The following is a 72,089-nucleotide window of genomic DNA, read 5'->3' on the forward strand; positions in this document are numbered from 1 at the left end:
AGGCCTAAAAACTAAATTGGCTTCTGGTGCAGACGGAATCACAAACAAGGTTCTCCGAAAGTTGGATGATAATTCCTCCGCACGCTGTGCGTCGTATAGGACAGGCCACCTCCCAGAACAGTGGAAGACGGCAAACGTAATTTTGATACCGAAGCTAGGCAAACCCTCGAAACTAGAGAACTTGCGCCCAATCTCTCTAACATCATGTATATGGAAATTGATGGAACGTATAGTCCCGCGCATTTTCTTTTCCTTCTTCCTACAACCACAACAACAACAAAAAATTAAATAGCAGAATCTTCATTGGAGTGATGCGAAAGCACGAATGCTGCTGTTGGTTACGTCTGATTACATTTAGTTGCCTAATTCATTTCTTGTTTGCCAATTTCAGTCTTTGGTACTTTCAAATTGCGCGCCAATCCTTTCCTATGCACCTTTTCGGCTCTACTATCGGTTGCGTGATATCACATCATCTACCTCACATTATCTGCTATACCAGGAGCGTCGTCTCCTACCAGCGTCTTTGCCGCCTCACCAACGTCCCGTTTGAGTGCCTCCGTCCATTCCTCAAAGTTCTCAATCAGTTCTAATTGCCCTAATTTCTCTAAATTGACCCCATTCCGTAACGGCCGACTGCTCCACATGTGGGACGCTAACCAATGCATGGAACGCAAGCTGAAAAAGCAAAAGTGGAACAAGATTCTTAGAAGACGAATCGCTAGGCATAACAAGGAAATTGAAAGCTACGCGATCAAATTGTGCGACCAAAACTGGCTCAGCAGATGCGACGAAATGGAGGGAGGTATGAATCTCTCCAAAACGTGGGGCATACTCCGGCATCTGCTGGACACAACAAATTCAGAAACTGAACCGGGATTAAGATTGGCAAAAGTCAAATCTCAAAAGTCAAAAAGTCAACCAAATCTACCTCACATTAAATCACTTCTTGCGTACCCATTTTAGTCTGGTATTTTCAAATTGCGCGTCAATCCCTTTCTATGCCCTTTTTTCGGCTCTACTTCCGGTTGTGTGACGTCACATCATTGACGTCATATCCACTACTGCACCCCTTTCTCTCTTTCCGCTTTCACTCTCACCTTATTACCTTCCCTTACGCTCGGTGCAGGTGTCCACAGAACAAGTGTGGCAGATACAGCACCTTTCCTTTCCTGTGAACCAGTTATCAACTGATTGGCTTAATTATTTTTCCACCAACAACATTACGTCACCCTCTATCGATTGACACCCATCAATAAAATCTACCACTTTTCAATTACTGAAAACTGCTGCGGACATGATTTAAAAACTGATTGATTTATTTATAGGCAGGGAAAGTCGCGGTAACTATCTCACTTGTTTGCTGCGGGCACCTAAACCGCGCCGTAAGGGAAGCGATGAAGGTGGGAGTGGAAGTAGAATGAGAGAAAGACGAGCCGTAGTAGAGGGCTACGGAGTAATTTCGACCACCGGGGGATCTTTAACGTGCGCTGACATCGCACAGCACACGGATGCCTCTTCGTTTCGCCGCCATCGAATCGCAGCCGCCGAGGTCGGGTTCGAACCCGGGTACTCTGGCACAGCAGTCGGATGTCGTACCACTGCACCACCCCGGCGGGGCGCGGGCACGATTTTACGATTTTGCGGACATGTTCTGCGGACATGATCTGCGGACAAGGCCTGCGAACACGGTCTGCGGACAGAAATCTGTGAACATAGCGGAGTAATTCTTTCGCATTAACAACGAAAGGTAGTGAAGGGTGGCTCGGGTAGGTCAACGCCGCTTGCGGTGAGGGCTAGCCTGCCACCTAATTTGTATCTGGTCTAGGCCGTCATTGCACACCCACCGCTTCGGTGGTCGACGACGGCCTTTGCGGCGCGCGTTATGATCACCCTCTTCTTTATCTTTCGTCTTTATTTTCTATTTTGTCTGCACGAGGCAGCGGAGGTGGCTCAGCATCAGAGCCGAGCAGCAGGCCCGTGCATTTTCTTTTCATTCTTCCTACAGTCGCAACCAACTAATCTCATTAGGAGAGTTTCAAATTGGGCTAGTTGGTGGTTGTTATTCCTGTGCATTGTTGCGCTTACGTAGGAACTGGGACACAATCGGAGACGACACAGAACAGATGTGCGCAAACTATCAACTGCAGGTTTATTTCTGAGTGCATGTATGTATAGGCATTGTCAAAACAAAAAACAAAATTAAAACATAAAACAAAATTCCGCGATCACATCGTCAAGGCAACATATCTTTTAACGTTCTGTCCAGCATTAAAGAACATGCCTTATCCTTCTGACTTGGCTGCTTGTTATTATATTTCCAAAAATTCTTTTTCTTGATTAGAAAGCTCGATAGAAGGTACGCTTACACATGTCCCTTCTTTTCCTGATTGTATGCAGTATGCTTCCCACAGTTCTCTGATTAGTTTCTCCCTTGAACTGAGCAGTATTGCTGTCTGCCGAAAGTTAGGTGTGCATTCTTTTTGGCATCTGGCGCAGTGAGCTGCCAAATTTCCCGGTGAGTTGACAAGACCGCAGCTGCGCCTATGTTCTCTGAGCCTCTCATTGACGCACCTACCGGTCTGGCCAACATACGTCCGCCCGCATGATAGCGGTATCTTATATACTACACCTTCGCGGCATTCCACGAACTTTGTCTCGTGTTTGACGCTACATGACTCCTCTTTCTCGGCACTGTATTCTTCATTTACTTTCGCGCACATAGCTTTCAATTTTTTGGGTGCGGAAAAAACAACTTTTACGTCGTGTCTTTGTGCTACCTTTTTCAGGTTGTGGGAAAGTGCATGGAGGTATGGGATAACCACTGGCCTCTTCTTTTCTTTGACATTGTCTTGGTCCCTTATTCGTACTGGCCTTCTCATTATTTTTTCCGCCACTGAAACGAGCAATGGTGTCGGATAGCCTGCTTTTCTCAGCCGTGTTGCCTGCAAATGGAAGCTTTCTTGCATCTTGTGGCTACGTGATTTCTTTATGGCCTGCTCTAAACATGACATGGCCATATTTCGTTTGATCAGCTTTGAATGGGCAGAGTCATACGGTAGTAGACCTTTCTCGTTGCGCGTTTTGTACTGCCAGCATAAATGTGGTTCAAGAGTGAGAGCTAGATCAAGGAACTGTAGGTTGTTGTTTGCAGGTACCTCATGAGTAAATGTGAGCCCCTTGTGGGCTCTTTTGAACTGCTCTAAAGTTTGTCCTAATAAGTTGGGCGTGGCTGAGGTTCAATCAGAATCAACGTGTCGACGCCTGTGCAAGGTACTGCGATCAGAGACATGGAGGCAAGTCAGGATCTACCGCGACCACATCACATTGATCTGCTCTTCGGCGCTAGGAGAAAGACAAAGTAAGCACATGGTCAAGTACTTTGTAGAATCGGCGGAAGTGTTGGCGGAACGCAAGTGGGCTGGGTCTTTTAGAAATCTGCCAAGAAAGAAGAAACTGAAACGCGACCCAGATGCGCCTAACGCGTTCAACTACTCGGGATGCGAAATCCCGTCTGCGATTCTCGACACGTTGAATAAGGGACCCAAATATGCCGTTCGGCCAACCCTCAAGCCATTGGAAGTTCTAGGCATGATTCGCTCCATTGCAAACAGAGCTCAATCAGAAGACAAGAATGCATGCGTCAAAGAGGCGTTATTGAGCATAAATGAAAGAAGCAAGAAAAAGGATGCCGGAGTAGCTCCGAAGAAAACGGTGGATTTTCTACGTAATAAAGGACTGAAACTTTTGATGGCAGACAAGACAGGAGGCTTTGCTGTAGTGGAAGCAGGTGACTACCAGGCAAAAGCTTTGGATGCGATCTCAAAAAATTTTACCAGGCAAGAGCATCTCAACGAGAGAAGCCTAAGAAAAAACCGCAACCAAGCCGCAAAGCTATGCGAGAATGCAGGCCTGGAAAAACTCGCTAAAGCAGTAAAGGACAGCAAGAAACTTACTCTGAGACCATTCTTCTCAATTAAGACGCACAAACCAGGAGCACCATTCCGAACTATAGTTGAGGATAAGGGCACCTGGCAAAGGAACATAGCGGTATACCTCCAGAGCCATCTGAACAAGCTTCCAGTGAATGACCCGTTTGTCATCAGAAATTCGAACGAAGTCATCGAATACCTGAACGGTCAACCCAGTGTGACTTGTTTCTCCATTGACGTGACAGACCTTTTCTACTGTGTACCGCAAGAGCAGGTTCTGGAATGCGTTGAAGAGTGCATTGGAGAATTTGGCTGCGTGAAGTTTATGAATGAGAGCGGCATTAGTACGAATGATTTCCTTGCTCTGCTGAAAGCATACCTTTCATCATTGTGTGTTGAGTTTAATGGAGCTGTCTTCTCTCAAAATGACGGAATTTGCATAGGATCTGCTGTTGCCCCCGTTCTCTGTGACATCTTCCTTGCCAGAGGGGACAGAGAGCTGGAAAAAACATTGGTACCGCTTGGTGTTACTAAATGCTTCCGTTATGTGGACGACTTTTTGGTTTGTGCAGATAAAACCTCAGCCACGCCCAACTTATTAGGACAAACTTTAGAGCAGTTCAAAAGAGCCCACAAGGGGCTCACATTTACTCATGAGGTACCTGCAAACAACAACCTACAGTTCCTTGATCTAGCTCTCACTCTTGAACCACATTTATGCTGGCAGTACAAAACGCGCAACGAGAAAGGTCTACTACCGTATGACTCTGCCCATTCAAAGCTGATCAAACGAAATATGGCCATGTCATGTTTAGAGCAGGCCATAAAGAAATCATGTAGCCACAAGATGCAAGAAAGCTTCCATTTGCAGGCAACACGGCTGAGAAAAGCAGGCTATCCGACACCATTGCTCGTTTCAGTGGCGGAAAAAATAATGAGAAGGCCAGTACGAATAAGGGACCAAGACAATGTCAAAGAAAAGAAGAGGCCAGTGGTTATCCCATACGTCCATGCACTTTCCCACAACCTGAAAAAGGTAGCACAAAGACACGACGTAAAAGTCGTTTTTTTCCGCACCCAAAAAATTGAAAGCTATGTGCGCGAAAGTAAATGAAGAATACAGTGCCGAGAAAGAGGAGTCATGTAGCGTCAAACACGAGACAAAGTTCGTGAAATGCCGCGAAGGTGTAGTATATAAGATACCGCTATCATGCGGGCGGACGTATGTTGGCCAGACCGGTAGGTGCGTCAATGAGAGGCTCAGAGAACATAGGCGCAGCTGCGGTCTTGTCAACTCACCGGGAAATTTGGCAGCTCACTGCGCCAGATGCCAAAAAGAATGCACACCTAACTTTCGGCAGACAGCAATACTGCTCAGTTCAAGGGAGAAACTAATTAGAGAACTGTGGGAAGCATACTGCATACAATCAGGAAAAGAAGGGACATGTGTAAGCGTACCTTCTATCGAGCTTTCTAATCAAGAAAAAGAATTTTTGGAAATATAATAACAAGCAGCCAAGTCAGAAGGATAAGGCATGTTCTTTAATGCTGGACAGAACGTTAAAAGATATGTTGCCTTGACGATGTGATCGCGGAATTTTGTTTTATGTTTTAATTTTGTTTTTTGTTTTGACAATGCCTATACATACATGCACTCAGAAATAAACCTGCAGTTGATAGTTTGCGCACATCTGTTCTGTGTCGTCTCCGATTGTGTCCCAGTTCCTACGTAAGCGCAACAATGCACAGGAACAACTAATCTCGTTAGACAAGTCGTGTCTTCGGGTGTCATCGGGCGATCCAGGATCGTGCCACGCCGGCCTGCGGTTCTCCCGGTAGAAGTGCAGCGATTACACTTTGAGTTAATGTACCTCAATACCAGCGCCATCATTCAGGGGGATGACACCCTTTGGCATGCAACTCGCCGCCGTTTTCTCCGCGCTCGCCATCTTGGGGCAAGTCGTTTCATGCCGTTGCTGCGGTGTGACCGAAGCGATTTTGTTGTGCGCTGAGTACTGGACGATTGAACTGTGTTCACTCGCGAAAACTAGCATCTTAGGGTGTTGTTTTCCATTGTGTGCTGGCTCGGAAAAAAAGGGGCCAGATGTTTTCGTTTTTCATGGGATGAGGAGACGGAGAAGCGTACGGGAGGCGAAAGTGAAGCGTAAAGCCTGGACGGCACATGACAACGCGAAGTTCTGCGAGGTAAGCCGCAATACCTGTGCTCCTTTGACGCATCCCTAAAACTTCTTTTGAGAAAATAGGTGCATATTGATTGGGTAGAAAGGTCTAGCGTAGACAAGGACCACCAGAAGGATACAATCCCCAATGCTTCCCTTGGCTTCGCCGACTCTTGGCTTCTTTCCTTCATGTGTTATAACGAGCACCCTCATTTCCCCTTCATTTATCTGCTTGTAGCTTACGGGGGTCTCGGTTCTGGTAGTTTTGAAGCATATATAGCATAAGAGGGTTCTATAAACACTTTCGCCCTCGCTCTTGATCACGTTCTACGTGATGCTGGCGGTAACACATGACGTTCCACGTCCGCCGCCCCTATGGTTGAGGGTGGCGCTGGTGAACAGTCTCAAGGTTCGTATACAAACAACACTTCATTTATCTGCTTGTAGCTTACGGGGGTCTCGGTTCTGGTAGTTTTGAAGCCATATATAACATAAGATGGTTCTATAAACACTTTCGCCCTCGCTCTTGATCACGTTCTACGTGATGCTGGCGGTAACACATGACGCTCCACGTCCGCCGCCCCTATGGTTGAGGGTGGCGCTGGTGAACAGTCTCAAGGTTCGTATACAAACAACATTATTACCCAAGAAAGTAGCAGGGGGGACAGCGGCCGATGCAGCTCAGTTGGAAGAGCACCGGACGCGATATTAGGAGGTCGTGGGTTCGGTTCCCACCATCGGCACGTTGTTTTTCCTTCTACTTTGTGTTTATTTATCTTTCCCCTAAACATATTAGATTACTAGCTTATGTGATTACTGAATAAAAATAAAAAAAAAAGAAGACATAAAGTACAATCCCCAATGCTTTCCTTGGCTTCGCCGACTGTTGGCTTCTTTCCTCCGTGTGTTATAACGAGCACCGTCATTTCCCCTTCAGATATATGCTTTCAGTATAATAAGGTATTTTTTACCTAAAACTATTTTTTTCACCTAAAAGCTATTTTTTTATTACAGATCACCTCTCTGAAACGTGCATAGTCAAAGCAGAGTCAAAGCTGTCAGCGTCAAACTATTGGTCATTCCAATTACGGAAACAATATTTGACCGAAAACGCAATAACATGAGCACACATAAGTTCCAATAAAACAACCCCGGACTAAACGTCCCCGGAAACAATGTTCCTATATGCCAAGTAGAAAAAAACGTCCCCAAACGTGAACTGTAGTCTTTGCGCAATAAGACATAGACTAAGTTTTCCCGTGGCCAGCTGCCATAACGAATGATGTATGTTAAAGCGTTTCCACCTGATGCCTTTGAAGTGACCCAACATCTTACTGATGCTGGCGTTAATAACAAAAACAAATATGATGGCAGCGGTAATACAGTAGCAGCGCCATATCCTCGCTTTGTATGTGGGGGAAACGCGGGCTGACCACCGGCTAGTAGAGATGCTCTGAAGCTCGGAGAAGCTTGGGGAGATGCTTTAGGGTAACCATGCTGCACAACCGATTATGCCTCGACCTTGCCTTCCAATATAGTATCTTCATCACCAACGGAACGTCAGCAAGGTTGCTACACCTTCATACGAACAACGATTGACACTCACCACCGGAAGGTATGGAAGCTACTTTAGTGACGCCTTCAGCTTTTTACTGTTCCGCGAGAATGCCCCGCCCAGATCTGCTTTTACCTTTCCCAGTGGGCAACATCACGAAGCTGGTCAGACTTGTCTTAATGATTACTAAACGAGCCGCGGAGCTTGGAACCACGGTTTATTTTGCCCTTACACGCAGGTAATTAGCACGCTCCTACTCTCGACCCCAGACGCCACCTGTCGGGTGCGCGCTTTCCGGGGATTGCGGTTACGCGAACGTAAGCATCTTTCAATTTTGTTGTTAACGCGCTCTACCCCGCAGGCATGTATGTGTGTGCTATGCATTGTTCTTTGTTCCAGAGAGCACTACAGCAATCTGAAGCGCGCTGTTCTCTCGTTGACGCGATATCCGAGGGTAGTCTACCATTCAGGTTATGAACGAAACAACACCGTTTATACGAAGAAATGCACTGGCTTTTTTTTTTTTTCTGTGGCTGCCTTTTACATAAGACAAATGCACGTTAATTTACCTTTTGGCTTATGTGCATGGGGTGCAGATTTCTTTACCTGACTCCACGGTGCGAGAGGTAACCGGATCGGGGAGCCTCGCGCTGAAGTTTGCTTTTATACATTTATAACTCGTGTTTTCAGTCACCTTGTGGTTGTTGTTTGGATTTCTTTTACCATTGCAAAAAGGGAATGTAAGAATAACAACCAGAATCCAAATTGTTATTTCCGCATTTCTAACAGAAGTTGTCGTGGAAAATGGTTAATCGTACTATTCGTTTTCTGTTAGTATCTTCCTGAGTCGCAACAAATAAAAACAAATTCATTACCCAATGTGAAGCCAGCCCAAACGGCTAAGCAGCGCTTTCACATATGCCAATGGCTTCGAAATATACTCCTCTTTTGGCGGCCATTGTTGCGAGAGCAGATTACTCTATTACCCAGCGGGGGCCTAGCTGGGTTCGTCCACGAAAAAAAGGTCGCCGGAGGAAAAGTCCCTGAAAAAATGTCACCGGAACAAACCTCATCGCAAAAAAGTCCCTTTTTTGCTAAGTAGGAAAAAATGTCGACAAAAGGGTTAACTCAAATATAGCGCAACGTCCATTCTTCGTCTGAGCTGGAGTTCGGCTTCTCAGGTATGAATTGCTTCGAAAAAAGGTATTTCGCCTAGCCTAACATAGTTTGGAAAACGACGGCCTTTACACGATGACTTATCAAGAGGACGCTAATGATGTCGCACCTGCTTGCTTATTTCACCTTGCATCTCCTTTTACTACTTTTGCTTGAACCATGTGTGATTTTTTTGTTTCTCGACTTGTTTCATCATGTGATGCGCTCCTCATTGTGCTATAAAGACGCCGACTGTGATTTTATATGGCGAGTTGATGCTCATGCGGGGCGTTCACAACAAAATATGGTGGCAGGGCTGAAGAGTGGCCAAGAAAAAATGCCAATCTGGATCACTCTGCACTTCAACAACATCACTGATTTAAGTGTCGACTTGTGGTAGAAGTGTGCTCTTTCATGAGTTTACCTACACTGCATGATCGTAGCATGATCTTGTAGTTCGACAGCGGCCTCGCATATAACTTGTTTGCGCGCTGACCACCGGCTTCGGCGGCGGACGCAAAGAATGGCGCATCAGGGTGGCCATGCTAATCTCCCCATCATCGCCGGCAATGAAGACTGGCTACCAAAACGGCTGACCCTCTAACTGCCAGATCTACGAGGGTGTTTCAATTGCGCTTTATTTTGTTATCTGTTACTCAAGGCTACTAATCAGGTTTCTAGAGGACCCAGCCTCTATAGCAATGCCTACATCTATTATCAAACACTGCACAGAATGCAACAGGCTGTTCCTTTTTTTTTTGCAAAGTAAGTTTTAGAAGGTCATCTTCTTCTGTCAAAATTTCTCCTACGGGATATTTTTCCTTGCGGCCGCTTTATCAGAGACCTTTTCTTCCGGGTACCTTTTTTCCGTGGCTGGATGTTTCGGGGACGTTTTCACCTACACCCGGTTTCTGTTATCGTATCAATTTATCATATCACAGGGGCCTGCCAGAAAATAGATGCAGTGCCGATAATTCCCAACGCCACGCCGGAGCAATGGGAGGCTGCGCTGTCCAGTTCGGAGTCGAAAGGCCAGCTTTGACTGATTGAACGGGCCAGCAGGGCAGCAAAGGCCGCGGGAGTCCTGGACTGAGGACCCAACCACAATAGCTCTTGAATATTTTTGTTTTTTGCATTATATAAAGTTTTCTCTCTCTCACACCCACACCCGGCCTAGCTAGTTCTTAGCGCCCTTGATTACTTAGCCAAAAGACTTGGGTTCGATCATGGCCGCCACGGCCGGGCTTTCGTCAACGCGAAGCGAAATGCACCCGTGTAGTGTGCGATGTCAGTACACGTTAAGGAACGCCAGGTGGTCGAAATTTCCAAAGCACGACTCCACGGCGTACCTCACAGCTGATGCACTTGGCGAAGGAAAGCCACATATACCAAGTGAAAACTGAATTGCTAGGCGCCAGCTAGCATTACATCGCTACTGTTTTTTTTTTTGGAATGCACGATAATGTACGTGCAGAATTAAAAAAGATGTATCATGGGTGACACATGGAGACACAACAGTTTGATATATGTAGTCATAAAACAGGCATAGAAAGAAACGATCATAATGCAGCAGTGTTTCTAAATAAAGCACTAAAATCTCGCCTGCTGTTAGCTTGGCAACTCAGATGAGCACACATCAATAATTTGTTGATGTGCCACGCAGCACTACGCAGCCCTTATAGCAACAAATAATGTGATAAAAATGCCTTTCAAATGTATATTTTCGTATTGTTGTCTCAATACTTTAAATGTAGATTGATTGAATTATAAATATATTTTGAGAACAATACTGCATACTTCATCAAATGTGTTAAAATACATTTTTGCCCACTTGGTGTTTCTAATATATTAAAAATGTAGTTTATAAATTTCGACGTATTTATGCAAGGATGTAAAATGTCCTAACAATACACTGGCAAAATATTTTCAAACCAATAATATTGTAATAATGACCTTTTTTCAACCTAAAAAAAAGTATGCAAATGATATACTTAAGGTATATTTCTGACATATTTATTTCATACTTACAAAAGGGCACTTTAAATACATCCCAATATCCTAAGATACATATGTACTTTTCACGCATTCGAAGTATGCTAGAAGCCTAATTTCATGTCTTGCATTTTCAACAATTTAAAAAATTACAATTTGAATATCGAGCAAGCCTTAAAATGTACTTCAGATGAATTATTTTTATATTTACAAAAGTAACTTTAAATACACTCCCAAAGGACTAAGAACACCAAGAGATTTTTAGCGTAGTTGATGTATGCTTGTTGCGTACTTTCAGGTCCAGCGTTTTCAACAGATTTCAAAAATACTTTTTAAATATCGAGCATGATTGAAATGTACTCCAGACAATTTAGTTTTATACTTAAAAAAGTACATTTTTAATACATTGTCAATATGCTAGAAACGCTTACGTACTTTTCTCCTATTCGAAATATACTCGAAGTGTACTTTCACATATGGTATTTATGACATATTTAAAATTATATTTCAAATATTGACAAAGGAATTTAACTAATATATATTTAATATATTTTTGTGATTTTTGAACACAAACTATATTTAAAATAAATTTCGAATATTCCGCAGTATATATATATATATATATATATATATATATATATATATATATATATATATATATATATATATATATATATATATATATATATATATATATATATATATATATATATATATATATATATATATTTATATTTATATATATTCCAAACGTATTACTTTTCGCTAAGGTTGGCGACAAAACAAGTTAATTGGTGAAGTTCACTATAGCTACCGGTGGCAGGAAGTAGGTTGTTTTGTGGGGTTTAACATCCCAAGACGACTCAGGCTATCAGAGATGCCGTAGTGAAGGACTCCAGAAATTTCGAACACTTGGGGTTCTTTAACGTGCACTGACATCGCAGAGCACACGGACGCCATTCCGTTTCGCCTCCATCGAAACACAGCTGCCGAGGCCGGGATTCGGTCCCGGCCACAATAGTCCTTGACACATTTAAAAGCATTTCATTCACATGCATTTCACACATGCAAAAGCATTTCATGACACATTCAAAAGCAAAAGCAAAGTCAAAAGCATTTGACTCAAGAGAAAAAACCACGACGGTCATGTAGGCATTGTGAAATCAGGATGTAGACGAGCCGTACACGAAAGAACTGGGAGATAAATATAGTGGCTGCACAGCAATCATAGTTCTGCATAAAGAAAGTAACAAACTTCTTATAAAGAAAGGTATTAGGCAAAGAAACACGCTCTCCCCAGTACTATTCACAGCTTGCTTACACGAAGTATTACGAGACTGGGAATGGGAGCAGTTAGGTACAAGGATAGATAGAGAATGCCTCAATAACCTTGATTTGCTAATGACACTGCCTTTTAAGTAACTCTGGGGATGAAGACTAAAATGGATTGATGACCCAAGAGAGAAAAGTAGAAAGGTAGGCTTGAAAATCAATATGCGGAGAACTAAAGTGATGTTCAACAGCCTCGTGAAGGAACATCAATTGTCGTTAGATAGCTAATCACTGGATGTAGTAGGCGAATATGTCTACTTAGGAGACGTAGTAACCGCAGATCCGGATAATGAAAGGTAAATAACAAGGATAATAAATTGGGATCAAACGCATTTGGCAAGCACTTGCATTTTATGACTAGCAACTCATTGGCTCGGCCGCTCGATGGAAGCGCACTAGGTGCGGCCTTCTACGTTGCCCGAAGCCGGCGGGAGGCGCCCACTTCCAGTCGCCACCGCCGCGGCGCCACCGTTCGGGGACAGCCGCGTGCGGAGAGCTGCGCCTGGCTGCGCTTTGAGGGAGTCGTCGGCGGGGTAGAAGCCTTTTATTTAAGGATATAAGAGCTCCGCTTTGCACAATTTGGCGACAAGAATTAGTATATACTGTCATGTCTAGTGTGACCACATCAGCATTTAGCGCTTGCTCGGCGAGGATGTATACTGGAGTGTACCCCGAAAAGCTTATAGTGACGGTGGTTCAAGGCCACTCGATTGCAGAGCTCGCATTACCGTGATGTTGCATTCGGATCCAGTTGTTCGTCACATTAAAATGTGACCCGACTGTGAACAATTCGAAGCTGTTCAGCTGCCATGGTAGCCTAATGCATAACCAACTTAATTAACTATGTCGCGAATTACGTGTGTCATTTTCATACCATTTACTCATTCCTGCATACAGCTTTTATACACAAATTGATGTCAACCTGTTCTAAGCTGCCATCGCTATCCAATAAAAAAAATGTCCTACTATGAGCAATCTCTGTGAAAATGCGACATGTTACCAACCTTTCTATCTCATTGTGACAAATTTTATGGTAGAAATATGAAGACGTTTATTAGATTAAATCTAGATGATAACCTGGGATCTTCTACTCAGTTGGACACCTTAAACTTTGTACGCCAGAAAGCTATCCGCCATGGCTTCCCGCATTTTGCATGACCGGACAAAGTAAGCACGCTTGATAGAGCCGGTCTGTCTCAAGGTGCTACGTATATGCGCCGAAAGATTTTATTACTATTTTTATTGGCTGCTCGCAAACCCATACAATCTTGCTGGTTCGTAATTTTCAATGGAAGAACGCGCATCGAGTGTTGCTGTTGTGAAACTCTTAGCTGGGATTACAAGAATGTTCACAGAGCGCAACTGCAGCCGAGATTCAGCGAGCAGCCGAGTACGCTTATTTAACGGTCACACAAAAAAAGGAAGAAAATTACCAATCGCAGACGGAAAACCTTTCCTGAGAGAGGTTTATGCCATAGCCATAAACATCGCTTCAATGTTGAGTTGACATTTCCAGCCCAGCTCGCTATCAGTGGGGGCAGCAACTTAACGATATCTTGCATAGCGCCTTAGCATGGGCATGATCATTGTTTTTATAGATTAGCTGGTACTGTGTACAGTGAGAAAACAATAATTAGATCAAAAGTTTACACAGCTTGCTACTTCACCGGACCTCTTCAGACTTCATCATCCTGTTAATGAAGGTGCTCGTAAGCTGACAAAGCTTGCGGGGTACATCAAGCCTCCATTGTCCTTGGTTTTCATTAACCTGTAACTGGTCCAGTTGACTATATTTCCTGCAACAGGCTCTTGCTCGACTGACATGTCGCCTCAAAACCATTACCAAATATCGCATAAATTAAGCAACAACCTGGTAGTGATAAACAAAACTTGGGATTCTTAAGTCTCCTTGAGAAGCCTCGTTAGAGTCACCGCACTTTGCTACCTGCTTATTCACCGTATCCCGAAATTGCTGCCTTTGTCGCATATCATTAGAATGCAGCCTTAAGCCACCGCATTATATGAAATAGCACCCTACACATAGCTATATAAAGCCCCTTTTTACCGAAGCAGTACGAACGTGCCCTGTAGGAGTATAGTGTGCCTGACTTGGGATGTAAAGGTTCCGCTTTCAATAATTCCCATTTCACCCTTACATCTTATTGACTCTCTCTGGTTTGGCAGCTCCTGCCACATTAAACATATGTCATGTGTTCTCATTGCGCCAAAGGTGTCTGGCCATATCACCAACTAAACTGCCGCTTACCAGAGAGGTTCTTTTTCGACTTTTCGCCGACAGAGCGGGCGCCGGATTTTCTGTGGCACGTGGCTTTTCATTGTATCGAATCGGCTCAAACAGCCTCAACAGTATAAACAAATGTTGTATGCACAGGCTCCTTTACTTGCAAGGCCACTCAGACTAGCGCGGCAAAATTTAGAACAAATTGCATGCTTATATAAAAAAACCTTCGTAGCTTTTTCTGATATGTCCTCGCAACATAACCTGCGAGAAAAGTTTCTGGTGCTACCTCATCGTGTTCATCTGCTTCACAACACATCGTTAAAAATCCTAGTTCACTGGCCAGCTCCCTGGTAACTAAATAGGTTAAACAACGTGACGGGAACACAGGAAAAGAGGACGACACAACTAGCGCGGTTGCGCCGTCTTCTTCTCCTGTGTTCTCGTCACGTTGTTTGCATGGTTAACCTATAATCAATCACCAAGTTCGATTTGCTGTCCCTTGTAACAAATTCAATGGCAGCTGATAGGGCATTATGCTTCAGCATCTGGACTTTTTAACCTCAGCGCCGCTTTCATTTCAGAGGGAGCGAGTGCATTTCCACTCCTCGGCGCTGTCTTTGCCTGAAGCGAGCTCAGCCGATAAAATTAGAGGGTCTCTTAGATGTATAGCGGGTGGAACAGCGCGAAAAGACGAAACACACAAGAAGAGACGCACAACAGACGAGTGCTGTCTGTTGTGCGTCTCTTCTTGTGTGTTTCGTCTTTTCGCGCTGTTCCACCCACTATGCAATTGCACCAACTTGCCCAACTGTCCATCCTACTTTAATGTATCTCTTAGATGTCTCTTAAGCGCAGGACGGCGAAAGACTACCCTTCTCCTATCATTTGCCTCTCATCGTTTGCCACAGTTCGCCATTTCAAGTCGTCGTTTGATATATTGGTCGTTTCTCAGTCATGATGAGTCTGCCTAGCTGCATAGTCATTGTAGCCCTTATCACCCATAACTAAGCAGGTTACTCATTTAGAATCAGCAGTGGTCATTACATGTCGCCGTTTCACTTATTGGTCATTTCGTAGTCATTAACAGTAATGATGAGCCATGCCTAGCTATTATAGTCATTACCACACATCGCTGAACACTTTTACTCATTACTAATCAATTGCGGTCATTACATGTCGTAGTTTGATATACTGGTCATTCCAAATCATTTTAATCATCGTTAACCATTATTAGTCATTAGCATTAGTCATTACCTCTATCAATGTCTATTTATAACTTTTATTGATTGCCTATCACCATCAATCATTTTCATTCTTAATCTCCCTCCTTGCACGTCCGCTTTTGCGACTGGCACACCAGTGCACAGATGCGACGCACAGATAACAGGCACAGCTTCTGCGCATAGATTTTCGCTCCATGAGGCTAGAACGGCTTTCGCCTTAAAAAAACAAACGAGTCCCGTCTCAATGTTAACGTGCTTGCACACACGCACACAAAAAAGTTTGGGTTTACCACGCAGACGCGAGGCGAACGCGCCTAGAAAGGAAGCAAACCGCGCGCTCAGAGCTGGCGACCCCGGCGGCGACGTGTCCCCGAACAGTGGCGCCCTCAGCAGAAATAGCGGGCGCAACTGTAACCTCGCCACGGACACGCTTGCCCATTGACGGCGGCGCGACGCAGCAGGTCGCACCCAGTGCACTTCCATCGAGCGGCCTTGTCATTGGTATCTCTCAACACAAAAAGTAAACAACAGTTGCATCTCACCTGTACTCACCAGTAGGGCTGAAACGTGGATGATAAAGAGGGTTCAACCTAAGTTGAGGACAACGCAGAGGTCTATGAAACGAAAAATATTTGCTAATGATTATGTATACTTCCTAATGCGAAATTTGAGCGCAGCAATCAGCTGTTTCACCTTTTCGATAAATTGAGGCAAAAAGTTCAAGCAAGACACGTATGTACAATTACCTACAACTTGTTTTAAATTTTCACCCATATTCCTAGAAGAAAGACTCCATCAACAGACTGTCATGAAGGAAGCTTGGGGTCGGAGAAATGAAGAGAGCAAGTAAGTTATCGGGAGGTTGCGGGAGGCAGCACGCGGGCCCACAGGAACACTGCGCGGCGAACAGATAACAGCGACTGACTGATGCCGCTGACGCCGCTAACGAGTCAACAAAACGTGGCTCTGGGTTTCGGCTTGGGATGCACGCACTGTGCTCCGGTGATAGCGAGCCGGCGCTTGGGCAACCGGACAACACCGTCGCCACCACGCACGAAGAGGGGGGGGGGGGGGAGTGCCCGCAGCAATCGGAGAACACGAGCGGTCGCCCACGGAGGAAGAGGGGGGGGGGGGGGCGGAGCTTGGGGCTCAGAGGGGGCCGGGGCTGGTTACGAGGTCGACGGCGATGACGACGCGAAACTAAGGGCCGGGCGCCAAAGAGCGGCACTATAAAATGATAGGGGTAACGTTAAACTTAGGAAGCGTGCAGAAATCGGTGAGAGAAATAACTCAAGGGACTGACATTCTAGTGGAAATCAAGAAGAAATAGTCGGCATGGGCAGGACATGTAGTGCGAAGAGAGAATAACCCATGGTCGCTTAGGGTAACAACTGGATTCCAAGGTAAAGAAAGCGTAGCAGGGGGCGGCAGAAAGTTAGGTGGGCGGATGAGGTTCAGATGTTTGCAGTGGTCAAGTGGATACAGCAAGCATAGAACCGGGTTAATTGGTGGAATATAAAAGAGGCCTTCACTTTTAAGTGGGTAGAGTAAGGCTGATGATGGTGATGATGATGGTCAAAATTGAGGCGTTATTTGTGAGTTGTAATTGGACATTTACGGTAATTGTGCTGGTGCTCAGCACGTGCAACTGCGCTACGCTAGCGAAAACTCCCCGAGTCACAATAACCTAGTACAGATTTCTCATACTAAACTCATACTACACTCGTATAAATCTCATATAATCTCATACTGATATCATTCAGCGTATGTAAAATATACGAAACTGTATGAGATTTGTGTGTGCTTAATATGAGAATTCTGTATGAGGTTATTGTGACTCATAGGTTTTTTCGGTAGGGTAATGATGCCTTTTAGGTACCCTGAAGCCAAGAAAACTTTCTGAATATTTACAAGCATTACTCTTGTTTACGGCTCGCATATGATTTCACTTTCAATGCGCTATTCATACTTCTTGCCCCGCCGGGATGGCGCAGTGGTTACAGCGCTCGACTATTGTGCCCAAGTAAGCGGGACCGAATCCCGGCCTCGGCAGCTTCGTTTCGATGGAGGCGAAACGGAATGGCGTCCGTGTGCTCTGCGATATCAGTGCACGTTAAAGAACCCCAGGTGGTCGAAATTTCTGGAGTCCTTCACTACGGCATCTCTCATAGCCTGAGTCGCTTTGGGACGTTGAACCCCACAAAACAACCTACTTCCTGCCACCCGTAGCTATAGTGAACTTCACCAATTAACTTGTTTTGTCGCCAACATTAGCGAAAAGTAATACGTTTGGAATATATATATATACTGCGGTATATTCGAAATTTATTTTAAATATAATTAGTTTTCAAAAATCACAAAAATATATTAAATATATATTAGTTAAATTCCTTGGTCAATACTTGAAATATAATTTTAAATATGTCATAAATACCATATATGAAAGTACACTTCGAGTATATTTCGAATAGGAGAAAAGTACGTATGCGTTTCTAACATATCGGCAATGTGTTAAAAATGCACTTTTGTATATATGAAATTAAATTGTCTGGAGTACATTTCAATCATGCTCGATATTTAAAAAGTATTTTTGAAATCTGTTGAAAACGCTGGACATGAAAGTACGCAACAAGCATACTTCAAATACGCTAAAAATGCCTTGGTGTTCTTAGTACTTCGGGAGTGTTTTTAAAGCTACTTTTTAAACATAAAAATAATTCATCTGAAGTACATTTCAAGGCTTGCTCGATATACAAATTGTAATTTTTTAAATCTGTTGAAAATGCAAGACATGAAATTAGGCTTCTAGCATACTTTATATGCGTGAAAAGTACATATGTATCTTAGGATATTGGGATGTATTTAAAGTGCCCTTTGGAAAGTATGAAATAAATATGTCAGAAATATACCTTTAGCATATTATTTGCATACTTTCTTCTAGGTTGAAAAAAGTTCGTTATTATAATATTATTGGCTTGAAAATATTTTGCCAGTGTATTGTTGGGACATTTTACATCGTTGCATAATACGTCGAAATTTATAAACTACATTTATAAACTAATATATTTATAATTTAATAAATCTACATTTCAAGTATAGAGACAACAATACGAAAATATACATTTGAAAGGCATTTTTATCACATTATTTGTTGCTATAAGGGCTGCGTAGTGCTGCGTGGCACATCAACAAATTATTGATGTGTGCTCATCCGAGTTGCCAAGTTAACAGCAGGCGAGATTTTAGTGCTTTATTTAGAAACACTGTTGCATTATGATCGTTTCTTTTAATGCCAGTTTTATTTATTTATTTATTTATTTATTTATTTATTTATTTATTTATTTTATTGCTACCCTCAATGTAAAACATTACAGAGGGGAGTGGGGATTACAAAAAAAAAACAAAAAAACATTTGGCACAGATAAAAACGTACAGCATGTAATGAAATAGTGAGAAAAACAAACAAACAAATAAGCAGATCATGCTCATACATAAACATCAGTACATTATAGCATGTATGTAAGACACTTTTGTGCTAGGCATCATTGGGCAACATTGGACACAGATAACTGGAACAATGGTAACCGCTAATTGTGGCCACTGACGAAGGAAGGTGGTTCCAGTCCACAGATGTACAAGGTATAAACGAGTCAGAAAATGCTTTGGCGTTACATGAAATTAGGCCGAGTTTGTGTGCATGATCAAGGCGTGAAGATATGTATGTATGAAGATATGACTACATATATAAACTGTTGTGTCTCCATGTGTCACCCATGATACATCTTTTTAAATTCTGCACGTACATTATAGTGCATTTCAAAAAAAAAAAAGAAACAGTAGCGAAGTAATACTAGCTGGCGCCTAGCAATTCAGTTTTCACATGTTATCTGTGGCTTACCTTCCCCAAGTGCATCAGCTGTGAGGTACGCCGTGGAGTCGTGCTTTGGAAATTTCGACCACCTGGCGTTCCTTAAAGTATGCTGACATCGCACACTACACGGGTGCATTTCGCTTCGCGTTGACGAAAGCCCGGCCATGGAGGCCATGATCGAACCCACGTCATTTGGCTAAGTAATCAAGGGCGCTAAGAACTAGCTAGGCCGGGTGTGGGTGTGAGAGAGAGAGAAAACTTTATATAATGCAAAAAACGAAAAATATTCAAAAGTTATTGTGGTTGGGTCCTCAGTCCAGGACTTCCGCGGCCTTTGCTGCCCTGCTGGCCCGTTCAATCAGTCAAAGCTGGCCTTTCGACTCCGAACTGGACAGCGCAGCCTCCCATTGCTCCGGCGTGGCGTTGGGAATAATCGGCACTGCATCTATTTTCTGGCAGGCCCATGTGATATGATAAATTGATACGATAACAGAAACCGGGTGTAGGTGAAAACGTCCCCGGAACATCCAGCCACGGAAAAAAGGTCCCAGGAAGAAAAGGTCTCTGATAAAGCGGCCGCGAGGAAAAATGTCCCGTAGGAGAAATTTTGACCGAAGAAGATGACCTTCTAAAACTTACTTCGCAAAAAAAAAAAGGAACAGTCTGTTGCATTCTATACAGTGTTTGATAATAGATGTAGGCATCGCTATAGAGGCTGGGTCCTCTGGAAACCTGATTAGTAGCCTTGAGTAACAGATAACAAAAGAAAGCGCAATTGAAACACCCTCGCAGATCTGGCAGTTAGAGGGTCAGCCGTTTTGGTAGCCAGTCTTCATTGCCGGCGATGATGGGGAGATTAGGATGGCCACCCTGATGCGACATTCTTTCCGTCCGCCGCCGAAGCCGGTGGTCAGCGCGCAAACAAGTTATATGCGAGGCCGCTGACGAACTACCAGATCATGCTACGATCATGCAGTGTAGGTAAACTCATGAAAGAGCACACTCCTACCACAAGTCGACACTTAAATCAGTGATGTTGTTGAAGTGCAGAGTGATCCAGATTGGCATTTTTTTCTTGGCCACTCTTCAGCGCTGCCACCATATTTTGTTGTGAACGCCCCGCATGAGCATACATTATTGCAACTCGCCATATAAAATCACAGTCGGCGTCTTTATAGCACAATGAGGAGCACATCACATGATCAAACAAGCCGAGAAACAAAAAAATCACACATGGGTCAAGCAAAACTAATAAAAGGAGATGTAAGGTGAAATAAGCAAGCAGGTGCGACATCATTAGCGTCCTCTTGCTAACTCATCGTGTACAGGCTGTCGTTTTGCATACTATCTTAGGCTAGGTAAAATACCTTTTGTCGAAGCAATTCATACCTGAGAAGCCGAACTCCAGGTCAGACGAAGAATGGACGTTGCGCTGTATTTGACTTAACCCTTTTGGCGACATTTTTTCCTACTTAGCAAAAAGGGGACTTTTTTGAGGTGAGGTTTGTTCCGGTGACATTTTTTCAGGGGACATTTCCTCCGGCGACCTTTTTTTCGTAGACGAACCCAGCTAAGCCACCGCTGGGTAATAGAGTAATCTGCTCTCGCAACAATGGCCGGCAGAAGAGGAGTATATTGCGAAGCCATTGGCATATGGGAAAGCGCTGCTTAGCCGTTTGGGCTCTCTTCACAGCGGGTAATGAATTTGTTTTTATTTGTTGCGACTCAGGAAGATACTAACAGAAAACGTATAGTACGATTAACCATTTTCCACGACGACTTCTCTTTGAAATGCGGAAATAACAATTTGGATTCTAGTTGTTATTCTTACACTCCCTTTTTTGCAATGGTAAAAGAAATCCAAACAACAACCACAAGGTGACTGAAAACACGAGTTTTAAATATATAAAAGCAAACTTCAGCACGAGGCTCCCCGATCTGGTTACCTCTCGCACCGTGGAGTCAGGTCAAAAAATCTGCACCCCATGCACATAAGCCAAAAGGTAAAAAACGTGCATTTGTGTTATGTAAAAGGCAGTCACAGAAAAAAAAAGCCAGCGCATTTTTTTCGTATAAACGTTGTTGTTTCGTTCATAACCTGAATGGTAGACTACCCTCGGATATCGTGTCAACGAGAGAACAGCGCGCTTCAGATTGCTGTAGTACTCTCTGGAACAAAGAACAATGCATAGTACACACATACATGCCTGCGTGGTAGAGCGCGTTAACAACAAAATTGAAAAATGCTTACGCCTGCGCAACCGCATGCCCCGGGAAGCGCGCACCCGACAGATGGCGTCTGGGGTCGAGAGTAGGAGCGTGCTAATTACCCGCGTGTAAGGGCAAAATAAACCGTGGTTCCAAGCTCCGCGGCTCGTTTAGTAATCATTAAGACAAGTCTGACCAGCTTCGTGATGTTGCTCACTGGGAAAGGTAAAAGCAGATCTGGGCGGGGCATTCTCGCGGAACAGTAAAAAGCTGAAGGCATCACTAAACTAGCTTCCATACCTTCAGGTGGTGAGTGTCAATCGTTGTTCTGATGATGGTGTAGCAACCTTGCTGCCGTTCAGTTGGCGATGAAGATACTGTACTGGAAGGCAATGTCGAGGCATAATCGGTCGTTCACCATGGTTACCCTAAAGCATCTCCCCAAGCTTCTCCAAGATTCAAAACATCTCTACAAGCCGGTGGTCAGCCCGCCTTCCCCCACATACAAAGCGAAGATATGGCGCTGCTACTGTATTACCGCTGCTATCATATTTGTTTTTGTTATGAACGCAAGCATCAGTACGATGTTAGGTCACTTCAAAGGCATCAGATGGAAACGCTTTAACATACATCATTCTTTATGGCAGCTGGCCAAGGGGTAACTTAGTCTCTGTCTTATTGCATAAAGACTACAGTTCACGTTTGGGAACGTTTTTTCCTACTTGGCATATAGGAACATTGTTTCCGGGGACGTTTAGTCCGGGGTTGTTTTATTGGAACCTATGTGTGCTCATGTGATTGCGTTTTCGGTCACATATTGTGTCCTTGTGGCGCTAGTACGCTCCGTAATTGGAATGACCAATAGTTTGACGCTGACAGCTTTGTCTCTGCTTTGACTATGCACTTCAGAGAGGTGATCTCTAATAAAAAATAGCTTTTAGGTGAAAAAATACTTTTAGGTAAAAAATACCTTATTATGCTGAAAGCAAATAAATGAAGGGGAAATGAAGGTGCTCGTTATAACACATGAAGGAAAGAAGCCAACAGTCGGCGAAGCAAAGGGAAGCATTGGCGATTGCATTTCATGTCTCTTTTTTTAATCTTTACTTCAGTAATCACGTAAGCTAGTAATGTAATATGTTTAGGGGTAAAATAAATAAACACCAAGTTGAAGAAAAAACCACGTGCCGATGGTTGGAACCGAACCCACGACCTCCGAATATCGCGTCCGGTGCTCTTCCAACTGAGCTGCATCGGCCGCTGTCCCCCCTGCTACTTTCTTGGGTAATAATGTTGTTTGTATACGAACCTTGAGACTGTTCACCAGCGCCACCCTCAACCATAGGGGCGGCGGACGTGGAACGTCATGTGTTACCGCCAGCATCACGTAGAACGTGATCAAGAGCGAGGGCGAAAGTGTTTATAGAACCCTCTTATGCTATATATGGCTTCAAAACTACCAGAACCGAGACCCCCGTAAGCTACAAGCAGATAAATGAAGTGTTGTTTGTATACGAACCTTGAGACTGTTCACCAGCGCCACCCTCAACCATAGGGGCGGCGGACGTGGAACGTCATGTGTTACCGCCAGCATCACGTAGAACGTGATCAAGAGCGAGGGCGAAAGCGTTTATAGAACCTTCTTATGCTATATATGGCTTCAGAACTACCAGACCCGAGACCCCCGTAAGCTACAAGCAGATAAATGAAGGGGAAATGAGGGTGCTCGTTATAACACATAAGGAAAGAAGCCAAGAGTCGGCGAAGCCAAGGGAAGCATTGGGGATTGTATCCGTGTTGTGGTCCTTGTCTGCGCTAGACCTTTCTACCCAATCAATATGCACCTTTTTTCTCAAAAGAAATTTTAGGGATGCGTCAAAGGAGCACAGGTATTGCGGCTTACCTCGCAGAACTTCGCGTTGTCATTTGCCGTCCAGGCTTTACGCTTCACTTTCACCTCCCGTACGCTTCTTCGTCTCCTCATCCCATGAAAAACGAAAACTTCTGGCACCTTTTTTTCCGAGCCAGCACACAATGGAAAACAACCCCCTGAGATGCTAGTTTTCGCGAGTGAACACAGTTCAATCGTCCAGTACCCAGCGCACAACAAAATCGCTTCGGTCACACCGCAGCAACGGCATGAAACGACTTGCCCCAAGATAGCGAGCGCGGAGAAAACGGCGGCGAGTTGCATGCCAAAGGGTGTCATCCCCCTGAATGACGGCGCTGGTATAGAGGTACATTAACTCATAGTGTAATCGCAGCACTTCTACTGGGAGAACCGCAGGCCGGCGTGGCACGATCCTGGATCGCCCGACGACACCCGAAGACACGACTTGTCTATCGAGATTGGTTGGTTGCGACTGTAGGAAGAATGAAAAGAAAATGCATGGGCCTGCTGCTTCGCTCTGATGCTGAGCCACCTCCGCTGCCTCGTGCAGACAAAATAGAAAATAAAGACGAAAGATAAAGAAGAGGGTGATCATAACGCGCGCCGCAAAGGCCGTCGTCGACCACCGAAGCGGTGGGTGTGCAATGACGGCCTAGACCAGATACAAATTAGGTGGCAGGCTAGCCCTCGCCGCAAGCGGCCTTGACCTACCCGAGCCACCCTTCACTACCTTTCGTTGTTAATGCGAAAGAATTACTCCGCTATTTTCACAGATTTCTGTCAGCAGACAGTGTCCGCAGGCCTTGTCCGCAGATCATGTCCGCAGAACATGTCCGCAAAATCGTGTCGGAAGGAAGGGAAAACCGCGCGTAAAGGAAGTGAATAAGGTGGGAGTGAAAGAGGAAAGAGAGAAAGGGGTGCAGTAGTAGATATGACGTCAAGGATGTGACGTCACACAACCGGAAGTAGAGCCGAAAAGAGGGCACAGAAAGGGATTGGCGCGCTATTTGAAATTCCCTACTAAAATGGGTACGCAAGAAGTGATTTAATGTGATGTAGATTTGGTTGACTTTTTGACTTTTGAGATTTGACTTTTGCCAATCTTAATCCCTGTTCAGTTTTTGAATTTGTTGTGTCCAGCAGACGCCGGAGCATGCCCCACGTTTTGGAGAGATTCATAGCTCCCTCCATTTCGTCGCATCTGCTGAGCCAGTTTTGGTCGCACAATTTGATCGCGTAGCTTTCAATTTTCTTGTTATGCCTAGCGATTCGTCTTCTAAGATTCTTGTTCCACTTTTGCTTTTTCAGCCTGCGTTCCATGCTTTGGTTAGCGTCCCACATGTGGAGCAGTCGGCCGTTACGGAATCGGATCAATTTAAAGAAATCAGGGCAATTAGAATAGATTGAGAACATTGAGGAATGGACGGAGGCACTCAAACGCCACGTTGGTGAGGCGGCAAAGACGCTGGTAGGAGACGACGCTCCTGGTATAGCAGATAATGTGAGGTAGATGATGTGATATCCCGCAACCGATAGTAGAGCCGAAAAGGTGCATAGGGAAGGATTGGCGCGCAATTTGAAAGTACCAAAGACTAAAATGGGCAAACAAGAAATGAATTAGGCAACTAAAAGCAACCAGACGTAACCAACAGCAGCATTCGTGTTTTCGCATCACTATAATGAAGATTCTGCTCTTTAATGTTTTGTTGTTGTTGTGGTTGTAGGAAGAAGGAAAAGAAAATGCGCGGGACTATACGTTCCATCAATTTGCATATACATGATGTTTGAGAGAATGGTCGCAAGTTCTCTAGCTTCGGGGTTTGCCTAGCATCGGTATCAAAATTACGTTTGCCGCCTTCCACTGTTGTGGGACGTGGCCTCTGTCCCATACGACGCACAGCGTGCGGAGGAATTATCATCCAACTTTCGGAAAACCTTGTTTGTGATTCCGTCTGCTCCAGAAGCCAATTTAGTTTTTAGGCCTTATGAATTTTGTTTTATGGAGCTTAACAACCTGTGGCCGCACGAAATGGTTGGGGTCTGGTCCGGCCTGTGCACACAGGACGTAATGCTCCGCTTGAGACACGACATCATAAAAAGCGAAACCAAGGACGCGAGGGTACCAATAGGTCTAGACCTAACAAAGGCGTTCGATAACGTAAAACACGCAGCGATTCTTTCTGGTCTCCAAGAATGTGGGGTCGAAGAGAAAACGTACGACTACGTAAAAGACTTCCTGTCGGGTAGAACGATAAAGATAAAGTTTCAGGACACTGAATTCACCGTCAAACTAGGAAGCATGATTACGCCGCAAGGTTTGGTGCTATTCCCGCTCGCCTTTAATGTTGCTGTGCGAAACCTCCCGGCAGAACTGAGGAAGGTGGAAAACTTAAAATTCAGCATGTACGCGGACGACGCCAACCTGTGGGTCACCCAGGGAAGTAACGAGAGCATCGAGGAGCGCTTGCAGGCGGCGGCAGACACCGTAGTGTCCTGCCCGGCCGAAATGGCCTCTCGTGCTTTCTCCAAAACTCGGAACTGTTTATCTACAACCCCAAGGCACTCAGGTGCAAACGCCTGATAAACATCAACGTAACAGTAGACGGCCAAACAGTGCCGAAAGTAGAACAAATGAGTATCCTGGGGCTTCTTCTACAATCAGATGGGTACAAGAATGCAACGGTAAAAAAAACTGAACACATATGCCACGCAAGTCGTGGGTCATGCCAGGGGAATCGCGCTCAAGGTTCGGGGCCTTAAGGAACGAAGCCACCTGAAACTATGCAGGCTTACATCACTAGCCACATGCGATGCCTTTTTAATGGGATAGTAAGGCCGCGATCTAGTCAAATCTTTATTTGTTCCTTTTTCGCCAGCTACCGGCATGCGCCCTTCTCTCTTATTCTGTTGCGCGGATCAATTCTGTATTCTTTGTTCATGCTCGTTGTCGCGAGGCGCAGCTTGATCACTTTCTTTGTCGCGCAAGATGCGTCGAGATGGGTCTCGAAGATTCTTGCGAGTCACTTAGCCTCATATTTTACCGCTTTACGCAAAGTTGAGGGATAATCCTTAAAGGCCCACTGTCCATCAGGGCTGCCAACATTTACAACACTGTTGTTATAATTTAGCGATACGAGGTCCTTGCATTCGAGGGCACCATGCTACTCCGTGTCCACGAGACATGTGCGTACGGTTTGGCTAAAGCTGGCGGCAATGCTGCCATGTCAGAAGGATCAAGTGGTAGAGAAGCTCTCACAGAAGCTCTCGTGTCGACTCAGAGCTAGTTTTTACTTTCTTGGAGCTCCCTGAAAACTGTGATGGAAATCAAGCACATGACGTTTTGACGTCATAAAGGCAACTGGCATGGCATTGAAGTACCATTGCGGGAGAATTCGATCTCTTTTTTTCGGATGGAGAGCAAGGCCAACGACGACGGAGTAAGAACGATGCTCGGATAAGACGGAAAAATGGACATCGTAGCTCATCAGCCAACTTTATTTGAAAGGAATTTCTACGTCAAGTTCTACGTACACTGAAACGTTACGGCATTTTCAACCACCTTATTATAGCATCGTTCTGGCTCCGTCATCGTTAGCCCAGCCTTTCGTCGCGCGTCATGTAAACGCATTCAGTGGCTTATTTCGTCCGGCACGTTAATGAATATAAGGGTCATTAAGAAAGCCAAGCTTTAACTCACCGTTACATACATAGACGCATCACGACGATGCACATCTTGAACTGTAGAAAGGTGACCACTTTTTTTTCCTCTGTCATGAACTTCACGTAATCCTATAGATTAGGAAATGCCTGAGCGTAGGTCTGAAAATGAGACGCGGTGAGATTACAGAAGAATAAGAGATTTGTGGACAAGCAAAGTATCACCAGGTCAATGAACAAAGAAAAACGAACGCTATAACTGCACCTCTAGCGTTAGGACACCTAGCTAAAGGAGCGTAGGTAAGATATTCAATCAGGGACCGTTATTATTTGAAGCTAATGCGTCTGCGAAGTGAAAATAACTGAGATACAGCTTCGCTCCCTACGACTAAAAGCACACTTTGTTCGGGATTCCATTGTTTTCTTCGCGTTTCATTTGTCGCTGAGAGGATTGAATGTGAGGGTACAAGCTAACTTCAGAATTTAACACATCTATGAAAAAGATCCAACTGGAAATACGAACCTCCCTGTGATATCAGCTAAAGCATATTCAATGAACTGTAATGCGATGTAGTAAGCAAAACACGCAAAGGGAGCAGTGCGAAGGCTTTTGCACAGGGCGACACGCGTACTGAGGACCATAAAATATCACCTTCCCAGTTCAATTAAACATCGATGCAGCGAGACGCTGTTCATGCAGACGTGTATCCGCAGTGCAAGCCGTCACGTTTGCGGCGTGTCCCTCAGGCCGAGCTTATCGAGCCGCCGAGCGGTAACACACAATTGTCACATTACTGAAAATAGGCACACGCAGCGGCAGTTTATCATCGAGCACGCAAAGAACGAAATACTGATTGTTTGATATAGATAATCCACTTTTCACGCAGACCCTTGCAAGAGGCCGCATGCAACGTTGAATCGGGACCGCTGGCGCATTTATGGGGCGAGTAAAAAAGCTGCGGTCTGGACCAGGTCCAACCTGAGCAGAGGATACTAAATGGCCTAGAGAGGTCGCTCTAACCAAGTTAAATATTGTTTGATATAGATAATCCACTTTTCACGCAGACCCTTGCAAGAGGCCGCATGCAACGTTGAATCGGGACCGCTGGCGCATTTATCGGGCGAGTAAAAAAGCTGCGGTCTGGACCAGGTCCAACCTGAGCAGAGGATACTAAATGGCCTAGAGAGGTCGCTCTAAACAAGTTAAATATTGTTTGATATAGATAATCCACTTTTCACGCAGACCCTTGCAAGAGGCCGCATGCAACGTTGAATCGGGACCGCTGGCGCATTTATCGGGCGAGTAAAAAAGCTGCGGTCTGGACCAGGTCCAACCTGAGCAGAGGATACTAAATGGCCTAGAGAGGTCGCTCTAATCAAGTTAAATATTGTTTGATATAGATAATCCACTTTTCACGCAGACCCTTGCAAGAGGCCGCATGCAACGTTGAATCGGGACCGCTGGCGCATTTATCGGGCGAGTAAAAAAGCTGCGGTCTGGACCAGGTCCAACCTGAGTAGAGGATACTAAATGGCCTAGAGAGATCGCTCTAAACAAGTTAAATATTATTATAAACATTGCACGTTTTTTTTCTTAAGGAATAAACCTAAGCTGCGTTCGTTCGTGCACGTGAATGTCACGGAGTGAAGTTTGGTCAGAAGTCACCGTGGGACACAGAATTCACCCAAAACTGGCAGGGCCCGCCTCAACGGGAGAACTTCGGTTTCTTTGCCTTGAGGAGACACACACTCGCGATCAGCGCAGAGTGAAGACAAAGACTGCACTGTGTCAATATTCACTTTCTAATTCATGGGTAATCTTATTTTGGTTTTTGGTGTTTTAATAATTGACAACACACTCCGCAGGACCCTTGCATCCTTCATCATCATTATCGAGTTGATGCCCCTGGCAATAAGTAGGTGCTCGTCCTTTCTTCCATGTAGCGTGACATTGCATTGATCTTGCATATTACCACGAACCGTTTTCATTGCTTTTTTTCTTTACTGTTCGCTGTCGCTGGTGTGCGGCATTATTTATTTATTCTTTTACCCACAGCGCCATATGTGGCATTACAGGGGGGGGGGGGTACAGTTCTATAATGCATAAGAAAGAAAACAGTTATAAAGACGATGCAAACACTTCATTGTCAGATATATTAACGCAGTTCTATAGAGCATAAAAAAGAGTTACAAAGAAGATGGAAACACTTCAATGTCTGATATATTAACGCAGGATGAGACAGGGCATTCCATTCTCGAACAGTGTGTGGAAAAAACGATTTGCACAAGTCGGTTCTCGCTCTGAATTCACGCACTTTACAATCGTGATAAATTCTCTAGGATATATAGTGTGGATAGAAAATTTACCTGTCCCTGGGAATAGCAGCCCTTTGGTGATATATATTGTGAAATAATTTTAGCCTCAGTTTTCTTCGTCTGACTTCAAGTGGTTCCCATTGTAATTTCTGTTTTACACTGGTCATGCTAGTATATTTACTATATTTTTCTGAAAAGTAGCGGGCAGCCAAGTTCTGAATTCTTTCTAATTTGAGCTTGTCAACATTTATCGGCGGATCCCATACAGTATATTCATATTCCAGCACGGACCTAATGTCAGTTTAAAAATTAGATCTCTAGACTTTTGCAGAAACATTCTTGTGTTACGACGCAGAAAACCCAACATTTTGCAAGCTTTGCAGAAACATAATCAACATGCTGATGCCAACACAGAGTTGGAGTGATATACAAACCTAAATACTTATATTCTATAACAGTTTGCAATAAGTGCCCGTTCACATTGAAGACATAATCAAGTACATTATTTTTTTCTCGTTAAAGTCATGTGCACCGTCTTATGCAAGTTCAAATTCATGTGCCACTGCTCGCACCACTGGTGCACTCTATCCACTGGTGCACTCTATCACTTAGCCTGTACCGCAACGAAGAATATTCTGTTTCTTCACCTTTAGAGTCGCCAGCACGGCTTTGTCATTTTCCTTGTCATGTAAGCGACGTCGAGATCATCTCGAATGGTTCCTGCCACTCGTGCCTGTTTCCGCGATATTCCGTGTTCTGCTAGTCACCTTTTGAGTGTTTGTCGATGTTTCTTTGCTGACTTTAAATTGAGCCCTGACGAGTGCTACGGGCATTAAAAGTTCAACGACTAGCGAGCACATTTGCCGCCATCACCGCCGCCAAGTTGCGTAGTTGTTTCGCAGGCCCAAGTCAGCCCAAGGAATAGTTGATTTTTGGGCTGTTACGCCTGTCTGTCTATTTGTACCCAGGACATTTCATAATCACGTGACAATGTTAGTAGCCCGCTGTCGTACATAAGGTAGACCAGGCTACTGCCTGCATGTGAAATTGATGTACAAATTTAGTGCTTGACGCTTTCGCTGGTAGCAAGTTGCTTCTACGCGAAGGAGGAGGATGTGCAGAAGAGCTGCATTTGGAGTTATTACAACCGTTCCGTCTCAACCTTAAAGGCGGCCATCAGGCGTGACATTATTTTTTTTGCCTGATATTTGAGACTGGACGAGAGTTCTGCTAAAGTCTGAACCAAGTGCATCGGGGAAAATGTTGTTTTGAATTCAGTTTCTGAAATATCAAGCATCATTTGCTGCCCAATAAGTACCAAATAGCTAGAAAGAGCAAAGAGTTTAATTTAGTGTGCAAGAAAAATAGTTATGACCAGTATTAGGTCGATGCTTCTAAAGTACAGTTGCTGCTCCATACCGAATATTTTGAAGACGTTTCACTTCAGGCCTTCCACATACCTGTCTACGTGGCGGTGTCAGTGCATCTCTACAATCTGAACAATTGAGCGTGTTCATTGGTGGAGCTCGTTGGGGCCCCGTTACGAACGCAACAACCGAGTTCATTTTCGACTTTAAAAATGTTTACACAAACAAGCCCCCGTTATGGTCTTGCGGACCTTTTTGCTCTCATATCGAGTCTCATTCGCTGAAGGTGAACAAAATCCGGACTTTAGAAACTGATTGTGAATTTCCTATGCCACTCAGGGCAAGAAACTCAGAATGTCCCTCGCATTCTTTCACGCCGTGAGCAACGTAGCAAATTTTCACTCATATTCCGTAAACACCTTGCTGGAAGTCTCGATCGTCTTAGAAAATGTTTTGCAACCACTTGTATCGAAATAAAACCGCATCCGCTTCTTGTCACTGGATTGTCATTATATAGGAGTATAAACCCTTCCTTCGATTGACTTCCGCGATTCTGCCTAGCTTAGAATTCGTTTAGGCACTTGTTATTCTTTTCAAACACTAAAAGAGTCACTTAATTACTCATCTTTGTTAGAAAACGAAAATGAGCTTAACGACTTCCAATTGTAATATTCAGTCTGTTTTTTTTTCATAGAATACTTGCTTACGGGCTAGTTCAAGCTTAGGCCCTTGCGTTCTTCTTGTCTTGATTATTATGAACTAAACTATCATTTTCCATCAGTTCGACACGTAATAAACGAACCGTTTCAAATCCTTACCAGCTGTACTCTCCATTTCAGTGCCATATAGTTACTTAGTAACAATTACATTCCACCAGTTATCAACGTATTCGAGTATATCCTGGACGTTTTACTTTATAAACTGCTCAATAATCAGTTTTTTTTAATGTATCGACGGAAAATTAGATGCAGGAACAGTGCCATCAATTCACTCAAAAATGCAAACCGAACTTAGTTGGTGGCCTCTAGGAATTACGTAATTCTCGAATGCCAAACCACCTCCATAAAGATTACCACGTTTTTTATTTGTGATTTAGACCTACAAGATGAGTTCGCGCTTTGAGTTGAAGCCAAAGTGAAAAAAAAAAAAGAAGTGTATTAACATGAGACCATTAGGGCAGTTATTTAGCGTCAATTCTTACTAAAGACTCTATTTTATAGGAGAGCTACTGCTCCGCTTTAACTAACCGTCTAAGTTCTCAGTCGCTTCCAAGAGTCATGACAAAATGTAAAGAATCATTTCTCACAATTTTTTTTTCAGCTCAGACACCTGCGGAACAAAGGAAGAACTGCCAGCTGATCTCAAAAAATGTGACCAGAACATCGTAAGAGCTTTAATTTTCTTGGAGCGAAACAACTGAATGGCATGAAGTGATGCGAAACTTCCAGAACCCAGGATTCTGACTTACCAAGCCCTGCTGTAGCACCACCCTATCCAAAACACAAAGTTTAGTACACAGTGTACATACTTTCCCTAGCCTCTTTGTGGACTTAGGAAAGAGATTTTAATGAGGATAAACATTTGAACCTTATCCATTTGCTCTCTTTGCCTTTTCACGCAAGGGTCCTCTCCTAGTGGCAGATAATTCTATTTTTTAAACCAGGCAACTTTCTACTCTGAACTATGCTATACGGGTTTCGCAATCAAACACATCAACGAAAAATAGCTCATTCGTGTGATAGAGGCTGCTTTTTAGGTTATGAGCCTATTGCCACTAATCATACGTTTTATTATACTGTAATGAGCGGTGTGTCCGCAACCATTATGTTCTTAGCAAAGTTGTGACACTATAGTGACTATAGTGTCTTCTCAATGCCCTGGGCAATTTATGACAATGGTCACTAAGGCGACAGGAATCATTGCCACTTCTCGTCCCAAATTGGTGTCCTTCCGGCGAGTTCTATTTGTTTGGTATCAAGTACAGAAATGAATAACTGATTATATTTATCTTTCTGAGAATGATCATAATCAAAAGCAGTAAAGAGAGAGCGACCGGAAATAATATGAGGGCGATCAGTTTACTTTTTAAGGCCTTTTCACACTTTCGTTGTACATCAGCTATAGTTTTCAGGAGTAACGAATAAAATGCATAACATCAGTTCAATTTACCTGGTCAGTGTATCTAAAGTGATAAATTTTGTTTCAGCCCCGCCGTGGAGGCGCAGGGGTTAGAGCGCTCTTTGCCCAGGGATGCAGGATCGAATCCCAGCCGCGGGGTCGCTTTTCGATGAAGGGAAAGAGCGAGGCGCCTCGTACTCTGCAATCTGAGTGAATCGTAAAAAGAACCCCATCTGCTCGAAAGTTGCAAAGCTCTTCAGTACGGCGTCTCTCATAGCCTAAGTCGATTTGGGAAGTTAAACCTAATTATGTAACCCATTTTCTTTCATATCTATAATTAGGGTCAGCATTAACAGAGAAATGTTGATTGGTTCGAAACGGCCGGAACTAAAAGCGCCCTAATCGGGCGGCACAATATAAAAATTTCTAAAATTTTATTACTAGCAACACACCTTGCTGCTTCTGTAACGCGCCTCTTACGCCATTCCTTTTAGAAATGCTGATTTATCTTCCAACTATTACATGCTTGCACTGACACAAATATGTGCATTAAGGTATACCTGCATTATATAGCTGATATTCACCAGGGTTTCTGTCATATTTTGCAATCGTCTATTTTGTAGCGCGACACATCTAATTATGAAGCAGATTTGCCGTATGAAGTTTCTAGAACTAATTCGAATAAAAATTTGTTTTGGGTACCACGGATACATAAATTTCACGTTCATTTTCAGGGCTGCTCTACTAATCGACCCTGTCACCTCCCATGCGATGGCTGCTTTGGTTACCAAAACAGTTACGGTGTTGGGTCTTGTGCCCAGAGAATTCTCATAGTTAAACGTGTACCTGATAGAGGATAATAAAGTGTTCTCTAATGTTCTAAGGTGATTGCACTCAAATTTATTCTACTTTACATCTCTGAAACATTCCCACCTTTAAGGAGTTAATATGAGAAGTTATAACTTCTCTCATTCATTGCACCTGACAAAATAGGAGCTTCTCTTACTTTTGAATTCAGTCTAATTCCAATTAATATATTGTCTGGTACATGTTACGTCTGTCGCCAAATGTTGATGGTTGAACTCTTAAGGAATTATAAATCGGACATCACTTTAATGTATCATGTCTAGGAGATTGTTGGATGGAAGATTAAAAAAACACAAGTTTATCATCAATGTCCTCCATAGAGCAAAGTACCCTCCTTGCCAAAAGTATCCAGGCTGTTCCGAAGGCTGCCGGAGCAGGCGCACGGCCGTGAGGCCGCGTTGCACTCGCTGGCGCTTGTCGATGCTAGCCAGCTGCGAGGGTAAAACAGCTGACGTAACTAAGCGTGTAGGTTGTGCGGGCTTCGTTTTCACGTGTGCGATGCTCGGTTGGGCCCTGCGAGGGCACTCAGTATAGCAACGGTGCTAATCGCCCTTCTGAAGCAGATATAAGTCGCGTTTCTCGTTGTATAAATTTAAGTGGTTGCGTTCAGATATCCGCTGCTGAAACGCACCAACATAATTGCGCTTGTCTGCGTATTTTATACGCTTCTAAGTAATGATTCATAACGCACCTCAAAATTTCGATACGCTTTTATTGAGGTTCCTTCCTTCCTGCCACTTAACGCGCCGTGTCTCCAGCACAAAGATATGGAAAACCTTGTGAAGCATTTGAAGCCCACTTATCTCTCATTTTAGCTTTGTAAAGCGTATGTTAGTGTCTTGGGTAAGATTTGTATAAATTTTTGCATTGACGGATTTTAATGAGTTTTTGGATTTGGGATTTAAGTAACAAACTATAATGAAACCTTCCTCAAGCTTAGCCATTAGGCACACGTGATTACTCTCAATCGCGGAACACTTGATTTCGGGGCAACACTGTCTCGAAATCCTAGCACATTCGTCCTAGAAGCAAACAAGAGCGCACCGTGCCCATGCTATCAACTGTTTTTTTTTCTTGTTAGCCTCAGTTACCAAGAAGAGCGAATTGCTCTGCCGTTATACTGTGCGTCATCGCTCAGCACAACCGGCTTCGCAAACATGAAATCGCAGCGTACATATCAGACAAGCCTAGGTTTGATAATCCAAAGAGCCAGAGTGAGGGTGCGAAGCTACGTCAGCTGCTGCACCCTCGGAGCCGACGAGCACAGGCAGGCGTCAGCGAACGCAACGTACCCTCACGGCCGCGCGCCTACTCCGACAGCCGTTGGAGCAGCCAGTTTACCTTTGGCAACGATGGCACATTTGCTTGGTGCCTGTGATAACACTACTGCCCATGCGAAGCAGTAAAAATGCATGCTGAGACGTTTAATACTGATGTCCAGCTACGCAGATATGGATGCAAAATGGGACATGACGAATTCAATTCAAGGGATTATGAACCAGTGAAGCGCTATTGCGATGCCGATAGCGTGCGCCATTTAGCACTATGCGCTGAGGCGCTCTTGCAATTGTTTCTTTTATTGTGAAAGCAATACTACTCTAGGTTTGGAGCCTTCAGCGTAGCGCGGCCGGTAGCCATGTCTTACCCAAGTGACGCTGTGACGTCACACCCCTCGTGACAATAGTGTAAAAGCTGGGCTAACAACTCAAACGGTCGGCGTATCGCGGTCGCAGCCATGGCGCAGAGCATGACGTCACACCTCACGTGACACAAAAGAGAAAGATGGGCTGGCAGGAGGTGCCAATTTGGGTCCCTCGTTTCACATGGGACGGTTATATCAGAATCAGCCTGCTAGGATCCTGGCATTCATGTTACCAGTATAGGTCACTAAGGCACATTCATACGGCTTTAAAGCGGGGATTTATATGTGGCTGAGGAAGATGATAAAAAGAAGAACTCTCGGCCACCCGCAGCTAATGCTTTCGCTCAATATTTGGTTCAGCACCGTTGAACCCTTGTAAATTTATTTTTAAGCAATTTCAAGAAAGTGGGTGGTATGATATGCAAGATTTTATGTTTAAAAGCGACGCATGAGTGACCAGAGTGAGCATAGAGCCTTCCCAGGTTAACTCGAACAGGTAACGCGCACAAGAATGATATACATTAATTAAATTTAACTTCCGTCGTTGACGGACTCGCGAACATCGTCTTTGCCAGCAGCACACCAGAGAGAGAGGATAAGCAAGCGCGTGAAGCGAATATGTCCTTCCGCCTGACAAACGAACTTGCGCACGGCGCACAGCAGATCCCAGCTCGTTGCGCGGACCTAGTGAGTGCCAACAAGAGGGAATTGCGAAAACTCCACCCAGCGCTTCGGTCACATGCTGGTGAACAGAATGTTGCAAGATACTGCTGACTGAATTAAGACGAATGGTTATCTCTTAATCCTCATGCATTTTGCTAATTCATTTAACCACAAAGCTGGGTGTCACCACCCCATCACCGCTCTTACAGCTTCCCTGCTCCTCCTTACAACACCCCCAGAAATGCGCAGACGCCGACCATGCAGCGGCCTTCACATGTGTCGATTTAGGGTAAAAACAAGACTGCTTGTATTATTTACTAAGCGCTTAACTCGAGCAGTCTCATCACTGGAAGCAACACTGTAAACTCCAAACCGCCCAAAGATGAGTAAATGGCCCGCAACCCTGCGCACTCCCGAAAAAGTGTTATTATACATCAGAAAAGGAGTATCTGCTTTACTCTCGTGTACAGAGAGGAATTTAAGGTGTTCAAGGTAGTAAAAATTTTACTTCTCTCAGGACAGGGGCTCTTTCTCAGTATATGTCGGGTCAGTAAGAAGTTATCGTGGCATCTCATAATACTGTTAAATACTTTTTTGAGGAGCATTTCAGCTCCCTTATTTTAGGTAGTTTAAACAGGTAACTTTATGTACTTTTTACTGCTATAATATGGCATTCAAGATACCAAAGGAGTATAGTTCACTTCATTAGGTGCTCACTTTTATGCAGCATTCCCACGTAAGCCTAAATTTAGAGCTTTGTGTTCAGAGTGAATGCATAAATGGAATTTCAAACATTGATTTCAATGAAGGTATCTATTGGTACGGAACATTTCAGCCAAGTATTTCGTTGCTGGCTTTGTAACATTGCAGGGAACCAAATGTGAAATGCCTTCACCTGCCCTTTTCTTGGGTATCGCGTCTGAAATTCATGAAAAGCAAAAACAGAATCAGAACCAGAATTTATTCAACGCAATGACTGAATACAAAGATCATGGCAAATACAAGAGGAGGTCCCAAAGCCAATGGCTGCACAGGGAACCTCCTATTACATGTATGCAAAACAAAATTGATTAAGTACAAACAACAGCGGGTGAAAACTGCAACTGGTATGTAATATAAATGTAGAACACACAGAAATACAGGATGACGTATATATAAACAGAGCATAAATTGGGAAGATGTTATATAAATGTAAAACAGAGGAAAACAATTGAGTGTGTAATCAGTATTTCTTATCAATGAAAAACTATAGTTAAAGCAATAACAGAAAAGTACGAAAACTAGGCTTAAAAGTATGAATGTTAGAGGATTGCTTTATTCTGAGTGGCAATGAATTCCACAAAAGTGAGGCAGAGAAATTAACTGTGAATTTGCCATAATTTGTTCAGTGTTTTGGTAGTAAAATATAGTTTTGGAATGAAAACTGAATGAGACTACGTCGTGGAAACTGGGTGCTGTTAAGCATTGAAATAGGAAGTGATCCAATTATGAATTTAGAATAATGAAACATGGATGAGACTCGAAGGATGTTATGAGCTTGCAGTAAGGGTGCAGCACTGCACAAATGTCTACTAGAAGTAATGATGAGAAAGGTTTGATTTTGTATGTGTTGTAGTGGTGCTATGTGTATTCTGTGTGTGTTACCCCAAGAAGAAATACAATAGTTAATATGACTATAGGCGAAAGCATAGTAGAGTGAAATACGGGCGTGTAAATTGAAATAATTGCGCACCTTGATGAGCACCCTTATGCCGCATGCTGTTTTTGATTTAAAGGGAAGGATATATGTCTGTTTAATTTTAAGTGACAATCAAGGTCTATGACAAGAATCATGGCATGGTCAGTGGCAAAGAGTATGTGAGAATTTAGGGAAATATGTAGAGATGCAGGAATAGTCTTGTGAAGAGATGAGATGACAAGCTAGATTTAGTCGCATTAATTGTAAGCATGTTATTTCGACACTAGGTTGCTAGTTTTGCTGCATCGGTATTCAATTTACGTGGTAAAATGGCACAGATGGCGCACTTTACCGTGGAGAACACCTTTTGGGTCATTGCTTATCGACACTGAGGCATCACAAAGGAGGCTGCTTCTGAGGTCAAAGGAAGCTGCTTCTGCAAGAAAGAAAGAAAAAAGCACGAAATGAGTTGCACACATATATAAGGTTGCATAATATTAGAGGGTTCAAGTTCACTTTAAGTAAAGTGCAAATAAACCAGTTAAGAATATACCATCAGTGAGACTGCCATTGTTGTAATTATTTTTTATGATAAGCGATTAGCGCCAGTACTACATTCCTGTATTAATAACTAATATACTGACAACCATCTATCTGTTTCTAGTCAGCTCGGTTAGAAGAACTTCTTGTTGGGCGAATAATCAAATTGAAAGGCTGCTTTCAGCCGGCTTCCCCTGCGACGTCATATCAGCCGTAGCCGAGAATCTTCTCAGGAAGATAAAAAGAAGTCGAAGAAGTGTGGATGAGCCGCTTCTAAAAAAGAAGATCGTGGTGGTGCCATATCTTCACAAAGTGGCGCACAATGCAAAAAAAGTGGCCAAGAGGCATGGCGTCCCTGTTGTTTTTTCTGCCCCACGGAAACTCGCAGCCTTGTGCCCGAGAACCGGGAACCAAGGAGCTAGAGGCAGTGGATGCGACATAAAACATGCCGAAAAGTATGTAAAATGTGCCACTGGAGTGGTATATGAAATCCCACTCAAGTGTGGAGGCGCCTACGTGGGCCAGACAGGCCGATGCGTGAATGAACGCGCAGGGGAACATAGCCGATCCATTCGGAATGAAGAAGGAGCAAACTTGCCTGCTCATTGCCTTGCTTGCAGTGGATGCGAGCCTTTGCTTAAAAAGATTAAGATTCTAGGAAGAAGTAAAAATAAAACAGCGCGGGAGCTTTTGGAGGCCTATCACATAAAAGAAAACGGTGATAAATGTGTAAGCCGCACTTCTGTCAACTGTATAACAAGGAAAACCATTTTCTGCGCACCTATTGTTGACCAGGAGTTGATTGGCTGTAACCCCTCTCTCATTCCCCTTGTTCTTTTGCTATGATTCTGACTATATAAGGCACTTTCACACAAATAAACTCAGTTGATAGTTTGCGCACTGTCTGTCTCCTTGGCTTTTTCCTGTGGCTGTCTTTTTATAGCGCATCTTGGTTCCTTTAAAGAAATACTAGTCAGCTCGCAGCTGCTGATTCCGTTTTTCAGTATATTAGAAGCTGCACAGCCTACATCATAGCCACTGATACGATGCAGCGAATTGAAACAGGAGTCGCTTGTGGACTTCTTATTTTTGGAGAATAAAATTGAGAAAAAAACTGTTACAGACGCAGTGGTACTTCGCTTTGCTTTTGGCTGGTGTAATAAACCTAAGGGAGCAGTGCTACTGCTTCTTTCAGTGCAGATTATTCTAAAATTGTGAGGTACTCATACGGTCTAGACGAACGCTTAAATTTTAAACGAAATTACAGCTTTTAATCTGAAGACCAGCGCAATGCACACACGCAGTGGAAGATTGGGTAACCCCATGAAGCGCATTGTTAGGGCATCGAAGTTCCGCGTACGCGTCGCGGGGACGACAAGTAGAGGGAGCTTGAAGGTTCATTGTACTTTGTAATTCATTTCATGTCTATTAGGCCCTGACGTCCCCATTTACAATCAGCCGGCTATTCTGCTCTTGTCCTCGCGTTCGCGGCCGGAGTCTGTCGAGTGGTGTTTATCTTTTTCTTTGTTGCATTCTCGATATTTGCAGTTTGAACAGAAACACGAAAGACATCACTAACCGGAAACTAACAAACTAAACGGAATGTGCTAATATTTGCACTTTTCTGATGCAAGAAGCTTACAGCGCTCAAAACAAACATTTTTAATAGGACTACCAATCAAATAAAAAGGTAGCGCGCAGCCTTTTCCACCTCATATCCGCTGCCGAAACTCCACACCGCGTTTCGACATAACTAAGAAGAAAGGAACATTTTCGTACCTTGAGATTCAAACTTCCCACTTCGTTAGGATAGTGCCATTTCCCGTGCTACGAATACAAAAAGTAAACATTACAATTCAGTTGTGTCACTGGATCTTTTGAAAATATGGAGAAAAGCACCCATTATATAGGTAATACTTTCCTTTGCCATTCATAACTTCATCAGAATGCACGTGGCCCGATGGGTGCCTGAATTTTCACCGTGATCATTGCCTAGACAGCGTTACTGTGTCAGTAGGCGATGAATAACAATGACGAAGTTGGCTTCCAAGAACTGCTGATAATTACAGCCGGACAAAGTAACGGAGGGAGGCACGACTGTTCTATCATTGCATTCCTTCTACGGAAAGTAGAAATAATTTTCCAGCGTACTTATTTTAGTGCCCACTGGATAAGTTGGTTTCAAGGGGTTACGACAAAATCATTGCTTCTCAGCACCTCCACATTATTTGCGGAGATCACAGCCGATCAATTCACAGTGAATAAAAGCTGTAATAATTGCACAAGCAACAATGCCCTAACCAGAATAAAGAGCATTTTCATTGCTTTTCTACTCAATGAAAATGCTGGTTATGCTTGTTATGTGAGCGGAAAGTTGGGCGAGCTGGTTTATTTATTTATTTATTATTATTTCAGAAATACTGCCAGCCTTCACAGAAGGCCTTAAGCAGGAGTGGGATTACAGGCATTGTTAAAATACACAGCAGAAAAGAAAAACCAGCTTAACAAGAAGAACAACCTAAGAAATAAAAAGATCATCCCGGTGTCGACCTGCCACCAAAAAATGGATTAAAATACTAACACATCAACACGCTGTTCGTACAGTGAAATTGACCATAAAACAAAAAAGATACATAAAAGCAGACATTGAAACCACATGCGCAAGGAAATGGTAGGAGCAATACAGGAGCAAAATACCAGAACAGATAACCAACGGCAAACAACATGTACTAGAAACGCCAACAGTAATAAAGAAGAACTACACGTGGATATACCAAGAACAATTTTTCAATTTGATAACACAGACTCGGCAGTCGGGCAATTTGCAATATCTGCAGGAAGTCCGTTCCACTCGCTGACTGTTCTAGGCAAGAAAGAATTTTTAAACACGATGGTTTTGCAGGTGTACTCTTTCATTTTTTAGAGTGATATGTGCACACGTATTGCGCCGAACAACAGGTTCGATATATAGCTTCTGGTTTATTCCTAGCTTAGAATAGTAGAGAAGAGGCATGTACTTCAGTCGTTCATGAAAGCGACGTAACTGCAGAGGATCTAAATTAGCTTTTTGCACTAGAGCGGTTGCTGAAGTGTGCCAACTGTACGAAGTATAAACAAACCTTGCTGATTTTCTTTTTATGCTTTCGAGTTTGTTAATATTCATCTTAGTATAAGGATCCCATACTACTGAAGCGTATTTAAGAAGTGATCTGATAAATGTTTTGTAAGCTAGAAGTTTTATTTCTTGAGTAGACTGGCGTAGGGTTCTTCGCAAGTAACGAAGTTTTTGCATCGCCTTTTTTTTCAATGTAACACACATGTTCATTCCATCTGAGATCAGAGGTTAGAATTACACATAAATATTTATAACTTTCAACCGATGCTAGGAGGTGACTATTAATGGAGTAGGGAAAGCTTAGGGGCTTTTTTTTTTACGAGTGATTGTCATTTTTACTGTTTTCTTCTTATTTATTTTCATTTGCCATGTTGTGCACCAGTTTTCTATTTTAGCTAGCGATCTATTTAACTCAGACTGGTCATTCGGATGTTTAATTTTATTGTAAATAATGCAATCATCTGCGAAAAGTTTTATTTTCACGGACACATTGCTGATGATATCGTTAATAAATACTAAAAAGAAAAGAGGCCAGAACAGACCCCTGCGGAACGCCCGACCGGACCGGCCCATAACTGGAATACGCTCCATCAATCGACACGCACTGGTGCCGCGACGAAAGATACGCCGCTATCCAGGAAAGCAATGTGTCATTTCTAAGTATTGGTTCCAGTTTTAATAACAGCCTTTGGTGGGAAACGCAGTCAAACGCTTTCTCAAAATCTAAAAAGATAATATCTATTTGGCTCTATCTATCTATAGCTGCTGCAAATTCATGTACTGCCTCAAGTAGTTGTGTGACTGTTGACACCCCCCTGCGGAAACCGTGCTGCCGAGGATCTATGTAATTGTGTTTTTCAAGATAAGTGGATATGTGTTTAAAGATTATATGTTCCATAATTTTTCCGCATGTGCACAAAAGTGAAATTGGTCTGTAAGGCGAAAGAAGCGATTTGTTGTCTGATTTGGGTATCAGTGTGATTTTAGCATACATCCAATCGTTAGGAAGTGCTGCTTCTGACAGAGATTTCCTAAATATGAGCAATAGATACTTAGCGCACCATTCTGCATACCTGAAAAGAAAGGCATTGGGTATCCCATCGATTCCCTGTGACTTCTTAATATCAGTATCAAGTGAGAGCGATAAAACGCCTTCTTCAGATATACATATATTATTTATCGGAGGGTTCGTGTCACTGACTGCGAACTGCGGTATCTTGCTATCGTCATCTGTATATATGGAGCAGAAAAACTGATTAAAAGAATTCGCTATTTGATATTTGTCAGTGACAGTTACATTTGCAATGGACATGGCGGGGAATGGGTCTTTTCTAGATGAAAAATGTCGCCAAAACTTAGCAAGAGATGAAAGAAGAAAGTTTTTCATTGTTATATTTGTGGTAGTTATATTTTGCTATTTTTATTGAACTCTTGAGCTGTTGGCGCATGCCGGTAAGTTTCAGAACATTGGCCGCAGAGGGGCACTGCCGGATTTTTTTTCTCATCTTTTTCGTTTTCCGTTTTAGACGTACAATTTCTTTAGTGATCCAGGCATTAGTGTTGCGTACAAATTTGCAACTACATGGCACATACTCATTCACACATTTCAATGCAAGATTTTTAAACATTAACCATAAACTGTTGACACAGCATGAATCAGACTCATAACAAGACGTGAAATATCAAAAGGAGTTATCTGGTGTGTCCAAAACACCAACGTCATCAGCACGTGTGAAGTCCGGAAACACTCGCTTTTCTTTCTTGCAATTCGTAATGGCGTTGAGATGTAAGTTTAGGCATACCATCTTATGATCTGATATGCCGTCCATAACCTGCTGTTTTGGTTCACGACGAAGCAATTCACCCGATACAAAAAATAAATCTAAAATAGAGGCGGTGCCATTTTGAATACGTGTAGGCTGCCTGACTAGCTGGACTAAGTCATGGAAAAGAATGATATCGACAAACGGCTCTGCAAAAGTTGACAACGCTTCAGGAAAATCTTTAGTCCAATCGATTGATGGAATATTAAAATCACCCCCTAAAAGTAAGTTATTGGAATATTTTGAGCACTCGCATAAAAAGCAATTCATTTCATCAAAGAAAGTAGTGTCAGTGCTAGGAGGCCTATAAAATGCCCCTATAATTAGATTAAGCTCCTTCAAGCAGATTTTAATAACGACGGACTCAATACCAGATATATCAGCCAGCCTAATTGCGTGCAATGTATCTCTTAACATTATGGCAACTCCGCCGCCTCTAGAACTTCTATTTTCAGCGTGTAACCACATTTAGGTTATGATCAATGCATCAGGTTTGTGCGCTAACAAAATACTCTCAATATCCTCCGATTTATTAAGTATACTCCGTGCATTGAGGTTCAGATATTGAAAAGGTTCCTGAGCACTTGTATCGATTCATTGCTGCCCTTCCGACGCATGTTTCCTTGGCTCAGGGCGTTTCCCAGCGGGTATCCTCTTATTTGTATCGTCGTCCCATGCAAAGAACTCATTATCAACCTTAAGTTTGTCATAGACTAATTTAACCTTCCTTCGCGATTTCCTACCTTCGGACGTGCTCTCCCACAGTTTCTTCCTTTTTTGCCTGGTTGCCACTGAAAAGTCTTCAGACATTGAAGTACCTGTATCTTTCAGTTTATAACAGTTCTGCAGTATGCTTGTTTTTTCGCGATGATCGATAAGCTTTAGAATTATAGGACGCGGTCGTTCTTGCTGTTGGCGGCTAGTTCGGTGTATTCTCTCTGTGGACGACACGGCTATGCCTAATTTGTCTTTGAAGACACCTTCAACTACTTTTGAGGCAAGCGGCGTTTCATCGGGTTCTTCAGTAATGCCATAAACGAGGATATTATTCCGTCGGGAGCGATCTTCCAAGTCAGTGAGCTTGCTTTGAAAGTTGCGAACGCTTCTTTCAATATCGGAGACCCTAGCACTGACTTCTGTTATCGCTTTTGAGGTAGCTTCAAACTTTTCTATTTTTGTCTCAATTTCGGCCAGTCTTTTCTGTATGTTCTTTTGTCCTAGTATTTCAGTTAGCTGTTCCTGGATGGTGGGACCTGGGTTGGATTCTATGTCCCCGCAAAGCATCAGCAAGGATATGAGCAAATTTCGCGCGGCACAAAAAATAGCAACAACATTTGGTGGGCACGTCAGCTGGATAAAACAAAGGTTGCTGGTTTTAACAGTAGAGGTTTCGTTACTAACCTGCGTGAAAAGAAGAAGCGGGTTTGACATGACGCTGCCAGATGTCCAGCCAACGTGCGCACGGAAGAAGTTCCGCGGAAGCTTATACATGCGATTGTTGATGTAGATGGCGCTGGACGCAATGATGTCCAATGGTCGTCGTAGTTCGGCTGCTGTTGCGCGCAGGCTCCACTGGCGGTGGTGTTCGTCGCTGCAATGATGTAGTCTTTCCCATCTTGTGACGCGCTGGACTTGGCTGTTGTGGCGAGCAGGAACAACTGCGTGAAAGGAAGAAGCGGGTTTGACATGACGCTGCCAGATGTCCAGCCAACGTGCCCTCTAAAGAAGTTCTGCGGAAGCGGGCTTCTTATATATGCGATTGATCATGTAGATGGCACTGGACGCAATAGTGTCCAACGGTCGTCGTAGTTCGGCTGCTGTTGTGCGCAGGCTCCACTGGCGGTGGTGTTCGTCGCTGCAATGATGTAGTCTTTCCCATCTTGTGACGCGCTGGACTTTGCTGTTGTGGCGAGCAGAAACAACTGCGTGAAAAGAAGCGGGTTTGACATGACGCTGCCAGATGTCCAGCCAACGTGCCCACTGAAGAAGTTCTGCGGAAGCGGGCTTCTTATATATGCGATTGTTGATGTAGATGGCGCTGGACGCAATGGTGTCCAACGGTCGTCGTAGTTCGGCTGCTGTTGTGCGCAGGCTCCATTGGCGGTGGTGTTCGTCGCTGCAATGATGTAGTCTTTCCCATCTTGTGACGCGCTGGACTTGGCTTTTGTGGCGAGCAGAAACAACTGCGTGAAAAGAAGAAGCGGGTTTGACATGACGCTGCCAGATGTCCAGCCAACGTGCCCACTGAAGAAGTTCTGCGGAAGCGGGCTTCCTCTAAATGCGATTGTTGATGTAGATGGCGCTGGACGCAATGGTGTCCAACGGTCGTCGTAGTTCGGCTGCTGTTGTGCGCAGGCTCCATTGGCTGGGGTGCCCGTCGCTGCAATGATGTAGTCTTTCACATCTTCTGACGCGCTGGACTTGGCTGTTGTGGCAAGCAGAAACAACTGCGTGAAAAGAAGAAGCGGGTTTGACATGACGCTGTCAGATGTCCAGCCAACGTGCCCACTTGACATGCATACTGAAAAGTTGGCACGTAGAAACAAGGACATGTGAGGAAAACAAGTTGCTCTCGACCTTGTTTTCGTCACTTGTCCTTGTGTCCGCGCGCGAACTTTTCAGCATGTATGCTGGATATCTCGGCCGCTGCACATAAAGTAGCAGCAAACGAACGACGGGGCCATCGGTACCGAGGAAACATGAATCAGCCGTGCATAGCTATTTGAACCCGTCGCAGCGGCAGCAGCCAATATTTGTCTGTTACGCGGATTACATATCTTCACGCGTTGCTTCAACACACAGTTTCTTGGCGCAATTTGTCACACAGATTGGTGGAGCAGAGTCTTTGTATCACGGGAGGCGCGCACAATAAACAGTCGAAAAGCAGGCGGGGGAAGGGATCATGAATGCGGAAGGGTCACGCGCCGCCATGTTCGCTCGGTGAAGCTAGGCCTGACCCGATCGTGGCCAGGCCTCTCGCGTGCAAGTGGCGCCGGTGAAGCATCACGAAACGTTATATGAATTAGCTGGCATTTTATTCTGTGCACCATTATTTTCCAGAAGGCATCGGTAACCCGGTGTCTTGTATGACGTTAAGCAAGGGTGAAAAACTTTGTAGTGGTTTAACTCTTGTTAACCCTGGTTGAATTGGGATAGCAACGGCGGAAGCTTCTTTTGCCCGCTACGTTATTCCCCTGTGACGCCCTATCAGTGTGGGTGCTACATTATCGGGGACACTTCAGTTCATGATTGGAGAGCGTAAGTTACCAGCCTTCTTCTTTTTCTTCGCGTCTGTTCAAGTCAAACGTGGCCCTTCCCGGGACGACGCGACGGACCGAAACCTGGCGCAGTATTGCTATCGCAATAAAGCCCAAACAGATGCGACAAACGCGCTAGTATAGCGATGAGGACGTTCTCACCTGCTAGCATGACGAAGAGTCAGCTGCCATCAGGCAGCGGCCGAGCGCCAACAGTGCCAAGAAATATTAGCTGTATTGTACTAGTGAACACGAAGCAACCGCAGGTCAAAAAATGAAGCTTTGTATGTCTATGGGAAGACATCAGACTAATGTGAAGCAAAAGGGAAGTACTCATACTAGGTGACATGAATTCTCACATAGAATTCGATGGATTTGTAGAATGCTCCGGAAAAATGATGTTGACAATGGTGTGAGCAGCACAATTCTGTTATTTTAAACAAAGAAATTGTGATGCCGTAATCACGTGGGAATTAGGCATTTCCCCCTCCACCATTGACTACTGCATAATGACTGGAGGTTCATAAGAACGACTGGATCTGGCGCAAACAGATGAGAAAAGCATATAGTAATGGGAGCGACCATGAACGGTTAACGGTAATGTTTGTATATAGCGAGAAGAATAACACTGGACACCGAAACCATGACGTAAAGTGTGAATTTCGTTATATGAATGACCAAAATTTGATGGCATATCAAAAGCGGTAGAGAAGCACATAAAAAAGGCGCAAATCAGTCATAGACGTGTAATGAAGTAGTCGAAGTAATTCACACGGAAACAGATTTCGTACTGAAGAAAAACCAATGGAGAGGCAAAAATAAGCCAAAATGGTGGTGGGACGTCGATGTTACGTCGGAAAGCAACTTCCAGGACCTATCGAAAAGCCAAAAAAGGATATATACTTCTGCCTAAATTTCAGCAGAAATGGGTTGATTACAAAAATAAAAGAACAATGGCTATTTTTTTTTGTACAAGACATAATTAATTCTCCAACAGACAGGTGATTGCATATATTCGAAAAACAAGAAGTAGGCGCCAACAAAGTTCTGAAACTATCTGAAGGCACTTGGGGAGAAATCAAAAGAGACCTGCCGCCATACAAATGATGAGGACGATAATGAATAAGTGAAGAGGAAAGTGAAGAGACCATGCAATCCATTTGCGAACAGCTGGAAGAGGCGTATAAATTGTGTGACAACGGCAGTGTTCTTAACTTTATTAAGGATTATTAAAAAGAGGAAGACTTCAACATCGACACTGACAAATTGAATTGGGACAGAGCGGAGAATAAGGTGCCTTTGCATACCGCAACATATTTTGATGAAATGTCATTGGAACTAATTGCAGTGCTAAGTAAAAAAAACAAGAACAACCTTGTATGCTGCTATAAGTGACGAAATGACGATAAAGACATCCCAGAAAGCTGGCGAGAGAGTAGAGTCAGCCTTCTATACAATGAAAAAGGTGCAAAAGATCGCATCAAGTCTCGTGCCGTTAGCAGTGACATCGGTCTTGGATGGAATAGCAATTCAGGCAATGAAAGGTCAATTACAAGGGACGATAGGGGAGTCGGAGATACTAGAAGAACTGCAGACTAGCTTCAGGCATGGTCCTAAATTAGACAATTCGTTCGCAGTCACACAATGCATTGAAATCATGTCAGTTAAAGAACGACCCCAATGGATGGAGTTTTCAGACATCAAAGTGGCTTACGATAATGTAAACCAAGCTCCGATGCTGCAAAATCTGGAAAATAAGGGTATGGGCAAGGAAAAGATAATTTTATAAAGAGATCTACAAGGAGAATAACGTAGCAGTGAAGTGGCAGGGCTTGTGTGGTGCAAAAAGAGTTTGGTTAAAAGTGGACTTAGGTAGGGATGTCCTTTATCACCACTTCTATTTATGGTCTACAGCAGAGGGAGTGAATTAAAGTTAGAATCTAATGGATAGGGGTTTACAATGTCATGGCGAATTGGGGTTAATTGAAACGCAGCTGCTTAGCGGGTTCGATATATGCAGAGGATATTGTTCTTCTAGCAAATCATCAGGAAGGCCTTCAAGACTTGGACGACAGTTGGGGAGGAGAGGCAGTTGTTCTAAGATAAAAATGTAGCACAGAAAAATCAGGAGTCATGATTTTAATGGTCAGGTCGGCACAATCACGTTACAGAGTTACCTAGAGTTAAAGCATACAAGTACCTTGGTATTTGAAAAACACAACACCTTAGATAAAGAAACTCCGGCTAGCTTAATTTGGTCCGGAAACTCGTCCTGTTGTCATAATAAGATTTCAGATCTGGGCCAGTGGCACTGCAATTAAACCGCTCACCTGTTTTAGAGGTTTTTCTCTGACGTCCTAAGAGCACAGGCAGAGCTATATTTCATTGACATAATTACACTCTGCAATTCATGCTGGTCTGTAGGGGACATGAAGACTTTTGAAGCAGAGCTGTTAGCGATATACTTTTCACGAGGTATGCCAAGGTGGGCGTCTGAAGAGGAACTTACAGTAAAAATTATTTATAGAATGTTTGTGATCTCCCTTTCAGAGGCATCAGGTTTATGAAAATGTTTGGTTTGGTTTGATTTATGGGGTTTAACGTTCCAAAGCGACTCAGGCTATGAAAATGTCCGTATCCGGTAATTTCTGTTTATTATTTCACTGCATGTCTCCCAAATGAGCCTGGAATTACTGGCAGTACTAAGAAATTTATTTACATAAAATTAGGTTTTAGCTCTTTTGATGTCTTTAGTAATTTTATTTCGCGTCTTTTGTAGTCGCGAAGATCAGTTTCCTCTCTTGTGTATAAAAATGCTTGGAACAGGTTGTCACAAAATTTCATCCTCTCATATAGTTCTGTCTCGAGGCAGACCCAGGTCTTCCTCGATTTCGTGCGTTATTTGTAATGCTTGAGGGGAAAACACTGTTCATATAGGATTTTAAAGGACGAAAATGCCTCCTGGTGGCATCAGGTAGCGTCTGAGAGATGAAGAAGCTGGAGACTATTGTGTGCTCGACTGTCTACCACAGGCCAATCCTCGCTACGAGCCCTTTCAAGCCTCTTCCAGCTGTTGTAAGCAACACCCAGCACCTCCACCAAAACTGTCATGAAGACAGAAATTTACGGTAAACGACAACAGGGCAGAGACACAGAATAAAATGTCCCAGCTAGAAAAAGAAGCGCACGAAAGTCTCCAACTTCTTCGTCTCACAGGCGCCACCTGAAACCACCAGCAGGCAATATATATGTATTATAGGACTTACTACGTTCGTTATCTTTTTACTTCTATACTTTGTCTCTTTTATAATATAAAATGACAACACTCGACTAATGCTTATCACGGAATACTCGAAACCATGGTTACTAATAAATAAATAATAATATTAATTGGTTCACATGAAGCAAGAGGCGCAGTATCTGTCACACTTGTTTCTGTGGACACCTGAACTGCGACAGATGCCTCCCACCATCCCCGTCGCCCCGCTATGGTTGCGGTTGCATGGCACCGCACCGAAACTGGAACAACGCCTGCAGCGTCCTCAACGCCGCAACTGTTACCACCGCGGAAGAGGTTGCCATCGCGTTAGCTCTGACCGACCCGTCCACTAAATTAGTCGTTAGCGATTCCCAACTGGCAATTCGTAACTTCGATGCAGGTCGTATATCCCGACAGGCACACACTATCCTCCCATCTCTCCCCTTACCGTCTACACCTCGTCTTCTCATATGGCTCATGCGGCGCTCAGCGGGAACGCACAGGCGCATGCTCTAGCCCGAGAACTCAGCTACCGGGCGGAGCACCCTCCTCAGCCTGCCGCTTTCTCTGACACTCCCGAAGGCACTCATTCACGCCTTGTTACATACACGGACATAGTCCAGCATTATCGGCTCGAACGGTGTCTATACCCCCCTGCACATCGGGAACTATCCTGGCGCGAGGCCGTCCATTGGCGCAAAATACAAACAGGAACCTTTCCAAACCCTTGGCTATATAGCAAATTTTTTTTCAAATCTTATTGCACCTAGCTGCAAACACTGCTCACAACCGGCCACATTCATTCACATGGTCTAGACATGCATACGACACACCGCAGACAATACAGCTACAATGGATGCGTGGGAGTCCCTCCTGCGTATACCACCGAGCTCACCCAACAGCGCCAGCTCATTTTGCGCGCATTGGAGGCAGCAGAGTCCCAAGGGATCCCTGCTGACCTTCTCTAAGCAGTGCAACCAGTCTTTCGGCTGGTTGCCCTTCTTTGAGAGTAAATAAAGAGTTTATCATCATCATCACAAAGCACTCGGACGCCTCTTCGTTTCGCCTCCGTCGAAACGCAGCCGCCGCAGTCGGGATCGAACCCGGGTACTCCGACGCAGTAGTTGGGCGTCTTACCACTGCACCGACCCCGGCGGGACATTTCTACTAAGGTAGCCGCAAATTAAAAGAACAGCAATCTGAGCTTCATCGCTAGAAAGCATTGCTGATCTCGTCGCCAAGAGTAAAGGTTCAAGCGTGAAAAATAATGCGGAAAAATGTTAACTGATTCTAAAGTTTTCACCCAATATTTAGAAGTTCTTTTAGATATAGCTGCTAAATACTTTACACGATACATAATAGATATGCTGTTATTAAACACAGTTAATAGAGGTTCGATGAAAACTACCCATAAATTCACATACAACTAAACCCACTTTCCGCATTCCTCACAATGCCAGGTTTCCGCAACAACTGCCACACACAAATTCATGCTGTTAACCCTCTATTGTAGAGGCTGTGTGGAATATCACAATTATCGGGTGAGAGATGTGATAACCCTGTACAATAGCACCCACCATAACGTTGCGCAGTTCGAAATTAAAAGAACCAAAAATGTTTCAGAATGGACTCCCATGGTCTCGTTGATTTCGCTCATAATTTTTAAATACAAGAACATATTATGGTTACTTTAGCAAAGGCAGTAACCCAATGAATTCACAGATTCCCAGAACCTACAGGGTAGGGATTGCTAGCATTTTTCATTATCCAGCTGCCGCTTTCGGCCAATACTCACGCTTTTCAAAGAACACCTACCCTTGTCGTGATCACTGCAGAGGTTCCAGCAAGAAGAGGTCGACTAAAACAGATCGCATTTCACGCTCTACACACCTCAGAAAAATGCTTACCTTCTGCACCCAACAGTGCAACAGGTTACGAAATACCACTTGTTCCCAGTGAAACATCGAGGTCTTCAATATTGGCACAAATCGCAGAATACACACATTTTGCTCAGCTGCAGCAGGTGAGGGGTACGATGCCTTCAAGCACGAAATAAATACGACTGGAAAGACCACAGGAGCCTCTTAACATTGCACTCTCCATCGACGGCATGACTGCCACTCTCGTGCTTATGCAAGTAGCACCGCGAATCATTTAGCATTTCTCTTTTCCAAACGCGTAGCACTAAGGTCGCGTAATAAGAGATGAATCGAACGCGACAGTTAGTGCCGATGTCTGGTTCGCAGCAAGTAATTCGAGTAAGCCAGTGTCAATGAACGCTATTGACGCTCTCTCTCTTTTTTATCTCTCTGATGCTTCGAGTTCCGCGCCATCGGCTCCAAAGCGAGCGTGTGGGCGCCAGAGTTTCTCATAATCGCCCGCTAGAGAATTCATTCAATCCTTTCTGGAGCCTCAGACTACTCTCTCCCTGCCAAACCTTCTCAGCGGAAATAGAAACCAAGGAGGCGGACGTTAGCCTTCACGAGGAGACTGAGCAGGCTGTTTGCTGAAGAGGGCACCCCTTCTTAGCCCTGTAGTACACATCAACTGCGTGAAGAACGGAAGAGATTGACGTTTCATTTGGGAAGAAAATGGTCGGGTAGTCTGCATAGGCAAAGATGGCAGCTGTGAAATGGAGCGAACCTACTATTCCGAGAAAGCCGCTGTAGGAGAGGTTAGAAAGGAAGCACGCAGAGGCCGGGAGATAGGGGGAATCTCTGCCTGACTCCACGGCCCACCTTTAAATCCTCTGAGGTACGACCTATAGAACTGAAACTGAGGAACGTGGCCTGGACTATAGTGCTCTGACCATACGCTTGAATCTAGAGTCTATACAAACTTTCTCGAGGACTTAGAATAAGAATAGCTAGTGACATCGAAAGCGTTTTCCTAATCAAAGGAAAAATAATGCTGGAAATATATCTATATTTATCCCCGAGGAAGAGCTCCCCCGGGACAAAACTGGGAAGTCGAGTAGAAAGATTTGGAAACGCGCAAACCTGCTATGGCATTCTACGAGTGCTTACTATCAGTGAACCTGAAGACAATATTACCTGTTGTATCATTCTTTGTTACTTTCATAGTTATGTCGTCTAGACTTTGAGAGAGAGACAAAAAGAACAGAATGACGGAGAGGTTAACTAGGCTATGCCCAATCGGCTACCCTACACGTAGGAACGGGAACGAAGGGAAAAAAGAAAAGAAATAGCGGCAATGAAATGAGTTTTTCACTTGTCGGTGGTCTGTTAGGACACAAGGACTGAAGGCACTCACGTAATGTTTAAAATCAGGAACGCAACCCGTAGGCATTTAAAATCTTCCGGAGTATCTTCACTGCTCTACTTTCTGATGAAGATTTTGTCCAGGAAACTGTAATCCTCGCTTGCTTAAGAGGACGAGATGTAAAGGGGCAGATTATAGTAGCCAGGAGGATACTCTAACGCTAAAACTGACAGCAGTAACACTATATGGGCCGATCATTTCGTCCCACCCACACTGCTGAGACGTTGAAGAGTGCATTGCGATTAGATGGGAATAGGCTTTTGTGAACGCCACACACAAGGAGGAATGGAGGCGGGGGGGGAGCTTTGACCGCATGGTATTTGTAGTTCAAGTTTCGTGTCAATGTGGTGCGAACGGGTTGTCCAGCCTCCGAAAGCATAGGCTGTATATTCGAGCTTCATTAAAGCAGTCTAAAGTGCTTTGCAGCGTCGGCTTATAGCGTTGCTTGCATCAATGCTCGAACAATCATAAGCTCTTTTGGAGTGCATGGTCTAACAAATAACGGGCGGTGACTAGTTTTTATTGAGTTTTTCTCGAATAGAAAGTTATAGAGCATATGCTTTTAACCACCGCATATTAAAGTTTGGTATTCACTACATATTTCCTTCAAGACTACGTTAATAGCAGACATTTTTTTTATGTAATAAATAAATGTCGAGAGAAGCTGTACAACTGTTTCAAGGTGCAAAAAATGCGGCCAAAACGTTGATTCAATAATTTATAGCGAAAGCTCGATAACGAAGATTGAAAATCTCTCTTCTCGAACTCCAGGTATCAGCACACATTGACGTTACTACAAATTTTGAGTAACTTTATATATCCTGCTGTTAGATCTATTGACACAAGTGCACAAAAGGAAAACGTTGCGGCTTAATTTGTTGGAGAATATGGGCAAAGGGCATCATTTCAAGCGTAAGTAATGATTGATTAGATTGCGCATATTCTGCAAAGGTGAGGCAAAAGCGACCTTTTGAAGGCAACAGATCGCAAGGCGTCGATATTTTGCCAGTGCAAATGAGAACACAGCTAGCGTATTATGTGTTCAGGGAAGATGATCAGTCATGTTAAACATTACCCGTTTTTTTTTTATAAAAAGAAGCTAATGGTGGCATAAATAGCATTGTTGGCAGGCGTCAAAAAATCAAAAGTGAATCATATTAACTAGCAAAGTGATTAACAAAATGCTCTTTGTTATCTTCTTAACTATTACGGCTATGAACCCGGGTGCAACAAAAGATCTTTAGGTGGCTATTGGTAATAGTAATATCAATTTTTTAGAATTTACAGTTTGCGATTTTGTTTGACTCTACGCGGCAACTAATTCTGTTTTATTTTCTTTATTACTCGTGCCAACAAATTCTGGGTTCCCGCGACGCGTGAAATCAGAGACTCGTTGCGTGTGCGGCCACACAGCCACACCTACAAGTGCGTGTCACTGATTGCGGCTTTCGCGTGGCTTCCTCTGTCCCACCCTAACTTAAAGTAGGACGAGCTGCCCGGCCGTCTGCTGCTGCATTAGTATCTGAGCAAAGCTGAGTCACTGGCGCCTCGATTGGCGAACGTGCAACATATCAAGAGAATTACCTGACATCAATTACCTTTTAACTAGGTACGTCGGGTTCTTGTTATTCTCGCAGATGTAAAATTAGATACGCGCGCATTGGTCTTCCTTTCGTTTTTCTTTTTTTATGAGTCAGGTAATTTTGAGGGAAGACATGCGTCGTCAACAGTTCTTTTTCCTTAAGCTGTTCTTTTCAATGGAGTAAATTGTATGCCATATTTCTTTTATCTCGAGCGACATTCTTTTTCCGGGTCGTGAAAGTGATGTCTTGATAACACCTTAAAAGGAAAGATTCACAGCGCTAACAAATAGGCACTCACAAACAGACACACAGGAATGGCGCTGACTTCAACTTCCTTTTCAAAACGACACCAAATTGATACTTCTTCAAAAAGCAAATGCTTTTTAAATGAAAGCGCCTGCCCTTCGTGGCCATCGCTTTTCTTTAACATTAATTATTTGCTTGTAATCTTTAATAGTATTTCACAGGCATTGAAATTTCTTCAAAAAATTCACCTCGACTGCTCAGCAGCTATGGCATCACCACAAGAGCATGATTATGTAAGGGCGCCAGCAGATGTAATTTGTTTTACATTAAAATGCACAAGGTAGAGGCTCGTTCATTATCAACAAAACCTGTGCCGGCAAACAAAAAGTACGACGTCTACTATTCTAATGTCTTTCACCGAGCGATCGCTGGTAAAAGAAAAAAAAACCTAGGAGCTGACAGTATTCCGTTATGAGTTCATGAATTTTGTTTCTGAGCTGCGCAGGTTCCTAGAATGCTGTGCTGAAGGGCAATGAGCTTTGCACACTGATATTCATGGGTACGGTATTGACGATCAACTTCTTGCAACGAACATAATACAAGAAGGGATGTAACACAAGAAGTTGCTACTAGGGTAGTTCCAAAGCAAAAGAAATGCAAGAAAGGAAACTGGTTATCTGAAGAGGCTTTACAAATAGTTGAGGAAAGGAGGATGGCAAAAGTTATCGGGGAAAGAGAAAGATACAAAGTCCTCAATGCGGATTTTCAGAAAATAGCAAGAAGAGATATGAATGCCTTCCTCAACATACAGTGCCAAGCAGTTGAGGACAACAGTCAATTGAGGAACACAAGAGCTCTGTATAAGACAATGAAAGATATCCAAGGAAGCTTGTGTGCTAAGCAAGGCGTGATAAAGGACACACGAGGCAGGGACCTCACTGTACCCTCAGAGATAAAGAAGGGGTGGCAGATTTACACAGAAGAACTGTACAAGAAGGACCCGTATGTGCAAACACAATAAAAGATGGTTGTGATTACTCATCTCCAGCCGGGCATCCTGAAGAGTGAAGTTGAATGGGCCTTAGCCAGCCTTGCTAAGAACAAAGCTAGTGGAATTGATGACATTCCAGCTCAGTTGCTTCAAAACTTAACCATGACGACGCTGTTAACGTTCTGTATACATTATGTCAGAAAATTTAGACAACTCTGCAGTGGCCACAGGATTACATCCCCATTCCAAAGAAAGGCAGGGCCAAAGATTGTTCCAACTACCGCACGATCGCGCTTATTTCGCATACTAGCAAGGTGATGTTGAAAATCCTCCAAGGTAGGCTGCAGCAGTATGTGGATCCGGAGCTTCCGGACATGCAAGCTGCGTTTCGCAAGGACAGAGGAACTAGAGACCAGATTGCCAACCTTCGCTGGATCATAGAAAAAGCAAGAGAGTTCCAGAAACCCATCTACTTCTGCTTTATAATTATGCGAAAGCGTTTGACTTCCTAGGTCACAGCAGATAAGTGACAAGCTCTCCAAGAGATAAAAGTTCCAGTTCACCTCATCTGTCTCCTCAAGGGCAAGAGGCCACAGTCAGAACTGGGCATGGTATTACTGATTTGTTTCCGGTTGAGAAAGGAGTGAGGCATGGTTGCATACTGTCGCCCTGCCTATTTAACCTATATGCAGAGTGTATCATGAAGAAGGCCGGTCTGCACGAGTCTTCAGCTGGAGTGAAGATTGCTGGAAAACGTACAGCCTTAGATATTCGGATGATACCACTTTAATGGCAGAAAGTGAAGTGGAACTCAAGGGACTTCTGATGCGCGTGCAAGAAGAGAGTGAGAACTTTGGGCTTAAAGTGAACATTCAAAAGACAAAGATCATGGCGTCTTGCCCTATCAAGTCCTGGACCATTAAGGGACAAGAAGTAGAAGCTGTGACAGATTTTCTCTTCTTTGGCTCCAAGATTACCCCGGAAGAAGACTGCAGCCATGAAATTAGGGGACGCCTGCTTCTGGGAAACAGAGCCATGGCTAGCCTTGACCGCCTTGTAAAGAGCAGAGACATTACACTGCCAACCAAGATCCGTATAACTCGTGCTATTGTCTTTCCAGTTGTGATGTATGGATGCGAGAGTTGGACTGTGAAGAAGGCTGACCGCCGAAGAATTGACGCGTTTAAATTATGGTGCTGACAGAGACTCTTGATAGTTCCTCGAACTGCTAGAAGATCACATTAGTCGATATTGGCGACCATAAATCCTGACTGCTCATTGGAGGGTCAAATTCTAAAGCTAAAGCTCACCTACTTTGGTCATCTGATGAGAAGAGAGGAGTTGCTGGAGAAAGATGTGATTTTGGGAAAGGTTGAGGGTCACCGGAGAAGGGGCATTCAGCGAACTCGAGGGTGAGATGGCATCCTCTAGGCGCTGCAGATGAAGTTATGTGACCGAATCTGGCCTATTTTTTTGCACCTTGAAAACAGTTTGACAGCTTCTCTCGTCATTTGTTTATTACATAAAAAAAATGTCTGCGATTAACGTAGTCTTGAAGGAAATATGTAGTGAATACCAAATTTAATATGCGGGGATTAAAAGCATATGCTCTATAACTTTCTATTCGAGAAAAACTCAATAAAAACTAGTCACCGCCCGTTGTTTGTTAGACCATGCACTCCAATAGAGCTTATGTTTGTTCGAGCATTGATCCAAGCAACGCTATGAGCCGACGCTGCAAAGCACTTTAGACTGCTATAATGAAGCTCGAATATACAGCCTACGCTTTCGGAGGCTGCACAACCCGTTCGCACCACATTGACTCGAAACTTGAACTACAAATACCATGCGGTCAAAGCCCCCCCGCCCCCCCCCCCCCCATTCCTCCTTTTGTGTGGCGTTCACAAACGCCTATTCCCATCTAATCGCAATGCACTCTTCAACGTCTGAGCAGTGTGGGTGGGACGAAATGATTGGCCACATATTTAGTGACTGTTGTCAGTATGAGCGTTAGAGTATCCTCCTGGCTACTATAATCTGCACCTTTGCATCTCGTCCTCTTAAGCAAGCGAGGATTATGGGGCCCTGGACAAAATCTTCATTAGAAAGTGGAACAGTGAAGGTACTCCGGAAGATTTTAAATGCCTAAGGGTTCCGTTCCCGATTTTAAACATTAAGTGAGTGCCTTCAGTCCTTGTGTCCTAACAGACCACCGACACGTGAAAAACTCATTTCATTGCCGCCATTTCTTTTCTTTTTTCCCTTTGTTCCCGTTTCTACGTGTAGGGTAGCCTATTGGGCATAGCCTAGTTAACCTCTCCGCCATTCTGTTCTTTTTGTCTCTCTCTCAATGTCTAGACGACATAACTATGAAAGTAACAAAGAATGATACAACAGGTGATATTGTCTTCAAGTTCGCTGATAGTAAGCACTCGTAGAATGCCATAGCAGGTTTGCGCGTTTCCAAATCTTTCTACTCGACTTCCCAGTTTTGTCCGGGGAGAGCTCTTCCTCGGGGATAAATATAGATATATATCCAGCATTATTTTTCCTTTGATCAGGAAAAGGCTTTCGATGTCACTAGCCATTCTTATTCTAAGTCCTCGAGAAAGTTTGTATAGACTCTAGATTCAAGCGTATGGTCAGAGCACTATAGTCCAGGCCAGGTTCCTCAGTTTCAGTGCTATAGGTCGTACCTCAGAGGAATTAAAGGTGGGCCGCGGAGTCAGGCAGAGATTCCCCCTATCTCCCGCCCTCTGCGTGCTTTCTAACCTCTCCTACAGCGGCTTTCTCGGGATAGTAGGTTCGCTCCATTCCCCAGCTGCCATCTTTGCCTATGCAGACTACCCGACCATTTTCTTCCCAAATGAAACGTCAATCTGTACTACTGGGCTAAGAAGGGAAGCCCTCTTCAGCCCACAGCCTGCTCAGTCTCCTCGTGAAGGCTAACGTCCGCCTCCTTGGTTTCTATTTCCGCTGAGAAGGTTTCTCAGGTAGAGAGTGGTCTGAGGCTCCAGAAAGGATTGAATGAATTGACTAGCGGGGGATTATTGGAAACTCTGGCGCCCACACACTTGCTTTGGAGCCGATGGCGCGGAACTCGGAGTATCAGAAAGATAAAAAAGAGGGAGAGCGTCAATTGCGTTCATTGACACAATTACTTGCTGCGAACCAGACATCGGCACTAACTGTCGCGTTCGAATGATCTCTTATTACGCGACCTTAGTGTTACGCGTTTGGAAAAGAGAATTGCTAAATGATTCGCGGTGCTACTTGCAAAAGCACGAGAATGGCAGTCATGCCGTCGATGGAGAGTGCAATGTGAAGAGGCTCCCGTGGTCTTTCCAGTCGTATTTATTTCATGCTTGAAGGCATCGTACCCCTCACCTGCTGCAGCTGAGCAAAATCTGTGTATTCTGCGATCTGTGCCAATATTGAAGAGCTCGATGTTTCACTGGGAACAAGTGGTATTTCGTAACCTGTTGCACTGTTGGGTGCAGAAGGTAAGCATTTTTATGAGGTGTGTAGAGCGTGAAATGCGATCTGTTTTAGTCGACCTCTTCTTGCTGGAACCTCTGCAGTGATCACGACAAGGGTAGGTGTTCGTTGAAAAGCGTGAGTATTGGCCGAAAGCGGCAGCTGGATAATGAAAAATGCTAGCAATCCCTACCCTGTAGGTTCTGGGAATCTGTGAATTCATTGGGTTACTGCCTTTGCTAAAGTAACCATAATATGTTCTTGTATTTAAAAATTATGAGCGAAATCAACGAGACCATGGGAGTCCATTCTGAAACATTTTTCTTTCTTTTAATTTCGAACTACGCAATGTTATGGTGGGTGCTATTGTACAGGGTTATCACATTTCTCACCCGATAATTGTGATATTCCACACAGTCTCTACAATAGAGGGTTAACAGCATGAATTTGTGTGTGACAGTTGTGGAAACCTGGCATTGTTAGGAATGCGGAAAGTGGGTTTAGTTGTATGTGAATTCATGGGTAGTTTGCATCGTACCTCTATTAACTGTGTTTAATAACAGCATATCTATTATGCATCGTATAAAGTATTTAGCGGCTATATCTAAAAGAACTTCTAAATATTGGGTGAAAACTGTCGAATCAGTTAACATTTTTCCGCATTATTTTTCACGCTTGAACCTGTACTGTTGGCGACGAGATCAGCTATGCTTTCTAGCGGTGAAGCTTAGATTGCTGTTCCTTTAATTTGCGGCTACCTTACTAGCAATGCCCCGCCGGGGTTGGTGCAGGGGTAAGACGCCCAACTACTGCGTCGGAGTACCCGGGTTCGATCCCGACCTCGGCGGCTGCGTTTCGACGGATGCAAACGAAGAAACATCTGTGTGCTGTGTGATGATAATGATAAACTCTTTATTTACTCCCAAAGAAGGGGAACCAGCCGAAAGACTGGTTGCACTGCTTAGAGAAGGTCAGCAGGGATCCCTTGGGACTCTGCGGCCTCCAATGCGCGCAAAATGAGCTGGCGCTGTTGGGCGAGCTCGGTGGTACGCAGGAGGGACTCCCACGCATCCATTGTAGCTGTATTGTCTGCGGTGTGTCGTATGCATGTCTAGACCATGTGAATGAATGTGGCCGGTTGTGAGCAGTGTTTGCAGCTAGGTGCAATAAGATTTGAAAAAAAATTTGCTATATAGCCAAGGGTTTGGAAAGGTTCCTGTTTGTATTTTGCGCCAATGGACGGCCTCGCGCCAGGATAGTTCCCGATGTGCAGGGGGGTATGGACACCGTTCGAGCCGATAATGCTGGACTATGTCCGTGTATGTAACAAGGCGTGAATGAGTGCCTTGATGAGTGTCAGAGGAAGCGGCAGGCTGAGGAGGGTGCTCCGCCCGGTAGCTGAGTTCTCGAGCTAGAGCATCCGCCTGTGCGTTCCCGCTGAGCGCCTCATGAGCTGGAGCCCATATGAGAAGACGAGGGGTAGACGGTAAGAGGAGAGATCGGAGGATTGTGTGCGCCTGTCGGCATATACGACCTACATCGAAGTTACGAATTGCCTGTTGGGAATCGCTAACGACTAATTTAGTGGAGGGGTCGGTCAGAGCTAACGCGATGGCAACCTTTTCCGCGGTGGTTACAGGTGCGGCGTTGAGGACGTGGCAGGCGTTGTGCCAGTTTCGATGCGGTGCCATGCAACCGCAACCATAGCGGGGCGACGGGGATGGTGGGAGGCATCTGTCGCAGTTCAGGTGTCCACAGAAACAAGTGTGACAGATACTGCGCCTTTTGCTTCCTGTGAACCAATTAATATTACTATTTACTTATTAGCAACCATGGTTTTGAGTACTCCGCGATAAGCATTAGTCGAGTCTTGTCATTTTATAGTATAAAAGAGACAAAGTATAGAAGTAAAAAGATAACGAACGTAGTAAGTCCTATAATACATTTATATTGCCTGCTGGTGGTTTCAGGCGTCGCCTGTGAGACGAAGAAGTTGGAGACTTTCGTGCGCTTCTTTTTCTAGCTGGGACATTTTATTATGTGTCTCTGCCCTGTTATCGTTTACCGTAAATTTCTGACTTCATGACAGTTTTGGTAGAGGTGCTCGGTTTTGCTTACAACAGCTGGAAGAGGCTTGAAAGTGCTCGTAGCGAGGATTGGTCTGTCGTAGACAGTCGAGCACACAATAGTCTCCAGCTTCTTCATCTCTCAGACGCTATCTGATGCCACCAGGAGGCATTATCGTCCTTTAAAATCCTATATCAACAGTGTTTTCCCCTCAAACATCACAACTAACGCAGGAAAGCGAGGAAGACCTGGGTCTGCCTCGAGACTGAACTACCTCGAGACAGAACTATATGAGAATATGAAATTTTGTGACAACCTGTTCCAAACATTTTTAAACACAAGAGAGGAAAGTTATCTTCGCGACTACAAAAGACGCGACATAAAGTCACTAAAGACATCACAAGAGCTAAAGCCTAACTTTATGTATGTAAATTTCTTAGTACTGCCAGTAATTCCAGGCTCATTTGGGAGAAATGCAGTGAATTAATAAACAGAAATTACCCGATACGTACATTTTCATAGCCTGAGTCGCTTTGGAACGTTAAACTCCATAAATGAAACCAAGCCAAACATTTTAATAAACCTTTGAAAGGGAGATCACAAACTTTCAATAAATAATTTTTACTGTACGTTCTTCTTCAGACGCCCACCTTGGCATACCCTGTGAAAATTATATCGCTAACAGCTATGCTTCAACAGCCTTCATGTCCCCTACAGACCAGCATGAATTGCAGAGTGTAATTATGTCACTGAAATATAGCTCAGCCTGTGCCCCTAGCAGGTCAGAGCAAAATCTCTGAAACAGGTGAGCGGTTTAATTGCAGTGCCACTGGCCCAGATCTGAAATCTTATTATGACAACAGGTCGAGATTCCGGACCAAATTAAGCTAGCCGGAGTTTCTTTATCCAAGGTATTGTGTTATCCAAATACCAAGGTACTTGTATTCTTTAACTCTATGTAACTCTCAGTTTTGTAACGTGATTGTGCCAACCTCATCATTAAAATCATGACTCCTGATTTTTCTGCGCTACATTTTTATCTTAGAACAACTACCTCTCTTCCCCAACTGTCGTTCAAGTCTTGAAGGCCTTCCTGGTAATTTGCTAGCAGAACAATATCCTCTGCATATATCGAACCAGCTAAGCAGCTACTTTTCAATTAACCCCATTTCGCCATGACATCGTAAACCCCAATTCATTCGATTGTAAGTTTTATTCACTCCCTCTGCTGTAGACCATAAATAGAAGTGGTGATAAAGGACCCTGCCTAAGTCCACTTTTAACCAAACTCTTTTTGCACCACCCAAGGCCTGCCACTTCACTGCTACGTTATTTTCCTTGTAAATCTCTTTATAAACTTATCTTTTCCTTGCCCATACCCTTATTTTCCAGATTTTGCCGCATCAGAGCTTGGTTTACATTATCGTAAGCCGCTTTGATGTCTCCATCCGTAGGGGTCGTTCTTCAACTGATTTCAATGCATTATGTGACTGCGAACGAATTGTCGAATTTAGGACCATCTAGTCTACCATTCTTCTAGTACCTCAGACTCCACTATCGTCCCTTCTAATTGACCTTTCATTGCCTGAATTGCTATTCCATACACGACTGATGTCACTGCTAAATGCATAAGACGATGCGATCTTTAGCACCTTTTTCATTGTATAGAAGGCTGACTCTACTCTCTCGCCAGCTTGCTGGGATGTCTTTATCGTCATTTTGTCAATTATAGCAGCTTACAAGGTTGTTCTTGTTTTTTTTACTTACCACTGCAATTAGTGTCAATGGCATTTCATCCAAATATGTTGCTGTATGCGAAGGCATCTTATTCTCCTCTCTGTCCCATTTCAATTTGTCAATGTCGATTTTGAAGTATTCCTCTTTGTAATAACCCTCAATAAAGTTAAGAACACTGCCGTCGTCACAGACTTTAAACGCCTCTTCCAGCTGTTCGCAAATGAATTGCATGTCCTCTTCCCTTTCCTCTTCACTTATGCATTATCGTCCTTATCCTTTATATTGCGGCAGGTCTCGTTTGATTTCTCCCAAGTGCCTTCGATGGTTTCAGAACGTTGGCGCCTACTTCCTGTTTTTTGAATATATGCAATCCACCTGTCGGTTGAAGCATTAATTTTGTCTTGTACCAAAAAAATGGCCATTGTTCTTTTGTTTTTGTAATCCACTGATTTCTGGTGAAATTTAGGCAGAAGTATATATTCTTTTTTGGCTTTTAGATGGGCCCTGGAAGTTGCTTTCCGACTTGCTATTGCCTTTGAACATCTACGTCCCACCACCATTTTGGCTTTTTTTTGCCTCTCCACTGGTTTTTCTTTAGTACGAAATCTATTTCCGTCTGAATTACTTCGGCTACTTCATTACAATTCCATGACTAATTTGCGCCTTTTTTATGTGCTTCTCTACCGCTTTTGATATGCCATCAAATTTTGGTCATTCATATAACGAAATTCACACTTTACGTCATGGTTTCGGTGTCCAGTGTTATTCTTCTCGCTATATACAAACATTATCGTTAACCGTTCATGGTCGCTCCCATTACTATATGCTTTTCTCATCTGTTTGCGCCAGATCCAGTCGTTCTTATGAACCTCCAGTCATTATGCAGTAGTCAATGGTGGAAGGGGAAATGCCTAATTCCCGCGTGATTACGGCATCACAATTTCTTCTTTGTTTAAAATAACAGAATTGTGCTGCTCACACCATTGTCAACATCATTTTTCCGGAGCATTCTACAAATCCATCGAATTCTATGTGAGAATTCATATCACCTAGTATGAGTACTTCCCTTTTGCTTCACATTAGTCTGATATCTTCCCATAGACATACAAAGCTTCATTTTTTGACCTGCGGTTGCTTCGTGTTCACTAGTACAATACTGCTAATATTTCTTGACACTGTTGGCGCTCGGCCGCTGCCTGATGGCAACTGACTCTTCGTCATGCTAGCAGGTGAGAACGTCCTCATCGCTATACTAGCGCGTTTGTCGCATCTGTTTGGGCTTTATTGCGATAGCAATACTGCGCCAGATTTCGGTCCGTCGCGTCGTCCCGGGAAGGGCCACGTTTGACTTGAACAGCCGCGAAGGAAAAGAAGAAGGCTGGTAACTCACGCTCTCCCGTCATATCGTTAAAGGACGAACTTAAGCGTCCACTATAATGTAGCACCCACATTGATAAGGCGTCACAGGGGAATAAAGCAGCAGACAAAAGAAGCTTCCGCCGTTGCTATCCCAATTCAACCAGGGTTAACAAGAGTTAACCAAAACTAATTTTTTCACCTGTGCTTAACGTCATACACGACACCGGGTTACCGATGCCTTCTGGAAAATAATGGTGCACAGACTAAAATGCCAGCTAGTTCATATAACGCTTCGGGATGCTTCACTGACGCCACCTGCACGCGAGAGGCCTGGCCGCGATCGGGTCAGGTCTAGCTTCACCGAGCCAACATGGCGGCGTGCGACCCTTCCGCCTTCATGATTCCTTCCCCCGCCTGCTTTTCGACAGTTTATTGTGCGCGCCTCCCGTGATACAAAGACTCTGCTCCACCAATCTGTGCGACAAAGTGCGACAAGAAACTGTGTGGCGAAGCAACGCGTGAAGATATGTAGTCCGCGTAACAGACAAATATTGGCTGCTGCCGCTGCGACGGGTTCAAATAGCTATGCACGGGGGATTCATGTTTCCTCGGTACCGATGGCCCCGTTGTTCGTTTGCTGTTACTTTATGTGCAGCGGCCGAGATATCCAGCAAACATGCTGAAAAGTTTGCGCGCAGACACAAGGACAAGTGACAAAAACACGGACGAGAGCAACTTGTTTTCCTCACCTGTCCTTGTGTCTACGCGCCGACTTTTTAGTATGCTTGTGAAGCATCTCGCCCAACTTCCCGCTCACATAACAAGCATAACCAGCATTTTCATTGAGTGGAAAAGCAATGAAAATTCTCTTTAGTCTGGTTAGGTCATTGACGCTTGTGCAGTTATTACAGCTTTTATTCACTGTGAATTGATCGGCTGTGATCTCTGCAAATAATGTGGAGGTGCTGAGAAGCAATTATTTTGTCGTAACCCCTTGAAACCAACTTATCCAGCGGGCACTAAAATAAGTACGCTGGAAATTTATTTCTACTTTCCGTAGAAGGAATGCAATGATAGAACAGTCGTGCCTCCCTCCGTTACTTTGTCCGGCTGTAATTATCAGCAGTTCTTGGAAGCCAACTTCGTCATTGTTATTCATCGCCTACTGACACAGTAACGCTGTCTAGGCAATGATCACGGTGAAAATTCAGGCACCCATCGGGCCACGTGCATTCTGATGAAGTTATGAATGGCAAAGAAAAGTATTACCTATATAATGGGTGCTTTTCTCCATATTTTCAAAAGATCCAGTGACACAACTGAATTGTAATGTTTACTTTTTCTATTCGTAGCACTTGAAATGGCACTTTCCTAACGAAGTGGGAAGTTTGAATCTCAGGGTACGAAAATGTTCCTTTCTTCTTCGTTATGTCGAAACGCGGTGCGAAGTTCCGGCAGGGGATATGAGGTGAAATAGGCTGCGCGCTACCTTTTTATTTGACTGGTAGTCCTATTAAAACTGTTTCAGTTTTGAGCGCTGTAAGTTTCTTGCATCAGAAAAGTGCGAACGTTTAGTTTCTTAGTTTCCGGTTGGTGATGTCTTTCGTGTTTCTGTTCAAATTGCAAATATCGAAAATGCAACAAAGAAAAAGATAAACACCAGTCGACAGACTCCGGCCGCGAACGCGAGGACAAGAGCGCAATAGCAGGCTGATTGGAAATGGGGATGTCAGGGTCTAATAGACACGAAATGAATTACAATATACAATGAACCTTCAAGCTCCCCCTACTTGTCGTCCCCGCGACGCGTACGCGGTCCTTCGACGCCCTAACAATGCGCTTCATGGTGTTATACCCAATCTTCCACTGCGTGTGTGCATTGCGCTGGTCTTCAGTTCATAAGCTAAAATTTCATTTAACATTTAAGCGTTCGTCTAGACCGTATGAGTAACTCACAATGCTCGAATAACCTGCACTGAAAGCAGTAGCACTGTTCCCTTAGGTTTAGTACACCAGCCAAACGCAAAGCGATGTATCACTGCGTCTGTAACAGTTTTTTGCTCAATTTTATTCTTCACAAATAAGAGGTCCGCAAGCGACTCTTCTTTTAATTCGCTGCATCGTATCAGTGACTATGAAGTAGACTGTGCAGCTTCTAATATACTGAAAAACGGGTTAAGCAGTTGCGAGCTGACTAAGAACAGGCTGATGGTTGTCATTATATTAGTTATTAATACAGGAATGTAGTACTGGCGCTAATCGCTTATCATAAAAAGTAATTACAACAATGGCAGTCTCACTAAAGGTATATTCTTAATTGGTTTATTTGCACTTTACTTAGAGTGAACTTGAACCCTCTAATATTATGCAACCTTATATATGTGTGCAACTCATTTCGTGCTTTTTTTTTTTTCTTTTTTGCAGAAGCAGCTTCCTTTGACCTCAGAAGCAGCCTCCTTCAGGATTACCAAGATACTTTGTTGGGCGAGTTGGTACTTATTCATTATTGATATAAACAGCGCGAACACGAAAACAAGGGACAAGAAACAAGAAAGCCACAGTACATGCGCTGACTCACAACTAAGCCTAAGCCGTTTACTCCAAGGCCCAGAAAAACAAACATGAAGAAAACGAAACAGTCACGTGAAAAACCCCTGGGTTCACCTGCTGCATAAAAATTACTTTAAAAAATCACTTAAAAAAGACACCTCTTTGCTTGAAAGAGCAAGAGACGTCTTGCTGACACACTTATTGTCAGTTGAAATAAAATACGCTTCCACTATCTCTCTCGTTATCTTCTCTTTGTGGCGATATAAAATCTTAACACTGTCAAACTTAGGAGTGACCTTCTTCTTCTCCTGCTTCATTATTTCACATGACTGGCAATGGGATACTAGAAACGTTTTGTCCTTTCCAATTTCCAAGTTGTTACAGTGTTCCTGTAGTCTCTTATTTATACACCGTCCGGTTTGTCCTATATAACTGGCTCCACAAGGGAGTGGAAGCCTATACACAACACATGTCTTGCATCCAACATAGGGGTTTTTATGTTTCACCCCACATTCTTGCTTCTTCTCTTCTCTTTCCCTTTGAACAGCCGGGCAGATCCTCTTCATCTTGAGCGGGGCGGTCAGTGCGACGTCCACATTATACCTCTTGCCTACATTTTTGAGGCCATGCGAAATCCTGTGCACATACGGTACCACGGCAACCTTCCTCTTCTTGTTTTTCTGGGCCTTGGAGTAAACGGCTTAGGCTTTGTTGTGAGTAAGCGCATGCACTGTGGCTTTCTTGTTTCTTGTCCCTTGTTTTCGTGTTCGCGCTGTTTATATCTCCTTTAGGATGCCTCAGTGTCGATAAGCAATGACCCAAAAGGTGTCCTCTACGGTAAAGTGGGCCATCTGTGCCATTTTACCACGTAAATTGAATACCGATGAAGCAAAACTATCAACCTAGTGTCGAAATAACGCGCTTACAATTAGTGCGTCTAAATCTAGCTTGTCATCTCATCTCTTCACAAGACTATTCCTGCATCTCTTTATATTTCCCTTAATTCTCACATACTCTTTGCCACTGATCATGCCATGTTTCTTGGCATAGATCTTGATTGTCACTTAAAATTTAACTTATATATACCCTTCCGTTTAAAACAAAAACAGCATGCGGCAAAAGGGTGCTCGTCAAGGTGCGCAATTATTTCAATTTACACGACCGTATTTCACTCTACTATGCTTTCACCCATAGTCATATTAACTATTGTTTTCCTTCTTGGAGTACCACATACAGAATACAAAGAGCACTGCTACAACACATACAAAATCAAGCCTTTCTCATCATTACTTCTAGTAGACATTTGTGCAGTGCTGCTCCCTTACTGCAAGCTCATAACATCGTTGGAGTCTCATCCATGTTTCATTGTTCTAAGTTCATAATTGGATAACTTCCTATTTCAATACTTTTCAGTACCCAGTTCCCACGACGTAGTTTCACTCAGTGTTCATGCCAAAACTATTTTTTACTACCAAAACACTGAACAAATTATGGCAAATTTACAGTTAATTTCTCTGCCTCACTTTTGTGGAATTCATTGCCACTCAGAATAAAGCAACCCTCTAACATTCATCTTTTAAGCGTAGTTTTCATACTTTTCTGCTATTGCATTAACTATTTTTTTTCATTGATAAAGAAATACTGATCACATATTCAATCGTTGTCCTCTGTTTTACATTTATATACAATTCTTCCCAATTTATGTTCTGTTTATTTATACGCCATCCTGTATTTCTGTGTGTTCTACATTTATATTACATACCAGTAGCAGTTTTCACCCGCTGTTGTTTGTACTTAATCAATTTTGTTTTGCATACATGTACTATGAGGTCCCCTGTGCATCCATTGGCTTTGGGACCTCCTCCTGTATTTGCCATAATTTTTGTATTCAGTAATTGCGTTGAATAAATTCTGGTTCTGATTCTGTTCTTTCTCTTCATGAATTTCAGACGCGATACCCAAGAAAAGGGCAGGTGAAAGCATTTCACATTTGGTTCCCTGCTATGTTACAAAGCCAGCAACGAAATACTTGGCTGAAATGTTCTGTACCAATAAATACCTTCATTGAAATCAATGTTTGAAATTCCATTTATGCATTCACTCTGAACACAAAGCTCTAAATTTAAGCTTACGTGGGAGTGCTGCATAAAAGTGAGCACCTAATGAAGTGAACTATACTCCTTTGGTATCTTGAATGCCATAATATAGCAGAAAAAGGTACGTAAAATTACCTGTTTAATCTACCTAAAATGAGGGAGCCGAAATGCTCCTGAAAGGAGTATTTAACAGTGGTATGAGATGCCACGATAACTCCTTACTGACCCGACGTATACTCATAAAGAGCCCCTGTCCTGAGAGAAGTAAAATTTTTACTACCTTGAACACCTTAGATACCTCTCTGTTCACGAGAGTAAAGCAGATACTCCTTTTCTGATGTGTAAAAACACTTTTTCGGGCGTGCGCAGGGTTGCGGGCCTTTTACTTATCTTTGTGCGGTATGGAGTTTACAGTGTTGCTCCCAGTGATGAGATTATTCGAGTTAAGCGCTTAGTAAATAATACAAGCAGTCTTGTTTTTACCCTAAATCGACACATGTGAAGGCCGCTGCATGGTCGGCGTCTGCGCATTCCTGGTGGGGTTGTAAGGAGGAGCAGGGAAGCTGTAAGAGCGGTGATGGGGTCGTGACACCCAGCTTTGTGGTTAAATGAATTAGCAAAATGCAGTGAGGAATAAGAGATAACCATTCGTCTAAATTCGGTCAGCAGTATCGTGCAACATTCTGTTCACCAGCATGTGACCGAAGCGCTGGGTGGAGTTTTCGCAATTCCCTCTTGTTGGCACTCACTAGGTCCGCGCAATGAGCTGGGATCTGCTGTGCGCCGTGCTCCAGTTCGTTTGTCAGGCGGAAGGACATATTCGCTTCACGCTCTTGCTTATCCTCTCTCTCTGGTGTGCTGCTGGGCAAAGACGATGTTCGCGAGTCCGTCAACGACGGAAGGTAAATTTAATTATAGTATATTATTCTTGAGCGCGTTACCTGTTCAAGTTAACCTGGGGAGGCTCTATGCTCACTCCGGTCACTCATGCGTCGCTTTTAAACATAAAATCTTGCATATCATATCACCCACATTCTTGAAATTGCTTAAAAAATAAAATTAAGAGGGTTCAACGGTGCTGAACCAAATATTGAGCGAAAGCATTAGCTGCGGGTGAGCGAGAGTTCTTCTTCCTCTTTTTCTGCTTCCTCAGCCCACATATAAATCCCCGCTTTAAAGCCGTATGAACGTGCCTTAGTGACATATAGGGGTACCGTGAATTCCAGGGTTCTAGCAGGCTGATTCTGACATAACCGTCCATGTGAAACGAGGGACCCAAATTGGCACCTCCGGCCAGCCAACTTTCACTTTTGTGTCACGTGAGGTGTGACGTCACGCGCTGCGCCACGGCTGCGACCGCGCTACGCCGACCGCTTGAGTTGGTAGCCCAGCTTTTACACTAGTGTCACGTGGGGTGTGACGTCACAGCGTCACGTGGGTAAGACATGGCTACCGGCCGCGCTACACTGAAGGCTCGAAACCTAGAGTAGTATTGCTTTCGCAATAAAGCAAAAAATTTCAAGACCGCCTCAGCGCATAGTGCTAAATGGCGGACGCTATCGGCATCGTAATAGCGCTTCACTGGTTCATAATCCTTTGAATTGAATTCGTCATGTCACATTTTGCATCCAGAGCTGCGTAGCTGGACATCAGTATTAAACGTCTCAGCATGCATTTTTACTACTTCGCATGGGCAGTAGTGTTATCACAGGCACCAAGCAAATGTACCATCGTTGCCAAAAGTAACCACGCTACTCCGAAGGCTCCCGGAGTAGCCGCACGGCGTTGAGGGTGCGTTGCTTTCGCTGGCGCCTGCCTGTGCACGTCAGCTCCAAGGGTGCAGCAGCTGACGTATCTTCGCACCCTCACTTTGGCTCTTCGTATGATCAAACCTAGGCTTGTCTGATATATACGCTGCGATTTCATGTTTGCGAAGCCCGATTGTGCTGAGCCATGACGCTCAGTATAACGGCAGTGCTATTGGCTCTTCTTGGTAACTGCGGTTAACAAAAAAAAAAAAACAGTTGATAGCATGGGCACGGTGCGCTCTTGTTTGCTTCTAGGACGAATGTGCTAGGATTTCGAGACAGTGTTGCCGCGAAATCAAGTGTTCCGCGATTGAGAGTAATCACGTGTGCCTGATGGCTAAGCTTTAGGAAGGTTTCATTATAGTTTGTTACTTAAATCCCAAATCCAAGAACTCATTAAAATCCGTCAATGCAAATATTTATACAAATCTTACCCAAGACACTAACATACGCTTTACAAAGCTAAAAAGAAAGATAAGTTGGCTTCAAATGGTTCACAAGCTTTTCCATATCTTTGTGCTGGAGACACGGCGCGTTCAGTGGCAGGACGGAAGGAACCTCAATAAAAGCGTATCGAAATTTTGAGGTGCGTTATCAGTCATTATTTAGAGGCGCATAAAACACGCAGACAAGCACCATTATGTTGGTGCGTTTCAGCAGCGGATATCTGAACGCAACCACTTAAATTTATACAGCGAGAAACGCGACTTATACCTGCTTCAGAAAGGCGATTAGCACCGTTGCTATACTGAGTGCCCTCGCCGGGCCCAAACGAGCATCGCACACGTGAAAACGAAGCCCGCACATCCTACACGCTTTGTTTTCATCATCTAGAGAGCGAGAGGGAAGAGGCGGAGTTACTAAGCTGTTTTACCCTCGCAGCTGGCGAGCATCGGCAAGCGCCAGCGAGTGCAACGCGGCCACACGGCCGCGCGCCTGCTCCGGCAGCCTTCGGAACAGCCTGGTTACTTTTGGCAAGGACGGTACCTTGCTCTATGGAGGACATTGATGAT

At 43.9% G+C, this 72,089-nt stretch overlaps 1 long non-coding RNA gene across 1 annotated transcript; it reads right to left on the bottom strand.

The window, feature by feature from the left end:
• Positions 1–22,436: 22,436 nt before the first annotated feature.
• On the bottom strand, positions 22,437–45,130 carry LOC146188214 (uncharacterized). Its single transcript, XR_014707491.1, has 5 exons — positions 44,766–45,130; positions 40,206–40,253; positions 38,239–38,322; positions 27,276–27,397; positions 22,437–22,605 (listed from the first exon to the last, which is right to left on the bottom strand). It is a non-coding gene; the product is annotated as an uncharacterized LOC146188214 (long non-coding RNA).
• Between the last annotated feature and the right edge of the window lie 26,959 nt (positions 45,131–72,089).

The sequence above is a fragment of the Amblyomma maculatum genome, chromosome 5, assembly GCF_055883805.1.
Source record: "Amblyomma maculatum isolate TAMU_Amacu chromosome 5, ASM5588380v1, whole genome shotgun sequence".
NCBI classification, from domain to species: Eukaryota; Metazoa; Arthropoda; class Arachnida; order Ixodida; family Ixodidae; genus Amblyomma; species Amblyomma maculatum.